This window comes from Cupressus sempervirens, chromosome 3 (assembly GCF_028749045.1).
Source record: "Cupressus sempervirens isolate cs-2001-9-10 chromosome 3, ASM2874904v1, whole genome shotgun sequence".
Lineage (NCBI taxonomy): Eukaryota > Viridiplantae > Streptophyta > Pinopsida > Cupressales > Cupressaceae > Cupressus > Cupressus sempervirens.
In genome coordinates, this window is record NC_143120.1 from 965,882,501 (window position 1) to 965,954,589 (window position 72,089).

The following is a 72,089-nucleotide window of genomic DNA, read 5'->3' on the forward strand; positions in this document are numbered from 1 at the left end:
GATAGGATGTATGCTCAAGCTTATGCTTCAGAAAAGGGCTTCAAATAGAGTTGGAATTTGAGTGTGAGCATATGGTTTTGATGTAAAATGGCTTCTTAAAATGGCATTATGACTTTATTTCATGGATTGTGTTGTTTTGCAAAGGGGAAGGATCCAATTTATAGGCAAGAGGATTGAGGGATTGACGGCTAAGATGCAAGGATGGGGAAAAGCTCATGGAGGGCTCAGATTGCATGAGAGGAGAGCACATGGATTGTGCTTCCTTACAGCCAATCAAGGAGTGACACATGTCATAGGGTGAGAGTATGGAGGAAAGGGGAAGGATGAGTCAACAAAGGAGGCTCAAGGGATAAAATCTTCATAAAGACCCTCATAATGGCTTGTAAGAGCAATGAAAGGGCTTTGGAGGAGTCATTTATGGCCTAGTGGGCTTCATAAAGTTTTATGGTTGGGATATTTTGAGGGAGATGAGTGGGATATTTTGAGGGAGATGGGTTAGAAAGTCTTAACCCATGTTTAGGGAATGTGACAAGGTTAGGAGGGGATTAGGATTAGGTTTAAAGACATCTTCTAGAAGAGTCTAGACTTTGGATGAGGATAAAGACTTTCTAGAATAGTCTAGAACTTCCTAGGATGAGGATGAAGACTTTCTAGAACGGTCTAGAACTTCTTAGGATGAGGATAAATTAGATTTGTAGGAAATAAATAAAGTTTTATTTATTTCAAGGGTTTGGGTTGAGGAGATATTTATTAAAACTTTTTTAATAAACATGAGGATTAATATTTAATCTTAATTAAATATTTTGAGTTGGGATTAGGGGTAGGAAATGATGGGATTAGCAATTAATCAAAATTAAAGAAGGATTAGAAGATTTTGGAAGAGGTTAGCGGTCTTAAGGAAATTGGCCAAGTTTTGGGCAAAAAATAATTTTTTTATTTATTTTGGGTTTTTTAGTCAATTTATTGATTAAATAATTAACAAATAAGGAAATAATGTTTAAATAAGATTTAAACATTTTTGAGAGGGATTCCTTAATTAAATATTTTTAATTAAGATAAAGGGATTTAATGGCATAAAAATAAATAAATTAATTAAATAATTAATTAATTAATAAATGATGATGTCATCAGGATTTTTTTCAGAAAATAAAAATACTTTATTTTCTAAAGGATTTAGGTGTCTATAGGTAGCTTCTTCAAAAAATTTCTTGGCATATTTTCTCATGCAGATTTCTTCTTTTTAGTACTTCTTTATTCTTTGGAACTGATGTATGATTTGACTTTGTATATCAATCCCATACATCTTTCTTCGCTTAGTTAGATGAAGTGTGATCACTTGACCTCTTGGGTGAAGTGATCCCTCCATTAGATGTACTGCACTCACCTTTATTCTTCGATGTCTTATTCATTTGTTGTCTTATTTGTTCAATATCAACCTTCTCTTTTCCTTTGTTGACTTTTATCTTGGGTGCTTTTGACTTTGTTGGGCAATTCCTGTTGATATGACCAGTTTTCAATCAACTAAAACATGTAGTTTGGTTTAGCCACCTACTATAACTTCCTCTAAAATGTTTCCTTATGCAATTTTCAAGAATGTGTCCATACTCTTGACAATAGTGACATCTATACCTAGTACTGTAATCCCAATTATAGTGATGTGCATGATTGGTTCCTCTTGTAGGCTAATTAGGTGTCCACATAAGCTTTGATCTGCACTCAAATGCTCTATGTCTATACTTTTTGCAATTGTAGTAGTGACCTTCAAATCTTGGTATTCTAATCATCTTGGTTCTACATTCATATGCTTGATGTCCTTGTTTCTAGCACTTATGACAAAAGCTTGCATTTTTAGGCTTATCATATTGATAGTTGTTCTTACTCCTACAAACATTAGAGGTATGTCCCTCTTTATGATAGAAATGACCAGTAGGTTTAGTATTCTTACCTTTATTACTCCTATTATTGGTCCTTTCTTTTACAGTCTTGGATGATTCTTCTTGTTCAATGCTGGTTGAACCAAGTCCTGAAGTATCATTACTAGCCCTTGGTGATTTTAGCAATTGCTCAAAGTACTTTATGGCCTCATTGGGTTTGTTGTAACTTTCTACTATCTCCTTTTCTCTTTTCAATTCATTCTAAAATTGTTCATTCTACAATTTAAGAGTGGAAATCTCAATTCTTTCATGTTTAGCTCATGATGAGCATTCATCATTTGTCTTAAGGTGTCTAGCTGCATGTTTGAGATCTTTTCAAATTCAATTTTCTTCTCCAGTCTATTGGTGATATTTCTGTTGTCATCTTCTATCATGGCCTTTTCTTCAATGTCTCTTTTTTTTGTTAAGTCACTTCACAAAGCATCATAGCTTGTGATTCTTGTTCAAGCTTGAGTAATATGATTTCTTTAGCTTGTCCTCTATTTTTCTCAATTAGTTTTTCTACTGCTGCATCAAATTCCTTGGAATATCCACTTGAAGACACTTGTGTAGCATCAATCTTCTTGTAGTGTATGCCATTTTCAGCTATGGCTATCTCCTTGCTTCTTTTTAAGAATTTTCTCAATTTTTCTCTAGCTTCTTCCACTTTATGTAGAGATAGGTGCACATCAATCACTTGATTGTCTATGATCTTCCCAAGTTTGAAGACATCCATCTTTAGACCTTTTCTATAAGCTATCAGGCTTTTCCTTGTGAGAACTAGAGCTTTGATACCAATTTTTGGAATGTTCAAATGGGAAGAGTACTTCTAAGAGTGGGGGGGGGTGAATTAGAAGTACCACACTCTTAACCTTTTTCTACAATTTAAATTACATAACTGAAAAGTAAATTGCGTGCATGTAAACATATAAATGAACATAAAGAAAACACATGCAATTACACATAAAACCAAATTTGGTAACCTAGAAATCCTCTAGGAATAAGAAGGTAAAACTAGGGTGGGGATAATACCCACAAAAATCACTGCAACAATAAATGTTCAACCACTTCTGATGGTTTGCCCTATGAAAGGCTTTCCCTGTTAAAGGCTTTACATTGCATCAATAGTGACTATATTACATGATTTACAAACACTTACATGAAGTGTCACCTTGTTAAAGGATTTACAATAGGCTGTTAAACCCACCTAATACATAGGATTTTCAATCACCTTCTCCAAAGGTTCTCCTACCTAGCTGTTAAGCTAACCTATCAACTTAGGATTTCAACATCTAATATAATGGTAAGAGAGTATTAGAACATTTGACCTTATAGTATGCAATCTCCAATTGCCAGAATCAAGCACTTGATTTGCTCTCTTATGATCTTGATCCTCTAAGATCTGATATCTGATCTTGTCCCTTATCCCTTTTACTATTCTGATCAACTAGATATGAAAATGTTGCTCTATTTGTCTAAGTCTTTCCTTCTTCTCACTGAAATTTTGATATAATCTCCCCATATGTTGTTCTCATCCACATATGTAATAGAGTATTTGACCTCCTTTTAAAGAATAAGAAGACTTAGGGTTAGGTATGGATCTATGATCCACATTGAATCTCAAATTCTTTCTTATTCCTTACATTTTCCTTATTGGTCGCATGTCTTCTCCATTTTTCAGATTGGCTACATGCAGATTACATAGGGAACGTAAAATATTCATTCTTATCCTTTTTCTCCTTTGAAATCTTCTTAAGTCAGCTCCAAAAATGGTTTACATTTGAGTTTGTGAAGGCACAAACTCATCTATTGATTTTGTGTTACTCAACACATATTGGATTGTTAATGCTCGACACATACTATCCTGGATTGCTTGGCACATATATATTTCTAGTTCACTCAGCATATGAAGCATTCTAACTTGGTCAGCATCATCTATGACTCAGCACTCATATATCACTTGATCCATATATGCTACTTGGCACCTGTAGTCACTTGGCACCTATTGAAATAATAGCTCAGCACATATTGTGGCTTGGTATACATGGTGTACCTAGCTTCAATACAAAAATTGATTAAGTGTGTTGACACTCAAATGTCAAAACTATTTAAGAACTAACAACCTAAAATGAAATGTAAGCACCTAATGCACATTTAATTACAATCAAGATATTTCTAATTGACATTAAAATGTGAATGATTTATATCTAATTTAAAATAAGAAATTAAAAAAATTAAATTTTTTTTTTAGTAATATAAATTAGTATCAAAATAAAATATATAACCAATGCTTTACCTAAAATATTTTATAAACTAAAGAAAGAAACATCTTTAATCCTATGAATTAATCATAGAAATATTACAAACTTGTTTTAATTTTAGAATGGGGTATATGATCCAAATATTAATGAAATCAATTAGATTTAATTCATTATAGAAATAATAATAATAATAATAACAATCAAAGATCTTGTGAAATGTAAATTTATAAAATACAACTTTCAGCGAACACAACATAATACATAACCTATTAAGATAAAACAAAAACTATAAGTGGAGACAAAATGATAATGGGGAAAAGTAAATTTAATACAAGTGATTTAATATTTGTTTAAAATAATTTCTCCTTTATTGATCATCTCATTATGGGAGGCTTCTGACTTCAAATAAATTAACTAGTGTTGCACCCACTATTGCAATGGTGGACTTGTTGCAAATCTCATATTCAAAAGACTCCATAGCTCATTGTAAAAGTAGTTATTCCATGGAAAAGAATTTAGATATAAGTTTATTTTAAGTATTGAAACTCAAAATTTTAGAAATTAAATAAAAGATTATTTACATCAAAAAATACAATCTTCATAGTTTGCATTGTTAAGGGTTAAGATTGTCTAGAAGAATCTAGAGAAGAGGCTTCCTAGAGCCTTCCATTGTATAGTCTACATTAGATATAGAATATTCTAGGATATAGAATACTATAGAAAAGGAGTTTCTAGATTTTTTTATTACATGTATAAATATGTGATGTGCACATATAAGTTTTGCATTGTTAGAAGACATTTGAAGGTCTGATGTATGTAAGCAAGCTAGATTAACATATTATTGTTTATTAGTTATATATTTCTATTTTTTTCACTCCATTTTGCCCTACTTTCTACATTGCAATAATTATTACTTTAGTTTTTATATTGTTTATGGCCTATTTTAACATGCATGACTTACCCATCCCACTGATCCCACCAAGGGATGTTGTATTCCACTACTACAATTCACAAGAAATCATACAAATCAAAGATAGTACGTCCCTCTCCCTTCCTCATATCTTCATTTGCACATCAAATTATAAATTAAGCACACAAACAAGAAAAATCAAACATTCAAAATAGTCAAGACTCAAATTCATCATAAAGACTATAAACACTATCAGACCTAGACAATATCCATCTTCTATACTCTAATTTAGATCCCAATCCACACGACAACTTTTTATGTGCCATGATCTAGCTTTTATTCTCTATTTCCTCATTTTTCTTCTCCATGTTTGTCAGTTCCATAATTGATCCCTCATCCACCAGCCCTAGCAAAAAAAATTCCATTGCTATTGCCATCTGCACACAAATCCCATGTCAAAAACTTAGCCAAAGATAGTAAAAAACTAGAACATTAACAGAGCAAATAATAGGGAAAAAAGGTACATAGGTCTATGAGAGTGAATAATAGAGAAAATTAAATAGATACACATAGAGGATGAGGATGTACAATTTGGCCATCATCAAAGTTATTTCTAACCATGTCACCATTTAATAGCCCTTCAAGAGCACTACCAAGCAATTCAATGCCTAGTTGCAATTCATTATTATTCTTCTTTGACAGTTACTGTTGGACATGGGAGTAACCTTTTTTGTAAGGGTGGAATCCACCCTAGTTGTAAAGAGGATAACTGCCTTGATTCTAAGGAGGGTAACCATGTTGTGGAGGATATTTCCCACCAAAATGAGGATAAGACAGGTAGTCTACAAGTGGTGGTGGAGGGAATACAATGAGATCTGGGTGTACAGTATGTCAGGTATGTAGTCATGGGCTCATTCTTGCCCTCTTTTCCCTTCTTATGTGCTATACTAGGGTCACCTATGCTCAAGTGGCACCACCATTAGCATGGGGGAGCTTCCATTTGTTGGAGAGGTAGTTCTATATGCTCGTGCGGCACCACCATTAGTAGGGTACTGAAAGGTACTTGGTTCATACACTAGTTATTTAAATTACACTAGATCATTCATCTTTATTGACAAATTAAGCATACCCTTAGGCTTCCCTAAGGGATTGTGTACTTGGTAATTTAGGAAATCAACACTACCACTAGGATTCTTCTTGAGGAGTTCCTTCATTAGAATTATAACATGCCCTACTTCTTTAACTCAAAATATCCCATCTATGAGGATCTCCACTTCTAGGATTGGAGAGCCTACTTTGGTGTCACTTCATCAATGGTGAAGGACACGAGCTTGTTCTAGAGGATAAAAGGAAATGAGAAATGTTAGAGGTGTTTGATACATGTAACTACAAATGAGATGAATAAGAAAACTTCAAAAACATAGCATTTATCGATGATCTATTAGAGAGGTTCTTGATACAAACAACTACAAATTTGGAAACAAGAAAACTTTAATAATGATCTAAAACCATTAATAATGCAACAAAAGTCTTCCTACCAAGAGTAAAAAACTATAGTGGTCCATTATTTTGACCCACAAAGAAAGGAGATGATTAGTTGTATTAGACTTCTATAATGCTAGATTAATTTCTTCACTCGACTTCTCCAATAGATGTAAAAAATAAATAAAGAGTTGTGTGATTTAAAAAACATTTATTAAGCCATGAGATAGCTAACTAGGTGTGAGACAAATAATTGAAGCGTTCGCTCCATAGGAAAAGCCTATGGACTTAAATATTTATAATCAGATAACAAAAAAAAAATTATTGACATTATTATATATATTATTGATGATATTATGTAACTATATTTCAACCATGCATCATATTATTATCAATTTAGTATTTTTAATCATTTATAATTATGGAGTTGCATTTAGGAGGGACATGACAAGAAAATTGATGAAATCTTTAAGGTTATTTTTAGAGAGAGAAAGGTATTTATTCTCATCAATAATGAAAAATAAGATATGATTTATCTTATTTAATCAATAAATTGAATGTATCTTTGATATCTTCTTGCATTCAAATTTCTTTTTACTAAATAATATATATTTTTTAAACTATATTTTGCTCTTTATTTACTATTATTGAATTTATGTTAGTTATTATTTAAACATAAAAAAATCTAAATTTAAAGTAAAAAGGATTCTTCCATTTTAAATGGGTAATTCATTATCAATTGATAATATTTTGCATCCTTCATTAGTCTATCATTGTTTAAAAAGTATTTTCCATTTTAAGATATACAAGTAGTATTCCAAGTTCAATTATCTTCATCTTGAACCTTTTCTTTTCTTCTAGTTTTAGATTGTAGAGTGGACTATGTTTAGATAAAAAGACTTATAGATACTAGTTTTCTCTTTCTATTATGCATGGAGTTAGTAAGAAATTTCTAATTGATTAGTTAGAATTAGAACCCTCTTTATACAATAATAAATGTATCAATTTAAAAAACTTAACATAGATTTAGATACCATAAATTAAGATAAGTTTTTGGCTCAAAACAGAAGCATGTTAATTAACTTGATGTAAAAAAAATTTAGCAATTGAGTTTTTAGAACTAGTTTTGTGAATTTACTTTTGTTGTATATATTTCATGTTGTGCACTTTCCAAACTTGTTGGTTATAAATGTTCAATTTGTGTTCCTAAAGAAGAGCATATCATGTTACAACAACCACAATCATAATAGATCTAATTTTGGGAAGGTAATATTTTTTTCCATTATTCTTTAAAGGGTACTAGCTTAATGGAAGAGCCCCTACTTTGCAAGTAGGAGGATGGTGGTTCAATTCTATTATTCCCTATTGTGACTAAATTAATGATTAATAAATGATCAATTCAACAACCAAATTAATAATTAAATCAATGACGAAATAAACTATCAAATATACTATCAGATATACTACCAAATATACTACTAAATAGACTACCAAATAAATGATCAAATAAACTGCATCAACTATCAAATATACTACCAAATCAACTACCAAATATACTATAAAATATACTACCAAATAAATTGCTAAATAAACTACGAAATAAATCACCAAATAAATTACTATTTAGTAATAATCAACAACCAAATCAATGACAATTAATGATTAAAATAATTTATTCATAAATTTGGTTGTGATATTAATGATTGAAAATAAACTACCAATGGTCATGTGATCAAAATTGTCATATATCTACATTTTTTAGTAGTTTATCTAGTCATATATTGTTGTTTTTTACTAGTGTATTTTGCCAAGAAAAACAATCCCTTAACTTAAAATATCCAACTATGATCTCTATCATGTTCTTCTTGTCCATGCCTATGATCACTAAATCCTTCACATCTCTTTCTATACTAATCATACTAACTCACACACTTGCATGTTGGTTCCTATACTCTGTTCTATCTTTCCTCAACTATGTGCATGCCAAAATAGTAACTATGTTGATAGCTAAACTTCATAGCACTTGACAATTTTTGAAGTCCTACCAAAAATTCATGTTCATTATCTTCTTAGTTAATACTTAATATATTTTTTCACAAATGATCAACTCGATTCAATATACCTAGCCAAATTTCCAAAAATTTGGTGGAAGGACCCCAAGAGGGATATGGAGGATCCCATAGAGGGAAAGGGTGACATGTTGAGTATGCACGGAAGGAGGGAGTCTAGAGGGATGGTGGGTGGGGAGTGCACTTCATCCATAAGTATCTTGATAGTGTCCTATCTGTGAAGAACCTCCTTATAGCAATATCGTGAGAATGCTCGAAATAACAGAATACAAAGTGATAGCAGAACTCAGAATGAATCTACTGATCGCAGGCCACTTCGAGGGGGTAACCTCCTTTGAGCAAGCTCAATACAATAAATTCGTCTGTGCCCATCAAGGGCCTCAACCTATTCTAATATACTGGGTACGATCTAGAAAAGTAATACTACCTATGCATGTGGGATAATAAAATATACTCACGGGACGACTTACAAAGCATATGCGTCCAACAACACTACTCTAACAAAATAAACAGAAGGAACACACAGGTTCCTAACATCCCCTCTCCCTTAGAAAAAAGCTTTGTCCTCAAAGCTTAAGGTGTGGAAATTGTTGTTGAATCTGAAGAAGGGGTTCCCAGGTAGCATCCTCTGGTTGCATGCCATGCCACTGAATCAAGACCTCAGAGATGGAGCGAGAGCAAAGCTGGCGAGTGCACTGGTCAATGATTGCCACCGGCTCCAGGATAATGGATCCTTCCGTATCCATTTCAGGGAGAGTAGTTTGTGCTCTGACAGTGGTACCCAGAACTTTCTTTAGACAAGAAACATGAAAGACTGGATGAATGCGGGAAGAAGGAGGAAGTTCCAGTTTATAAGCAACTGAACCAATCTTCTACAGAACCTTATAAGGCCCATAAAATTTTGGGGCCAGCTTATGACGCCCTTTCAACTTGAGGGAGGATTGTTTGTATGGCTGTAGACGAAGAAAAACCATATCCCCAACTTGAAATGAGCGCTCAGAACGGTGTTGATCTGCTTGTTGTTTCATCCGATTACGGGCCATGTGAAGATTATCCTGTAAGGTACGAAGAATCTGATTCCTGCTGCGGAGAACTATGTCAACTGCCTGGACTGGTGAACTGTTGGGAGTGTAGGGAAGGAGCAGTGGAGGTGCCTGACCATAGACTGCTTCATATGGAGTCATTTTAGAGGCAGTGTGGTAAGAGGTATTGTACCACCATTCAGCTAAAGGGAGCCACTTGGCCCACTGATGTTGCTGTTCGGAAGTGAAGCAACGAAGATAAGTTTCCAAGCATTTATTGACAATTTCAGTTTGACCATCAGTTTGTGGGTGATAGCCCAAACTCATCTTCAGTTTGGTGCCATTTTTCTGAAACAGTTCAGTCCAAAAATGACTGGTAAAAGTTGCATCACGATCAGAGACAATGGAAGAAGGGAGTCCATGAAGACGAAATATCTGGTCCATGAAGATTTGTGCAACAGAGGAGGCAGTATAGGGGTGGCTGAGGGCACAAAAGTGACTATATTTCGAGAGACGATCAACCACAACCAAGATCACTGTCTTGCCACCAGATTTAGGAAGCCCTTCAATGAAATCCATAGAAATATCAGTCCAAATCCGTGTAGGGATGGGCAATGGTTCGAGCAAGCCAGGAAGGAGGGTCGTTTCACCCTTGTGGCGTTGGCAAGTATCACATTCAGCCACCATCTGTTGAATCGTCTGTTTCATCCCTTTCCAAAAGAAGTTTCTCCTTGCTCGCTCATAAGTTTTGAAGAAGCCTGAGTGCCCTGCTAAAGGAGAAGCATGGAGTTCATAAAAAATAGCCTGATGTAGAGCTGGGTTCTGAGGAAGCACTAGCCGACCCTTGTAGCGGAGAGAAGCACCATCCCAAGAGTAATGTGGTATAGCAGAAGGATTATTGGCTAGCTGGTGAATGATTTGAGATAAAGAAGAGTCACTGTCATAGCCCTGCTGAACAGACGCTAACCAATTGGGAATGGGCATAGAGATAGCGGAAAGGGAAGCTTGATTATCAAATGTGCGAGAAAGAGCATCTGCCACAATATTCTCCTTACCCTTCTTGTAGGTGATCTCATAATCATACCCCATGAGTTTGCTGACCCATTTCTGTTGTGTAGGAGAGGATACCCGTTGTTCCAGGAAGTATTTCAGACTTTGGTGATCGGTTCTGATGCAAAAATAACTCCCTAAGAGGTATGGTCGCCACTTCTGTATAGCATGCAAAATAGCCATCATTTCTTTTTCATAAGTAGAGAGGGCTAGATTCTTACCAGAGAGGGCTTTGCTAGTGAATGCAATAGGATGGTCATCTTGCAGGAGAACAGCACCCAATCCATTGCCGCAAGCATCACTCTCAATAGTGAAGGGTTTGGAAAAATCTGGCATCGCGAGAACAGGTGTACTGCACATAGCCTGTTTCAGTTGTTCAAATGCAGTCTCAGCAACAGGGGTCCAGGAGAAGGCATCCTTTTTTAAGAGAGCTATCAATGGTGCTGCAATTTTCCCGTAATCTTTGACAAACTTGCGGTAGTAGCCAGTCAACCCCAAAAAACCCCGAAGGCTCTTGAGAGTTTTAGGATGCGGCCAAGTTTTCATGGCATCTATTTTTGTAGGATCCACCCGCACTCCATGGTGTGCAACAATATGCCCGAGATACTCCACTTCCTCCTGGCCAAACACACATTTAGATAGTTTTGCACAGAGTTGATGATCAGAGAGAAGTTGCAAGACAAGCTCCAGATGATGGAGATGCTCAGCCCAAGTTTTGCTATATATGAGGATATCATCAAAGAAGACCAGAATGAATTTTCGGAGGTATGGTCGAAATATGTTATTCATCACTGCCTGAAATGTTGAAGGAGCATTCGTGAGACCAAAGGGCATGACTAAAAATTCATAGTGACCATCATGTGTGCAGAAGGCAGTTTTAGGTATATCCTCCTCATTAACCCGAATTTGATGATACCCAGAACGAAGATCTAACTTGGAGAAAAAATGAGCCCCATGAAGTTCATCAAGAAGTTCATCAACAACTGGAATGGGAAACTTGTCCTTTATAGTGAGATGATTAAGTGCTCGGAAATCAATACAGAGTCGCCATGACCCATCTTTTTTGCGAACAAGCAGAACTGGAGAAGAAAAGGAACTGGTACTAGGGCGAATAATGCCTTGCTTCAGTAAGTCACGGACAAGTATCTCGATTTCGGTCTTCTGATGAAATGGGTAGCGGTAGGGCCTGATGTTGGGCTGAACACTGCCAGGAAGGAGCTGAATACGGTGGTCCTCTGGACGAGAAGGAGGTAATCCCACAGGTTCAGCAAATATACCAGAATACTTGTCCAAAATGTGTTGGAGATCGGCAGGAGTGCTAGAGACTGCTGATGGCTGCATCTGAATGGAATGGAGTTGAGCGATGACACCATGTGAATTCTTCTTAAGAAGTTTTTCCATACAGTGTGAACTGATGATGCTGAGAGACCCTAGTTGTAAGCCTTTCAAAGTGTGTTGGTGCCCCTCGGCTGAAAACTGCATCCAAAGTTCAGCAAAATCCCAGAGAATGGGGCCAAGAGTGCGTAACCATTGGGCACCCAAAACCACATCACAGCCACCTAAGGGTAAGGCAAACATGTCAGAGCGCATGTTATAATCTCCAATAGAGAGACGCACATTGCAACATTTCCCTTTACAAGGTAAAGTGCCCCCATTGGCAATCATGACTTCAAAGCTAGAGCAGGGATGGATAAAGCAATCAGCCTGTTTGGCTATTCGTGGATCAATGAGTATAGTAAGAGGGATCTTCTTGAAGAAACCCTAGACCCGCATGGTTTGTGGAGTAGTGACTCCTGCCAAAGCATGCACAGATATCTCTGGTGGAGCTTCTGGTGAAGGAGGTTCAGGCTGGTGAGGCTCAACCTCATCATCCACTGTTTCCTGAGCATCTACATATTCTTCCAGTTCTGGTGGAGAATCCACATCCAAGAGATAGAGCTTTTGCTGAACACATCTATGGCCCCAAGACCATTTCTCATCACAATTATAACAAAGCCCTTTGTCTCGCCTGACTCGCATCTCTGTTTCAGACAAGTGCTTGATCGGAGTAGTTCTGGGAGCTGGTATGACTGGAGGGTTGTGAGAACTTGTATTTCTGAATGGAACAAAATTAGATCTGGAGCGTTGTAGGGCACTAATCTTGTCTTCCGCTAACTTAGCCAACCCAAGGGCTTCCATCATTGTAGTAGGTCGAAACATTTTGACTTCTGAGTGAAGTGCATCCTTCAGACCACTGACAAAACAACTACGGAAGAATTCATCAGACAAGCCCTCTGTGTGATTAGCTAATTTTTCAAACTCTGTCTGGTATTCTCTTACAGTGCCTGTTTGACGCAGTTTAGTTAGTGCTCCTGTGAAATCATCAAAGGAACTAGGGCCAAAGCGCTCCAAAATGAGGGTGCACAATTCACTCCACGTTGGGCCTACATTAGCCTTGATGTACCAACGGAACCATTGAAGAGCTTCATGTTCCAAATGAAAAGATGCAAGGGGGACTTTGTGGTTATCCAAAGTATTATGCAAGCTGAAATACTGCTCTGCCCTATAGATCCATCCAGTCGGATCAGAACCATCGAAGCGTGGAAAATCAAGCTTTGGTCCACGGAAATTGCCAGAAGAGGACCCAGTATCTCTTGAATGGTTTCGGCTCATGGCTGACTGCTGAAAGTTAAGACCCAGAATTTTGTCATCCAGATCTTGAAGTTTGGTTTTGAGGGATGCAATTTCCTCTTCCATGATTTTTGCTCCTGTACGCGTAATAACCATAAAACAAGGTTTTTTTTTTTTTTTTTTTTTTTGGAATGGGTAGAAGATGAGAAACAAAAACTTTTTTAGTTACGGCAAACTTGGATTTGGGTGAAACTCATATAGGAAATGGGTGTTTGACGGGTGGTGGGAGACTATCTGGGGACAAGGGAAAAAGAAAAATGAGGGTTTCAAGGGTAGGGAGGCGAAATGAGGCGAACAGTCCAAGAGGGATAAGGGAGCAAAATGAGGAATTGAATCTTGTGGCTCAGTTTGGTGGCGATTGGATGAGAGGTGAAAAAGATAGGGCAAACCCTAAAATTAGATAAATGAGGGATTTAGGGCTTTGATATGTAAAATTTGGGGTTGGGTCGCCAAGGAAGGAAGTATGCGAAATGATATTGTAGACGTTCTGCGGAAGTATGAGCAGAAACAGAAAGCAAACAAGGAAGCTACGACTAAAAAACAGAAAAATTTTTACTCTTTTTTTTTTTTTTTTTTTTTTTTTTTTTTTGAACAGTCGACTTAGAAAAATTCACTCACAGACAGAACAACTGAAAAGAGTTATTGCAATAACAAGAGATATTAGAAGTGAGAGGAACCTGAAGGCCACGACAGAAAAAAAAATTTGATGTAATTTCCACCCAGCGAGCCCAAGAGAGTGCTCTGATACCAGATGTGAAGAACCTCCTTATAGCAATATCGTGAGAATGCTCGAAATAACAGAATACAAAGTGATAGCAGAACTCAGAATGAATCTACTAATCGCAGGCCACTTTGAGGGGGTAACCTCCTTTGAGCAAGCTCAATACAATAAATTTGTCTGTGCCCATCAAGGGCCTCAACCTATTCTAATATACTGGGTACGATCTAGAAAAGTAATACTACCTATGCATGTGGGATAATAAAATATACTCACGGGATGACTTACAAAGCATATGCATCCAACAACACTACTCTAACAAAATAAACAGAAGGAACACACAGGTTCCTAACACTATCTAATTAGTGAGGAGGTTCTTTCCCCATCTATACCGAGGATGGATTACCTACTAGTCCCCAACCTTCCTTTTGGGGACCCTTCTAAGGGATGTAATACAATGGAAAGGACAACATGGGTAATTATTAACCCTAATGTGGGCTTAGATTCAAAGGTTGGGAGACCCCTACAAAAAAATGTTAGGATAAAATAAACTACAAGGGACATTTCTTAAGGTACTCAACTTACCTTGGAGGATACTTGGAGGCATAGGAAATTAAGCTCATTTATTGGAATGTTAGGGGGATCAATATCCCTAGGAAGTTGTATGTGATTAAGCATAAAATTACAAAGCTTAAAGAGGATATTATTCTAATTCAGGAGGTTGAAATAATAGTTAGGAATTTTGAAAGTTTGGTAGCTATGCTTATACAAAGGGGGTTGGTTCTTTTGGTGACATTGTTGTTGCATGGGACCCTAATAAGATTTCATGTAGATAGGTTTTCTCAAATCTGCATTTCCTTGTGGTTGAGTTTATTTAGAATGATCTTATATAGACCTCGTCTTATTTAATTTGTATGCACCCAATATGAGGGCTATATGGCTACATGTTTTGCATGAGGCCTCTAAGGTTGTAGATTCCCTTCAAATTATTAACGTGATTTGTTTTGGTGACTATAATATGCCACTTTATCCTTCTAAGAGAATTAGAGGAGTGGAAAACTACTATGAGATTATTTATGATTTAAGTGACTTCCTCATGTGTAATGACCTCCTTGATATTGACTTTTAATGATTCCACTTCACCTAGTCCAATAATAGAAAGGGTGAAAACCTTATCCAAGTAAGGATAGATTGGATGTTGATATCAATAGGATGGGATATCATCCCTTTCTCTTCATTAGAGGCTTTCCCTAGGAGGATATTAGATAGCTACATGATCTTGTTTAGCTAGGTTAAGTGAAACTCCTTGGGTTATAAACCTTTTAGTTATTAGATTATGTGGCATTCACACCCTCAATTTTGGGAATGCATCAAACAATGGTGGAAGGGATGAACATGTATAGGATTGTGAGGAAGGTAAAGATCATTAAAAGGGAAGTGTCGAGATGGAGTAACTAAACCTTCATATACATTTTTAAACAAAAAAAGGACCTTAAGAAGAATATTGAGGATTTAAAAAATGTTATGGCCAATAGGGACATTTTTGAGGAAACCATTAGGGAGGAAAGATAGATTAAAAGTAAGTGGAAGGAAATTCTATGGAGGGAGAGATTTTATTGAAATGAACATAAAAAATTTAGTGGCTCATAGAGGGAGATATGGACACTATTTCCTTCTACAGGTCAGCTTCTAAGTGTAAAAAAATGAATACTATAACCAAACTGTTGGATGATCAAAATAGGAAAGTTGTTGAGGAAGTGGATTTGGGAACTTATGCATCCAATTAATTCTAGAATATTTACAATCAACCTATGCTTTCTCATTATCAAAATAAAAGTGGAGTATTTCTGAGAATCATTACCCCAGTGGTTGATGTGGGTATGAATAATGACTAGGTCAAGATGATGGACATTGAGGAGATGAAAGCAGTTATTTTATCCATGACAACCTATAAAGCCCTATTTTGTGATGGATTCTCTCATGATTCTATAAAATAATTGACCTTACTCACATGGTTAGAGACTTTATAAATAAGGGAAGATTATTGAACAAGCTTAATTATACTTACATTTTCCTAGTTTTGAAAGTGGGTGAACCCATGAGGATTGATGACTTTTGGCCAATCATCCTTTGTAATACAATGTACAAAATCCTTTTGTAAGATTTTGGTGAATTTTCTCAAGCCCCTCTTTGATAAATTTATCAGCCCATCTTAGAGTAGATTTCTTTTGAGTAGATATATTTTGGATGTGGTTATTATCTCCCATGAAGTTGTGTATTCTATGTAACAGATTAAGAACCCAACTATGGCAATGAAACATGATATGTCTAAGGTGTGTGAAAAAGTAAGGGACAATTTCATTTTTGACATTATGGCAATGTTGGATCTTGGGGAGAGTTTTACCTTGGTTATTAAAGAGATGATCAATTCTATCCAATTTTTTTTTAGGCCTTCATGGGACCCCATGGAGATTATTTAACTCCACTAGAGGCTTGAGAAAAGATGACCCCCTCTCCCCTTGCTTGTTCATCATTGTGCCCTATGTTCTCAAAAGGAAATTTATGGACATGGTGGAGAAAAGATGGATAAAAGGAATCAAACCTAGGACTACTCTTCCCCTAGAGATCCTCTAACAATTTGTGGATGGTACCTTTCTCTATGGAATTGCATCAATCATAGAAGTTAGGTGCTGAAAGGATTTCCTAGATAACTATGTTGTTGTTTCAGATCAAAATATTAATTTCCATAATAGTAAGATATATATCTTAAATATTAATAAAGTCTTGTAGGATTGGATTACTAGAGAGTTACAGTGTCAAATGACTAGACTCCCTTACACTTACCTTGGGTTACCCATTACTATTAAAGAGGTCACTCCATAGTTTTGGAACTCAATAATGGAGTATATGTAGAGGAAATTTGCTGGATGGAAAGGCAAGGTGCTCAATAGCATTGGAAAGTTGTAGCTTCTCTTAGTCTACTTGTAAGGAATTTTTGTCTATTTCTTATGCCTGTTTAAAATATCTAGAAAATTTAGGGACACTATAGGAAAATTTAACACAAGTTCTAGTGGCCTGAAATGCAAGAGAAATCTAGAATGAGCCTTATGGAGTGGTCAAAGGTCTATAAAACCAAATCATAGGTGGATTAAATTCAAGGAGGTTTCCTTTTCTTAATTGTGCACTTATGGAAAAGGTTGGTTGGACATTGATTCCAAATTTGACAAGGTGGCACATAATCATGAAGGATAAATGCTTGACAGGAATCTTTTCTAGTACCACTTTGTTAACAAGGACATCCCATATGGATCAATAATATGGACCAATATTGTTAAAATATAGAAACTCTTTAGGAAGGGTATCAGATGGGTCATTGGAGATGAGAATAAGGTTCGATTGTAGGATGATAATTTGATGGGAAACACCCTCTGTCAAAATAAAAATTCTATACATAGATGAATAACTATATAGATAAAAATGGTAGTTAAAAAAAGTTGGACTAGAGAATCCTACAAAAGAATTTATTTGAAGATTTATAGACCTTGATGGAAAGAACTAGGATCCCAATTTTCCCTTCTAAGGGTTATGTTCTTAAATTGTACTATAATCTCATTATTGGGTATGAGAATTGTAGAGACTAGAAATATGTTTAGAATCCAAGAATAATTCTAAAAGTGAACTTATTTTGGTGGGGACCAATGCATGGGAGCATCCTCATAATTGAAAAACTCAAGAGTAGAGGGTTTCAATTTCTCAATTAGTGTGTGTTATGTCATTAGGAGGAAGAAGCTATCTCTCACCAATTTATCCAATTTATTTATGCCAAGGAGGTGTGGATGGGCATATTGCATAGATTTGGGATTTACTAGAATTTTAATGGTGACCTTCAGAAAAATTCATTCTAGGTTGGGATGTTCCCACCACCCATCCCCTCATTACAATGTTATGGAATATGTTACCCATGTATGTGTGCTAGAAAATATGGAAGGAAATAATTAACTAAATTTGTAGGGACAAGTCCTCACCTCACTTGGTTATTCTTTAGATTACTATTAACCTTTTATGTGAATGCATACCCCATTGGCAATGAAAGACTCCTCCTCATCCCCTAATACTTCAAGATGATATTATCATGGTTAATTGTTGACTACTCAATTTAATTAATAATTTTGATGAAATTATAGGCCAGGCCAAAATAGTGGTTCCCATGTTTTGGCCAAATTTCATACTAAAATAGAAATTTAAAAAAAATCATCACTTTCAAATGTGTATTACTTAAAAAATAATAAAGAATTTGAAGATGATATAAGCTAGTGATTTGTAGTATTTTTTGTCTAGTTTCTAACACTATTTAAAAAGAATTTTCAAATTGACTAAAGTCCATTTTGTTTTCTCTTTTGAGAAGTGGCATTATAATAAAATAAGGATTTTTAAAGAGTGATGGTTCTTTTGATAAACATTTAAAAAATAAAATAAAATATGATAATGATAAAATTATTTCAAAGTTAGAATGGTGACATCGATACCTAGGAACTTTAATTGGTTTCATTTAATTTCATTAAACATTATAGATTCTATTCAATGGTAAAGTGACATTAACTATGAATTATACATAGTTTGATTTTGATTAATATAATTTATTTTGTATAAATCAAAATGAACTTTTTCTTATTTTTCTAGAAAGGTAACATGGATACCTTTGTATAACATATTTAAAAATAATAATAAATTCCATTGTCTATTTTTCCCGAAGCTTTAAACTAAGACTTGTGAGGTGGCCAAGCAACCTATATTTAATAAAACTACAAATAAAAAATCACAATAAACACAATGTATGATAAAATTATAGTCAATGGAAAGCTTATTTAGAGTAGAACAAGGTAGTATATTTAGTTTTTTTTAAAAAAACCCTATTTAGCCATTGTTTGAGCCCTCTAAAGGGCGAACTATGAGAGAAAAACTTTGAAATTTGCAAAAAACAAAAATTTTGGGCTTCATTCATTAGAAGCCTCCATTTCCACAACATGTGATGGAAAGGGGGGGGTTCATTTGAAGCCCCCTTGGCACTTCTTAGCATGTTTCTTACTGGTCGAGGATTGGCCTCGGGGGCTTTGAATGAACTTCCCTATCAGCCTAGTCAACTTCATTTGAAGACCCTTAGGCTGAAAGGGGTAAATTGCAAGAAACAAAAATATTAGAATATGTTCAAGAGGATATTACTCTTGAAACTTTTATGAAAAAAACTTAAAAGTTTCATTCATCAGTATATTCATCATTCCTTTTTTGCAAAGTGGAAAGCACAAAAATTTCCAACACTTAGAGATAATTTTCCACTTGGAACCATTTTATCAGTCATTTACATTGCAAAAAACGATTCCTTCATTTATCAAAATGCTATTTAATTAGAATACTATTTTTAGATCTGATTACTATTATGGTACAAGTGTGTTATCTTCAGGTACAATTAGATTTAGATGCTATTCAAAGCACAAATGAATCATGGGTCATCAAGAAAAAATATTACTTCTACATAAGTGATGCTAAAGAACACAAAATCCATTATGTAGAACATTGTTTTGGGAATTTATTTGCATATATGAAAGAAATGGGCATTAGTATTGATAAATATTATGTATGGTCAGATGGGTGTGCTGCAATGTTCAAATCATCTAGACCATTTAATTTACTTTGTTCATATCATTGTAATGAAAATATATAACATCTATGGAGTTTCTATAAAAATGGGCATGGTAAAGGTGAACATGATGGTGTTGGAGCTTTCATCAAACATTCTCTACCAAAGTATCAAATGAATTATAAGGAAGTTTGTATATGTAAAGCACATGATGTTGTTTAATGGCACAAGACACATTTTTTCATCAAATGAGGTTGGTGTGTCATCAAGAATGAGTCAATTAGTACCATGTAGAGTCTTTTGAGAGATGTCATGTACATATGTGCACAAGTATATATTTAAAAATTATTTTTAAGTCATATATATATATATATATATATATGTGTGTGTGTGTGTGTGTGTGTGTGTGTGTGTCTCTGATATATAATATGTGTGTTTAGGTGTTGATAGAAAAATCATGCATGGTTGCAAGAGGATAGAAAAAATGATTGTTACATTTTGTTATGAGTACCAGTCATCAAAATTGGGTATTGTACATGAGAGACTATTCATATTTTTGTTGTTATTGCATTGATAAGAATTATTTTGAATGCATCAATTAGAGTCATAGATATGTAGGTCTATAGGCTTTGGTTCCTCTTGTTTTTATTGATGCAATTAATGGAGACAAAGATAAAAAAAATTGATGACATCCTTTTGATTTCTTCTAATTATAACCATATCTCTTGACTAGTTCAAATTGGTAATTACTTTTAATTTGAAAATTATTAAATATTTATATATATTAATGTTGCAATGATCATTTAGCTCACATATCTATACATGAATGTATTTCTTGTTTGTAGGGGAAGTCTATATAGTTATTGTTGAGCCTAGAAATGTGGAAAGAGTGAGTTACTATTCATTGTGTTGCATTGTAGAAAGGATGAAGTTAACTGAGCCTAAAGAAAGTGATAGAATTGTATTCCCTACAAGTTTATTTTTAAAATTACATATATTACACATAACTTAAATTATTAAATAATGAATTTACTTAATATGTATGTGTTCACATTTAAATGCATGGTGTGTGTAGATTCAGTTGTTTTAGATGGAAAATATATGAGGCAAACCATATTAGTAAAACATGGGTTTCACTTTATTGATTACAAACCTAAAAATATGGTTCTTCACTATACTCACCATATTATTTCTACCTCCATTTATCTACATCTAGTTAAACCTGAAACTAGACATTGCAAGTGGATATTAGAAATAAGGTGTCTTAACCTTGGAAAATTCCTATTCTTATTTTTTTTTGTAAATGTATTTTTTTCTAAATAATGTAATTAAGTGTGAGTGTACATGTCTAGTTGGCATGTTGATGTGTCACTCCACTTGCATATTTTGGAATCTTGAATTGTGTGTAAGGAGATCATAGCTAAAATGATTATGATGGATTTCTATGACATGTAAGAGCTATCTCTAGAAGATTTGATGATGGGTGAAGGCATGAAGACATGTGGCAAATCATCATTGAGTATTGTACACTAGAGTCTCCAACTCACATGCTAAAATATTTCTTGGGTTCCTATTTTTTTAGAGAATGATAAAACCCTAATATGATTATTCTTTATAAGTTGACTTAAAATGGAAAGCACATGATATAAGAATTTTTTAGGGGTGTAGACTGGTTAGTGAGAAAGTATATTGTTGGTATGGTATGTTGCCACTAGATTGGTCTTCTATGTCATTGTTCTCCTGGAAGAACTTTCATTTCAAGTTTGTTGTAATCTTTTGTGTTGAAGACAATACATTGTGCAAGTTTTGGAGGGGTGGGGATGTTTATAGAAAGGTTTTTCCCCACTAGCATATCTTTTTGTTTATGTGTTTTGTTTTTCTAACTTTTTTCTTTATCCATGGTTAATTGCAATATTATTTTTTACATAATATTAAATCTGAAATTACATAAGGAGTTAATAGGAATTTGCACAATAATTTCCTTAAGGGATTAGTGTAGGAAGTTTTTTCCACACCTAAGTTTCCTTATAGAAACTAGATAGTGAGGACCATGAGAGAATATTAAATGTTGTCCATGAGAGTGTGGAGCCACTTGAACCACTTGCGATATTTTATATTTAGGATTTTTGTTAGAGATATTTCATATTTATCTTCACTTAAGAGATATTAAAAAATATATGCTCATTTAACACATTTAGGACTTATATGTGTATGTGTACACAAATATATTCATTTCATTTTTAGAATGTATATGTACACATGTACTTACATTTAGTTCATGTTTAAGACTTAGAGATCCTCAAGTTCATTTCATTTCATTTCATTTCTTGTTTAGTCCACTTATATTACATGTGTATATATATGATATGATCATTTCATGTTTAAGGCATAAATGTGCATTCTTTTCATTTCATTTATAACTTAGGACTTTTACACATGTACATTTATGTTCATGTCATGTTTAGCTCGCTTATATACATGTGTACATATATGTAAATTTATTTAACATTTAGGGATTAGATTTGTACATATGCATATTCATATGTAACTTAGGAAGTCTATATGTATATATGATATGTTCATTTCATGTTTAGGATTTATAGACATGTGTATGTTTAATTTAATCAATCATTTTAAATAAATTTTCAAGTGCTGTAGTTTTAAATTTCCTAAATTTTGAACCAATCACATGTGTGTGTATATAATCTACAATTCTACCACGTCCATAATAATAATATCCTAGAAGATTTAAATAGTTGATGATTTTCTCCAAATGGACCTTTATGTATAACTGTTGGGCAAAATATAATGGTATTTGGTTATTATTGGGATAACAACCATGTGTTGTGAGAAGTTGAGGGAATATCATGCATGCAATCAGTGGCATAACATATTTTGTAACCTAATATCCCTTCACCTGGGTCTAGCCCTCATAATATAGGAATACCTCTCATTTGATAGTCTCCTTAGGGACCAAGGTTTGAACCTGGGCTAATGACATATCACATAAGACCTCTTCTCTAACTCTAGAAAAATCCTATCAATAGACTATAGTGTGAATGTAGTATGTGATCTAAGTCTATCAATAAAATCTCAAGGACTCGTATAAATTCTCATAAATACCTCTATTAGATGATCAACATATCTATCAATTGACTCTCTGAGTTATGCTATCTCCATAGACACAAAATTGAATATATTATCTACATTGGGAGTATGAGAGTGAAAACACACTCCCTATCCCTATCCCTATCCTTGTCTCTATCTCTAACCATGTCCACACCCATGATCTTGTCCTTGACCCTAAGGCTTCTCATGATCATGTCCCTATCCTTGACCCTAAGGGTGACTATAATCATGTCCCTAACCCCTTGGGCTCCATCATGTGATGTCATCTACATGGGTAACATGTAAAAATTAAATGTTAACTAGACCATATTAAATGCTAAAACCTATCCAATTACAACTTGAGCGGTGGACTATTAGGCCTATGCTATTTAAATTAAGTGGTCCTATTAGGCCCTAAGACCTATCCTATTAAGGGAACATAGTCATAATACATCTTAATCTGTCTTATTAGGTGTTAATAGGAGAGAGAGTGTGAGGAGAGAAAGTGAGGAGAGAGAGAGAGAGAGAGTAAGAGGAGAGAGAGTGTAAGGAGAGAGTTACAAGAGATAAAAAGGGAGGATAGAGAAAGTAATGAGAGGGAGTAAGGAAAGAGAAAGTGATGAGAGAGAAAGTGGAGAGAGAGAGAGAGAGGAAAGAAAAAGTGAGAGGAGAGAGAGGAAAGAAAAAGTAAGGAGAGACAGAGTAAGAGGAGAGAGATAATGTCTAGAGAGAGTAAGAAGAGAGAGAGACTTAGTAAGAGGAGAGAGAAATTGAGGAGAGAATAAGGAGAGAGAGGATAAGAGAGAGAAAGTAAGGAGAGAGAAACCAAAGAGATATGGATAGGAGAGAGAGAGTGAGAGTAGAGAGAAAGTGAGGAGAGAGAGAGATGAGGGAGAAGGAAAGAGAAACTAAGAGGAGAGAGAAAGTACAAATAGAGAAACTATAGAGAGAGACACTAAGGAGAGAGATTCAAGTGAGGAGAGTGAGAGAAGAGAGATAGAGTGAGGGGAGCTTAGAGAAAGTGAGGAGAGAGAGAGAGAGAGAGTTAAATTATCTTTTATCTTCTATCCACCTAGTACTAGATTTATGTTTTTTGTTTTCTATGTAGACCTAGATTTTTTCATTTTCTAAACCTATTATTTTTTCCAACTATAGTTTTAAATATTTTTAAAAGAATATTTTCTAACTATTGTTGTGCTAAAAATATCTAACATAATAAAAAAAACACAAATATATGTACATAAAACTAACTACAACAACATGTAAACATAAAACTAATTAAGATACATTAAAAAATAACTAAATATTCATTAAAAATAATTAAACATTCAATAAAAATAATTAAATATTCATAAACAACAAAAAAATGAAGAAAATACATACCCTAATGCTCCAAAGAGATAAAAATGTTAGATGGGGATATTGATGCAAGCTATGATGTCACGAACTTTTCTCTAAGTCTCCTAGTCCACCAACTTGTATAATCAAGAATGAGACATAAAAAGGTAAAATGACAAATTTAAACTATTCTGGCTAGTTATTAGGGCTTAAAACGAAGCCCCCAATGACCTTTGACATTCAAAGGTAAGGATTTATTCAAAGACTCTAAAATAGAATGTTCACACTTTCCATCTAATTTCGTCATGATGGAAAGTTGAAACCATTATTGTGGCCCTACCTAATTCCAATGTTTTGGCAAGAGAGAAAGTGACATGGAAACCACCTCCCACCTCCTGTTCAAACTTAACTTTGATGGATCTATAAGGGAGGGTCTTGTAGCAGTGGGAAGAATTATAAGGGATTCCAATGGAAACATGTTAGTGGCTTATTCTAGAAATTGTGGTGAGAATCCCAGTAACATATTTCAAGCTATGGGGCTATTTAGTGGAGTCAGAAATGCCAACTTGATTGGGATTCAAAGTTTGGTTGTTGAGGTAGATTTAGTTTATAATTGAGGTTGTTAAAAAGAAAAATAAAGTTAACTATAATTATACCAAAATCATTAAGGATTCCCATACTCTCATCTCAAGTTTCTGGGAAGTGAGAATACAACATATCTATAGTGAATGTAATTAGGTGGCCAATGCATTGGCAGAAATTAGTTATGCGATGATCAATGAGTGTACCTAGGATAATTTTGATAAACTTCTAGCTCACATTTAAGCCTTAATTTTAAATAAAATAAATTAATACCATGAAGTTGATTATTTATTGTTATAAATATCCTACTTTTTGATCAATTACTCTATGAAGCAGCTTTTCCAAAGTTGATTGAAGTACTTATTAATTACAAAATGGACATTATTGCTCATTTAGTTGGCCATAAAGTTGAGAATTATCATTTCCTTAAGAAAAGCACCACCTTTAGAAATATTTGGTGGGATTGTGTCAGAAGTAGGCCCATAGGATTGTGTCACTAGTAGGAGTGGATGTGGCCATCATTAGACAAAGAGTACTAGGGCTCATAATTATTTTTGGTGATTCGTGCCCATAGTGAACATGATTATTACTTGGTTTTTCTCCATTTGGATGATCATAGCTCAGATTTCCTTATTATCATGTTTTTGTGTTTTAGGTGTACTCTTTTCTTCATTGTGCCTTGTGGGAGAGATGGGGTAATGTTGAATACCTCTAAAGATTTCATTAAGGATCTAGTTGAGAGTGGAGAAGTGGGTGGAAAACTAGTGCACATTAATCAAAGCTATATCAAAAAATACATTGAAGCTACTTCGACTTATTTGAAGGATGATAGACTTCTTTTGTTTAATGATGCAAGAGCATCCAGTGGTGTAAGGTAAAACCTATATCACCCAAAAATATTTTTAGTTTTAGTTTAGATTTAATGTGTTTCTATTTTTGGAAACCCATTTATGCCAAATAGAGATTCCAATTCTCATAGTTGTACTATTAGTTTTCTAGGTTACTGCTTTTGAGCACCTTGGGATACATGCTAGTGTAGAAAGTGGGCTATTTTGTAATTGACCCATAATTATGATGATTCAAAGGGTGAAAGTTTGAGGGATAATTTTACATGTAATTTAAAGCACTTGAGAAAAAATATGAGGTGAAAAGGTTTTATAGTTTGAAAGTTATTACAATTTTAAGTTTCCTAGAGACCTCCTAAGAACACTTGAAAGTCAAATTTGAGTCACTAAATAGTTTCATATGGGCCTAGAAAATGGGGTTTTATGAAAAATGGTTGATAAAAATATAGAGAATTTAAAGAGTTTTTGAGGAATGTAAATGGTTCATCAATTGGGGTCCTAGATCAAAATATATGCCTCCCAAAAGTTGGACTAACATTTCTAGATTCTTCTAATTTTCCATCAACTTTTGACAAGTCTTCTAGAACCTTTTTGTTAGGTAGTACATGCCAAATGGAATATTATAAAATTTATTCCTAACCATAAACCTAATTTGGATGACTTAAGGTCATTTCTTTCATTGTAAGGGAAATTTTTGTGGAGTTCGGGTGAACATACTATGAGAAGAATTTTTCTCCACAATATATTTGTCTTGTAAACCCATAGGGCATATACTTGAGTCTATTGTTTTTGTAATGAATATAATACCATAGAAGTTATGTTAATAAAATTTTTCTTTCCTATTATTTTTATTTTGTCTTGGGTTGTGCCCTCATCAAGTAGTATCAGATCAAGAGTTCTTGAGTGTATAAATAGAGCATTGACTATGAGCTAGTTTGCAACAAGACTATTTGGTTGAGGGTTTTGAGATAGTGAGAATATGCCTCCATGAAATGAGCATGGTGGAAGGGCTAGAGGTTTCCCCCTTGGGGTTAGAGCCCTTGAGAGATAAGTTCAAGAATTGGAAGAGAAGATCCATAGAGGGATGAATCTTGTCATAAGGAATGAAAGTAAGGAGGAAAATGAAGAAGGGAATGTTAGAGAGGAAGGAGAAGAGGGAGGAGAAGAAGAAGGAGAAGTCCTATACAAGTAGAGGAGAATATTTTTAAGGCCATTACCAAGGTGGGATTAAGAACTTAAATTGAGGTTAGCATGATTTTTAGGAAATCTAAACCCAAATGAGATGATTAGCTAGATTAATGAGGTGGAGGAATCTTTTGAGTATGAGGATATTGAGGACCTTGATAGGGTTAATTTTGTGAAGGAAAGATTGAAGGGCTATGCCAAAAATTTGTGGGAAGAGATTCAATTAGAGAGGAGTAGAAGAGTGATGAAGAAAATTACAAGAAGAGATCACATGATGGATAAACTAAAGAAGTTGTTTATTCCTATTGACTATGAGCTTGATTTATTCAAGAAGATGCATAGAGGAGTTTTACAATGTCCTTATTAGGATGGGATGTCACCCATTACCTTAAAGGGTTAAGAACTAGAATTCAAGAAGAGCTAAGTGTGGCTAGAATGACCAACATTGAAGAGGCATACTAGTTTTCCTTGAGAGTCGAGGAGAAACTAAACAAAAAAATTTATGGAAAGAAAAGAGGGCATGGTCAAGGATGAAGGGGCAATGGTAGGTCTATTTGAGGCTGAAATGAGGACCAAAAGAAGAATGAAGATGTGGGTACTAGCTGAAACTAGAGGAATGAGGATTTAAATTGCTCCCATCATAAAAAGTTTGGAGACCAATGAGGAAGAAGTAAAGGATGTGGAAAATATTTGTGAAGAAGAGGATTCTATGGTACATGTTTTTACTAAAATAAAGAAGGTCATGAAGTCTATGAGTGCTCTCAACACCAAGGAAGGATAAATAGGAGAGTTGATGGTCAAGCATGGGATGCTCATGTGAATGATGACACTAAGTCATCACATTCAAAGGATGTATCAAAAGGAGGGGTTCTAGTTAATAAAAGCATCTTGCTAAGTGGCGAGACCAAACCTAGACAAAGGAGGAGTCTATTTCATACAAAGTGCAAGTGTGAGCGTAAATGTTGTTATATGATTATTCATGGTGGGAGAAATGACAATTTGGTATCAAAGGAGATGGTCTAAAAGATAAATCTCAAGAGGGAGAAAAAACCCCATCCACATCAAATTGTGTTAGTACAAGATGATCATAAGGCCCTTTTTAATGAATAATATTTGATGTAGTTCAAGATTGGGAGTTACCATGACAAGATTCTCTGTGACATCATACTAATGGATGTATGGCATTTTTTTTAGAAAGTCCATGGTAGTATGATAGGTCTGATATACATGATAATGATTCAAACACCTATTCTATGATGAAGGATGGAGTTTCTCACATGTTGAAGCCATTGATAAAGGAAGATCAAATGGTATGTAGTAGTGCTATGGTATGTCTTGTTGATGGAAGGAAATTTTGGATGGCATGAAACATCAACATATGGATTACGATTTTATTCCTAGAAAGGATAAGAAAGGTAGTAGTGTAGTTCTAGTTGAAGTATTAGGTCTATTAAGCGAGTATGGAAATATCATATTGAATAATGCCCTAGAAGGGTTACCACAAGTAAGGAAAATTAGTCATCATATAGATTTAGTCCTTGAAGCTAGTTTTCCTAACAAGGTTTCTCATAGGATGACTCCTATTGATACTAGGGAGTTGAACAAACAAGTTAGGAGCTATTGAGGAAAAGTCTTATTCAAGAGATCCTAAGTCAATGTGTAGCACCTATAGTACTAGCATCAAAGAAGAATGAAGAGTGGAGGATGTGTATAGACTCTTGGGCTATAAAAAAGATAACCATAAAGTAAAAATTTCCTTTTCCAAGGATGGATGATCTTATGGACTACTTGAGTAGAGCTACTTCACAAAGATAGGCCTCAAGAGTGGCTATCACTATCTATGCAAATAAGAAAGGGTGATGAATGGAAGTCTTAAATAAAGACCAAGGAGGGTCAGATTAGAGAGAGATCATGAGAGAGGAGAGAGAGAGAGAGAGAGAGAGAGAGAGAGAGAGAGAGAGAGAGAGAGATGAAAAAAGAGAGAAAGTGAGGAAAGAGAGAAACCAAACAGAGATATGAAGGAGAGATAAAGTGAGAGAAGAGAGAGTGTGAGTAGAGAAAAAGTAAGGAGAGAGAGTGAGGAGAGAAAAAGAGAGAGGAGAGATCTAGTGTAAGGAGAGAGAAAGTGGAGATAAAAAGAGAGGAGAGAGAGATTCAAGTGAGGAGAGAGAGAGAGAGAGAGAGAGAGAGATGGGAGCTTAGAGAAACTAATGAGAGAGAGTGAGTTATTTTTTATTTTCTATACACCTAGTTCGAGATTTTTTTTTTTTTTTTTTTTTTCTGTATGTAGACCTAGATTTTTTCATTTTGTAAACCTACTATTTTTTCAACAATAGTTCTAACTATGTTTTTAAATATTTTCTAATTATTTTTGTGTTAAAATATTTATAACATAATAAAAAAATACAAATTTATGTACATATAGCTAGCTACAATAGCATGTAAACCTAAAACTAATTAAGATACATTAAAAGATAATTAAACATTCATTAAATACATAAATGAATACTCCAAAGAGGTTAAAATGGTAAATAAAGATGTTGATGCAAGCTATGATATCAAAGACTTCAATCTTAAGCCCCCTCATTCACCAAATCATATAAGAAAGAATGACAAAAAGGGGTAAAGTTTTGAATTTAAACTTTTCTAGCTAGTTAATAGGTCTTCAAATGAAGCCTTAGGCTCCATTTGAAGATTCTCCTTGTTGACATTAGCAAGGGGACTTTGAATGAATCCCCTATGGACCTCATTCAAAGGTAGGGCTTCATTTGAAGCCTCTAAAATAGGAAGTTCCCACTTTCCATCTGATTTCTTCATGATGGAAAATTGAAATCATTATTGTGACCCTACCTTATCCCAATGTCTTGGCTAGAGAGAAAGTGATATAGAAACCACCTCCCACTTGCTAGCTCAAACTTAACTTTGATGGCCCTAGAGGGGGGCTCTTGTAGCAATGGGATAAATTATAAGGAATGGGAGAGGAAACATGATGGTGGCTTATTCTAGCAATTATGGTGAGAATCCTTGCAACATTTTTTGAGCTATGGGGCTATTTTAGGGTGTCAAAAATGCTAATGTGATTGGGATTCAAAGTATAGCTATGGAGGTGGACTCACAACTTATAATTGAGGTAGTAAAAAAGAAAAAAAAAGGTTAAATCATTAAGGATTTCCATACTCTCATCTCAAGATTCAGAGAAGTGACAATACAACATATATATCTTAAAAATAATTTGGTGGCGAATGCATTGGTGGTGATTTACCATGTAACAGTCAATGAGTGTAGTTGGGATAATTTTTATGGACTGTTATCTCACATTTATGCCTTAAATATAAATGAAAAACATTAATACCATGAGTTTGATTATTTATCATTATAAATGACTGGAAGGAATATTGGAAAGCAAGATACTGAGAGTGGGGGTGGGGGGAGGTGAATTAAACTTTTAAACTTTTATCTCAAAAAACCAAATTACTAAATTCACACCTAATTCATCTCATATCCTAGATCTAACATTAAAACTATAATATTGACTAGTAAATGAAACACATCACATCCATGAAAGATTCAACACATAACATAAATGATTTGGTTACCCAAAAACACTTCAATATGAAGGTAAAACTGGGGCAGGGATGAAACCCACAAGTCTCCACTATTGAAACAGTAAAGTTAACCTACTAGGGTTACAATTTTTTATCATAATATATGATCTACCTTGTGAGAGGTCTACCTTGTTAAAATATTCAATATTATTATATCCTACCTTGTTAAATAATTTCAAACTTACAATTAAGTGAGGACTTCATTATAATATTTACATAAACCTACTAGGATCACTTGGTTAAGAGATTTCCCTTGATTCAAAATTGATTATGTACTTGACTCTTAGTTTTCTCTACAAGATGATTTTGGATCTCTTCTATACAATTTCTAAACTCTAATCACTCAATTTGATATTTCCTTTCATTCCTTCACTACTTTGATTGCCCTTGTCTGAACTAATTCCAAACATAGCCTTTCTTTCTCTATTTTGTGCTTTGTCACTCCTTCACTTGTGTATTCAATCACACATACACATTCTCCTCTATTACTCATACACACTAATTCTAGGGTTATAATCCTCCTTAAATAGATTTTCTATGAAAGATATATATCTCAATCGATGGTTGACAATTTATCTTCTTTTACCATTTCTATAAGATTTTGTGATTGGTTGATCTAAATTATTCAGAATCATTACCTTCTATAATGACTCATAATATCCTACTTAACTATCTCTATGAGTATTAAATATCAATTGGAAGTTGGCCAAAACATTTTACGTAGTTGTTTGAGCAATTACAAACTCATATAACAAAACTGAATTGCTCAGCATTCGAATGTACTGACACTCTATCATCAGTAAAATTCATACTGGAACTCGACTTCTATATTCATAATCTTCTCTATTCTTTTTAGAAAAAATGTCTTTTCAATTTACTTAGTCTCCACTAAAATAACTCTTCTTACATATATGTTGGATCCCAACTAGGGTGCTCAACAATCATTAACCTGGTCGACATCTAATGCAAAATAAATAATTTTTTTTCTATGCTCAAACTTTACTAGATGACTCAATCATAGTGATGACTATTCATCCTTGCATAGTAAATGAATAGGTGTTTCAATACTAATAGATAGCATAGGCTTAGAGATAAAAAATTTCCCCCTTTGACATTAGTAGAAAAACACTTTGTCATGTATAATCATTGCATTAGAAAATAGTCCCCTTGAGACAATAATTTCAATATGTAAAATCTGATGTCTTAGATTTCTTCCTTTATTCCCATTTCAATTTCTCTTTTCTTGTCATTATTCCCTTATTTATGTCACTGATGGCTTGGGGCTGCTAGGGTTGGTTCTTATCAAAAAAATGTTTCTGGCTTAATAGAATGTCTACATAGCCTTTATTTGACTTTTCCTTTATCTTCTCCAGAACTTGAAATTGAATTTCTAGCTTAGTAGCTAGATCAAATTTTCCTTCAATGTGGATAAAATGTGTGTCTTTCAAAATATCCTATGGAATCGACACTTCTTTTTTATTAATTTCGAAATGCAGTAGAAACTAAAATGGAATTATGCTCAACTTATTTATGATCATACTATCTCTAGCCATGATCTCAGCTAATTTTTGTTAACTAGTTCTCAACTTATATGAGAGTGAGATTGAACTTGCATTCTTGCCCAATGAAATAGTAGTTTCCCTTATATCTAAATTTAGTAGATCAATGGAATGTTAATTTTCTAGTGTAAAATTCTCAGCATCACTCAACTTCATGTACAATGAAGGAATGGTCTTCACAATTTTACCTACCTATATGACTAATTTGGAAAGGTCTACTTGCCTATTTACAAGTTCCTAAGAGAAATTTTCACCATTTTTCTTTTCAAATCTTCTCTTAGACCACTACATTAGCTTATCATTGGTCTATATATCATCTACATGTATTTTATCAATTATATATACTAGCTAATCCAAAATTAGATGCTTATGATTTAAGTCAATTATGCAAAACACATCCACAAAATATATCTAGCAGTGTGTACTACCAATTTCTTCTAATGCTCTCTTCTCAACTATTCTTTCTATTCCTTGCATCTTAACAAGTTTTGCATTTCTTTCATCTGCTCAAGTGTCAATTTGTTCAATTCATACATGCATAATATAATAACCTCATCTAGACTAATTGAATCATCATCCAATACAACTGATGGAGCCAAAACTTGAGATCCGAGGGCTGTATCAATGGATAGTGATAGCCATAATTATTTCCCCCTCTCACTTGATCTCATTTCCTATTGTTGCCTCCCTTGAGTAGGTGTTTCCTACTACTTAGGTGTACTAGTAATTAATTCTATAGGCTTTGTACTCAATAACTATATAAGCACTAGGGAAGCCTCTTGCTCCTTTAGTGTTACGTGTTTGGCTTCCTTCTCTATGACTATGACCTTTTTTATATTCTCTTGCATCTGAACTATAGGCATACAAGTTTATTGTGTAAACAAAATGATTGCCTTTCCCTATAGCTCGACACTTGTATCCTTTGCTACTGATGTAGCCTCTACACTACCAGTGTTTGTATTCTCAATCTTTGGATAATCTATAACGTGTAACAAAAATTGATTTGTACAAGGTAGAAATGTGTTTGACAAGAGTTTTTGCATATCTTCCCTAGTTAACACATTTTGGTTCTATAGAGGTGTGGTAGATATGTTTTTGATAGTAACAACCTCTTATTGTTACCATTGATGCACTAGTTGCTTGATCTCTTTAGTTAATTTAGAAAACTCTTTTTTGTATGAATCATCAAATTCAATTGCATCTCTACCTTCCCTAACCTATATTGTTGGAGTAATCACTCAAAATGCTTCTTTCAACACCTTGATGTTGTCCTACTTAACTTCATGAGCTTTATTCTTCAAAATTTTATATGCTCTATCTCTTGGCATAAATTTCTTCATATAATATTTAAGTGCTATAAGCACATGTGTCTTCTTTAAATCTGGCATAGCTTGTGCCAATGTAGTCTCTCTTATTTGTTTTTCATTGGATAGTTCTGACTTCCATTTGACATCTATTCATTTTTACAAACCCACTGGGAATCCATCTCCCAATTCCAAAGGTGTATGTCTAAATTTAATCATCATGTCTATCATAAATTTTTCAACTTTAACTTGATTATTACTCAAAGAATCATAATTAATATCTTTGAATCTTGCAAAATTTCCTTGTTCCTTAACATTTTCAAATACCTAATCTATAGTCATTGGAGGGAGTCTCTTTATAATTTACAATTTTCTCAGTTCATTTGACTCAATCTCTTCATCATCTTCCTCCTCTTGTGCAATAAAATATTTTCTCCTTGGCCTTTCTTGTTTATTCTTTTGTAGTGAGCTAATAGATCTCTTCTTTGATGGACTTCCTTTGACTTTTATAGTTGGGGGCTGAGCTATCTTTGGTCTTGTTATTATTTTGACTTTAGACTTCTAAGGTGTGACAACCTTCTCCACATCTCCACTAAGATCATCTTTAACCTTAGGATCAATAATTATTACCTTTCCTTGCTTAGTTTCCTTGGGCTCAACAATAGCCAATTCTTTTCCTTTTCTTTCCTCAACTTTTGTATGTTGTCTTAATACTTACCCTAATTTATTATTCTTGTCCTCAATAATATTTCTCTTTCTTTTATTCTTAGTCTTAGGAACATTGGATTCTACATCTAATTATGCCATTATTGTTTCACATGTGCCAAATTTCTCAACATTGGCATCAACATCCTCAATTAAAAGTGTAGTCACTACTACTATAACCTCATCAACATTAACTTCATAAGGCATAGGCTTTAACCATATGATTCTTGGTATTATTTCTTGAGAATGTACATAAAATATGTACACTATAAAACATACCTCATCATAATACTAATCAATGAATGACTTAGGAATTATCATTCTATTTCTCATTTTTCTTTTGAACTCCTCAAAATAGTTATCCATTATGGCTTCAAAATTTTCTCCTAAGATATTAATCAACTCATTTAATTCCTCTATAGGAAGTTGGTTCCTATCCCATGAAATTGTTCCAATTGAAGGAAATGAATTTTGCACATACAAAAATATATACACTAGCAAAGATCCAAACTTACATGATGCATTCTTTACGTTCTTGAATTCCTCTAGGTTATCTAATAATTATTGTAGTTACAACTTGGCAAGGTCATAAGTAGGATCCTATTTGACAATTTTATATCCCAAATCCACTACAATGTATGACACATTGTCCAGTCAACTAGATTGGTAAAACTTGTGTGTAATAACAAGAATTGTGAATTTAACTACATATTCATCTATCACATCAATTGGCATTCCTCTACCATTCCACTTTGCTTTAGTTATATTTTCAATTTCATTCTTCCCTAAACTCCTCAAGCTTTTGGGTCAATCCAAGGTATGGTAACAGTTACTCCATATATTATAGCATTTTTGGTCTTAATTGGTCAACCTTCTAACCATAGCTTCATGTCATAAATTTGACTGAGCATGACCTTTATCCATCCTACCTTGAAAATCTTATGGAACCCTAGGGCATAGGTAAGCCCTTACTCACAAACTATTTTTTTCTCATCTTTCAAGACTCCATTGTTGCATAGCTTCTCATAAGTTTCACTTATTTCAAAATCTCCAATCTCTCCTACTTTGCATAGGTAGAAGGATCTTACATCCATTGTAATGTGGAGCCTATTCAGACTTGGAGGTTTATTCAACATTGGTTCCTCCTAGATTATTTCTATGAGGATTTGGGGGAAATGACACCAAGATAGCATCAAGGGGTAGTGCCCTAGGTGCGCTCCCTATCATAGTTTAAGGTGGGGTTGAGGGGAAACTCCCTTGCTAGGATTTTTAGGGGCAACATCCCCAAAGCCAAAAAAACCTTATATTATGAAAGCCGTCAGATGCTATTTTTCTATTGAATGACTTATTATAGCCCTAATTTTGCAAGAGACAAAATCTTGTATAAAATGACTTAGGGTAAGGGATTTCATAATTTATGGTGATATTGTAGCTTCTTGTGGTGGTATTGATCTATAATGGATTGCAGATTGTAATTATTGGATAATAATGATATTGGAATTGTTATTAGTGGATGTAGCCCTAGGATTGGGTGAACCATGTTAGATATTTATGTCTTGTGTTCTCTTCTATGTGATCTATTATTTTCTAATATTGGTTATATTTACATGTAACTATTATTTCTATTTGTGGTTAATTCTAACAACATCCTGAATAGTTAAAATTCTAAGTACAATTGACAACTGGGCACCAATATCATCTTCAATCTTCACAATAATTATACTTCCCTTGAAATTTGGTGGAGGACACTAGTCATTCCTCATAATTTGAGCATTACTATCCTTAAACATTTTGCTTGATGATGTAATTTAAACTAGGGTTTCAAAAAGAACTCTTCTACATTATCTTGTAAAAATAATTACTTGGCACCAAATGTATCACTTGCTAATGTTAACAAATTTATCAATGCTCCACCATGATTTTCTAGCTTCATCATTGAAGTCACCTTAATCACCTTTAAATCACTTGCAAGGTTTGAAAATGCTTGGTGAATAAAGATCTATGCCCATATTTGATAAATACCTTTAAAATTTTCATTCTAGGTCTCCAATAAGCGCTTTTGTCCTTTTTTGGTGTATGACATCTAGCTTCATATTCATACTTTCTCAATCAAGGTTACCTTACTTGGCCAACACTAATTCACTTGGTCAGTACATCAACTATCTTGATTACTTGGTCTATACTGTGAAGCTAGGTCAATATAGATTGTACCACCGATGCTCGATACTTTATACAAAAAATGATTCTCTTTTACTTTCCTTTTTATGGATTTTTTCTTAATGCATCTTAAATTATGCAGATATGAACTTTTAGCACATCTATGTTAAGCACTAATGTAAAAAATATCACTGACTATACAATTCCTACACACATTCTTCATTTAGTTAGATTTGGTGTGATCATCAAATCGATTGGATTGGGTGATTGGGTGATCCCTGCTTTGTTTTCTCCATTGCTTCTATGTTTCACTATCTCTATCTATGTTTTCTTTCCCACAACCTTGTCATTTCCATTCATTGGTGCTAGTGCTCTACTTCTACAATTTTTATTAATATGTCCAACTTTTCAAGACAACTAAAACATACTATTTCTCTATTCAATCATTTCTTGTAGTTTTCTCTAAAATGTGTCTTGATACAATTATCTAGGATGTGACCATACTCTCCACAATAGTGACAACTATACCATGTATTGTAATCCAAATTATAGGAACTTCCTTTTATTGGTGCATGTGTGTGTTTCTCAAGTGTATAGTTAAACTTTTTCTTAAATGTGCATTGATGATTTCTATGTCCATGTTTTAGATATTTATACAAATATCCTTGAAATGTAGTGAATGAATCATTTTTCTTTGATATTCATTCATGTGCTTGATGTCCTACCTTCTTTCATTTAGAAAAATTACCAATAGACTTAGGTTTTGAAGTTATCTTACCATTTTTGCTTCTACAAATTTTTTTTGTGTATCTAGGTTTACAACAATAATGACATGTAGCTTTTCCTTTAACATATTTTTTTTCTCCACTCTTTGATGATTCTCCTTCTTTAGTATTTTAAGAGCTTGATTTTTATATCCTAGTCTAGAGGTATCTTTTTTTCTAGGTGATCTCATTAGTTCTTCAAAGTGTTTGATAGCTTCACTTGGTTTGTTCATTCTTTCCATAATTTCCTTTTCATTCCTTAATCGACTTCCGAGTTTCTCATTTTATGACTTTAGGTTTGCAATCTCCAAGTCTTTACTATTTTCTTTATGAGTAACAACTATCAATTGATTTATCATGTCTAACTAATTTTCTATGAGCTTTTGTACTTCAAATGATCTCTCTTCAAGTCTAATTGCCATCTATCTTTTATCTTCTTTAATCATGGCTTTGTCTTCTTCACATTTCTTCTATTCTATCACTTCACATAGTAATACTAATTGAGTTTCTTATTCTATCTTGAGTTCTTTTACTTCTTTTCTTAGAGTCTTGTTCCTCTCTAGTAATTTTGTTATTGCTTCACTATTACCACTAGTATTTACACTATCACATAGTCCTTTTGTGTCTACTTCCTTGTATTGAATGTCATTATGTTGTATTTCTATCTCTTTCCTTTTTCATTGATTTCCTTAACTCTTCTCTTGCTTCTTCAAGTTACTGCAATATGATTTGGATTTCAATCATGTGGTTCTTAATGATTCTTCCTAACATGTATTCCTTCATCTCCATGATCTAACCCTCTTAAGCTATTAGGCTTCTTTGAAGAGAACTAGGCTCTAATACCAATTATTAGAAGGATTATTAGAAAACAAGATACTAATCAGGATCTTAAACATTTTTCTCCAAAATCCAAATTACTAAATTCACACCTAGTTCATCTCATATCTTAGATCTACCACTCAAGTTGTAATTATAAATCATAAATGAAACACATCACATCCATTAAAGATTCAACAAATTAAAAAAATGATTTGGTTACCCATAAACACTTCAATATGAAGGTAAAAGTGGGATGGGGATGAAACCCATAAATATTAACTATTGAAATAATAAAGTTAACCAATTAAGGTTACACCATTTGATTATAATATATGATCTACCCTATGAGGGGTCTTCCTTATTAAAAGATTCAAAATTTTTAGGTTCTACCCTATTAAAGTATTTTACACTTACAATTAATTTAGAACTCTATTAGGAGATTTACATAGAGTTGTTAGGATCACTCGGTTAAGAGATTTTCCCTAATTCAAAATTGATTTTGTACTTGACTCTCAGTTTTCTCTATAAGATGATTTTAGATCTCCTCTATACAATGTATGATCTGATATTTTAGTTTGATATCTCCTTTTAATCATTCACTCCTTCAATTTCCCTTGTCTAAACTAATTCCAAACTTAGCTTTTCTTTCTCTATTCCATCCTTGTTTACTCCTTCACTTGTGCATTCACTCACACATACACAATCTCCTCTATCACTCACACACACTGATTCTAGGGTTAGAATCCTCCTTAAATAGATGTACTATGAAAGTTCTAGATCTCGATCAATGGTTTACAATTCATCATCTTTTTCTATTTCTATCATATTTTCTAATTGGTTGATTTGAATTTCTTGGGACCATTAGCTTCTATAATGATGCTTAATCTCCATCTTAACTATCTCTATAGATATTAAATATCATATGGAAGTTGGCTAGAATGTTTTACATAGTTGTTTGTGCAATTACAAACTCATATGAAAAAACTAAACTATTTGACATCTAAGTGTGATGATACTTAGGCATCAATAACATTCATTTTGGCACTCATATTCTATATGCATAAGCTTCTCTATTTTTCTTGGAAAAAACTATCTTTTTAGTTTACACGATATCCACTAAAAATAACTTGTCTTGCATATATGCTTGGACTCAACTGGGGTGCTTGATGATCACTAACTTTTTTGACATGTAATGAAAAATAAACAAGTCCTTTTCTATTCTCAGCCTTTAGTAGATGACTCAATTGTAGTGATAATTGTTCATCATTGCCTAGTAAATGACTAAGTTTTTGAACACTAATAGACAACATAGCCTTAGAGATCAATAATAAATATTCCATGTTTTGGTAAATTACTATATATGGAGCACATTTTCCCAAGTTGGTTGAAGTATTATTAATTATAAAATTGATATGATTGGTCATTTAGTTGGCCATAAAGTTGGGAATGTTTGTTTCCTTAAGAAAAACACAACCTTTAGAAATATTTGGTGGGATTGTGTTAGAAATAGGAGGATGAGTATTTTAAATGATAAAAGTATTACCATCATTGAAAGGAGTGAATGTGGCTAGCATTAGACATAGAGTACTGGGGCTCATAAATATTTTTGGTGATCCATGGCCATAGTGAACATGATTGTTACTTGGGTTTTTTCCATTCATATGATCGTGCAGCTCAAATTTTTTTATTCTCAAGTTTTTGTGTGTTAGGTTTACTCATATTTTTACACTTTACTATGGGAAAGTTCAGGTAATGTCAAATGCCTTTGAATATTTCATTGAGGATTTTCATGAGTGCATAAATGGGTGGAAACCTAGTGCACAATGATCCAAGCTCCATCGAAAAAAACAACAATGCTACTTGGTACTATTTGAAGGAGGGTGGTCCGATCTATTTATTGATGCATGAGCATCCAATTATGTAAGATAAATCCTATATCACCCAAAAATATTCTTAGTTTTAGTTTCTATGTAATCTGTTTCTATTTCTCAATACCAATTTGGGCCAAGTAGACATTCCAAATCTCATAGTTCCACTATTAGTTTTCTAGGTTAGTGTTTTTGAGCACCTCAGGATACATGCTAGTGTAGAAAATGGGTTATTTGTAAAATTGATCCCTAATCATGATGATTAAAATGGTAAAATTTGAAGTAATGATTTAAATTTTAATTTAAAGCATTATATAAAAATAATTAGGTTAAAATTCTTTATGGTTTGAAAGTTATTATTGTTCTAAGTTTCTTGGAAACCTCCTAAGAACTCTTCAAAGTCATAATTGAGGCACCAAATGACCTTGTATGGCCCCAAAAAATGTGGGATGAGAAAAGATAGTTAATAGGAACATAGAGTGGTTAGATATATTTCTATAAATGTAAATGGTTTGTCAATCAAAGCCCAAGATCAAAAGTTATGCCTCCTAGAAGTTGGACCACCATTTTTGGATTCTTCTAATTTTTCACTGACTTCTAACATATCTTCTAGAACCTTCTTCTATGGTAGTGGATGCCAAATGGAATATTCTAAAATGTATTGATAACCCTAAACCTAATTTGGCTTACAATTTAAGGTCATTTCTTGCATTGTAAATGTAGTTTTTGTGAGGTTTGGGAGAAGGTACTATGAGAAGGTTTTCTCTCCATAATCTAATTATCTTGTAAACCCATAGGACATATATTTGAGTCTATTTTTTATGTAATGAATACACTAAAATTTTATTTCTAATAATAAAAGTCTCCTTTCCTATTCTATTTATTTTTTCTTGGGTTGTGCCCTCATCAAGTGGCATCAAAGTGAGAGTTCTTGAGTGTGTAGATAGAGCATCAACTGTGAGGTAGTTTTTACCAAGACTATGTGGTTGTGGGTTTTGTGATAGTAAGAATATGCCTCCATGAAGAGAGAATTATGGAAGGGTCCTAGGTGTTCCCCTTGAGTTTAGATCCCTCTAAAGTTTCTCATAGGATGACTCCTACTAAGAATTATGAGTTAAATATACAAGTTCAGGAGCTATTGAGAAAGGGTCTTATTCAAGAGAGCCTGAGTCCATGTTTAATACCTATAGTACTAATATGAAAGAAGAATTGAGAGTAGAGGATGTGTATAGAATCTTGGGCTATAAACAAGATCAAGATAAAGTATTGATTTCCTTTTCCAAGGATGGGTGATCTGATGGACTTCATGAGTAGAGCTCAGTACTTCACAAAGATAGAGCTCAAGAGTGGCTATCATTATTTATAGATAAGAGAGGGAAATGAGTGGAAGGCTTCATTCAAGACCAATGAGTGGTTAGTAATTCCCTTTGTACTAACCAATGCATCAAGAACCTTGATTTAACTTATGAATGAGGTGTTTGATGAGGCATATTAATGTCTCAAATTTGATATAGTTTTTATATAGTTTGAACTCACTCTTTGAGCCTTGTCAAAAAAATGTTTCCAACACATTTTTTCTAAATATCTTGTGAACTTATGCCGAGTACGGCTACAACTTATTGAGCCAATGGATGGTGGCTATGACATACTATGCTTAATATTATACATAGAATGCATTATTTCATATAAATATTTTAAGCTATGTTCTAATATTTTAAATAAGAGTAGGAATGTTATTGTGCATGTGTTCTAGATATTTATAATTTTTAGGAAATAAAGGAGTGGCAGAAAGAGTGGTGATAACTATATTAAATTAAGAAGAGATGTGGACCAAGCATGGAAAAGGAAATGTAGATCAGTTCCCTTGAATATGCCATTCTTGCAGAGGAGTTATGTTCCAAAAAAATCAAGAAGACCTGAGTTGCTATATTTCTTGTGAACTGTTATTTTGTTGCTTAATCAATGATCTATGTCATGGTTGACATTTTGCCTTCTTTTCTGGTGATTTTTGTTGATGGTTTCTTTTATGTTATGTTTTTAATTAACATCCAATCCTCTATATATAATGAAGAAGGGATCGTCTTGGGGGTGGAAAAAATAAATAAAACATTACTAGTTTGGAAGTTACTCTTTTTTGTTCTTCATGAATTATTTAGTCATGTATGCAAAGAAGAATTTTAATGAGAGTGATTTTGGAATACTTGTTGTGTTCTAAGTTAGTTGAAGCCAACCAATGGGGCCCACTTGGGAGGTGGAATAGATTTAGGTAGAGTAGATTCATTCCTTGTAATTTCCTATTTTAAGGTAGATTTACTATGTTATTCCTACAAAATTATTATTGTGAAAGTTCCTATAACACTTGTGGAAAATGACCATGGTGAGTGTCTAAATTGTTAACTAGTTTAGAATTCCTTTTTTCAAGTTTTATGTAGTTATTCATTGTTAGTCCAAGTGTATTTTCTATTCTATTTTAGTAGTATAGATTCCTTTCATGCATTTTACTTTCCTGTAATGTAGTTGTTAGGACTCTTAAAGGAACTTAGTGCACATACTGTGCTGACCTATTTCAAGTCCTATGTCCCTGGGCTGAAAATTCAAGTGTATTTCATGATGGAATAGATCATTTTCAAAATAGACATAGTATCCTTGAGAGGAATAATAGTGTGATTATCTTCATCTATTATGGAATTCTATATTTTTGGCACCATTTCTGGGGATGGTGTCAAACTAGGCGCCTTCATGAGTCCCTTGTTTTGTTAGATTAGTTTGTTAGCTAGAAACCATCAAAATTGCGGACTTGATTAAAAAGTCATCAATTCAATTGCATGCACCAAAGAGGAAGATGATGAGATGAATTTGGGAGATTTCTTCCATGCGAGTCTTTTAATTTGAATGAACAAATAGAAGAAGAAGTTGAGTTTCCTTTTGTGGGTGCAAGCCCTATTTTTCATACATAATTGTCCTTTAGAGCATAACCTTTAGATACAAGTGGTCTTCAACCTTTTGCTGAAATTTTTGCCAATTTCATTGAGAGTGTTGCTCCAAATCCACTAGTTGTTAGCAATCTAGTACCCAATGTTTCTTTTAGGTAGCCACCCCATAACCAAATATTTCTAGTAATTGCACAACCTACTTTTCCATTTCCTCTTTTGAGCCTCATAACTAATGCTAATCTCAAAAAATACCTACAGCTACTCTTCTAAAGTTTTATGGCCTTTCAACTGAAGAAATTGATACTTTCTTTTTTGAGTTTGACATACTCTATCATAGCTTTGACTATAACACTGATGCCCATAAGCTCAAGTTGTTTCCAACAACACTAAAACAATCACCCTTATGATGCTTCATGGGCTAAGGAGCTAATGTAGCAGGTGCTTGGGATGAAATGCAAACTCTATTTCTTGATAAATACAAAGAGTATTGCAAGGCAAATGATTCGAGAGGAGATGATATCTTTAGAATATCATAAAAGGAGAATGAAACATTGGAAGATTATGTTTTATGTTTTTTGTATACACTACAGAAGAACCCTTAGCATGTAGTGGAAAAGGATTCACAAAAGCTAGTCTTCTTAAGAGGGCTGAATGATAATTGTCTAGAAGCACTAGACTTGATAATTAGTGGTGGTGTATATCAATCTTCTTGGGATGACCTCAAGAAAATCTATCTTAACTACTCAAGGTCAACTATGAAGAAAGGTAGAGGACATTGGGCTATAGTTACTAAAGGAATCAGTCAAGGTATTTGAAAGCTTGAGATATCTAATCTACTCTCAGATTTTAAGTAGGACATCATAAATGATCTCACTACACATCTTGGCACAATGAATGCAAAGAGGAAGCATGCAGAAGTTGAGGTGCAATTAGCTAAGTACTATCCACACTGCTAGAAGTAGAAGAAAAAATGCCAATGTAAATTGGTTGCTAGCATGGAGAACCAACATCTTCCAACTGAGTACATCAAGATAGATGGAGAGGATGAGCAAGTATTCTTTGTTGCTCAATGCTGACCATGGGCCCAACATCAAGGTATGTCTCAAGACCATTTATAAAATTCAAATGTATATGGTAATCAATGGAAAAAGCATAGTACCCAAGGCCCTCCACAATATAGTCAACCTAATTGGAATAATGCTTGGAAAAATAATCCACAATAGCCTCAATGGTTTCAAAATTCCCCACCTTCTTGGAAAAATCAGCAAAGCAATCAATGGCAGAATTAGCAGAACCAATGGAAACCACTTCAAGGGAATTGGCAATCTACAAAGAAATTTAAAGGACCTCAACAATGGCCTAACCAAAATATTAGTAATCCCCAATTACCACCTCTGGTCCAAAAACTTGCACTAATTCCACCACCTGCAAGTTTTGGACCTCAAAAGAAAACTTAGTTACATGCACAACCTCAGCCAAATCCAAATAGCCAACAGTCACAATAACCTATGTATTTTGTTGATTCTTAGCAATATCCTGCTTACACTCTAAATATTGCAAATATACATTTGAGATCTATTACAACTCTACTAGTGCCTAAACCACCTCTCATAAATAAAATACTAGATACTCCTATAGCATCAAAGCCCATAGCTTCTTAGCCACAAGTGGTTGACCGAACTAACGTAACTAGCTCAGCTCAAACTCAAGCATCAGTTGAACCTCCTTTTCTAGAGAAACTCATACAAAGTAATACTGCACAACTAGAGGAACAATCTTTTGATATTATTGATCAATTAAACAACATGCATCTTCAAATACCCTTATTCCAAGCTATTAAAAATGCTCCTATTTATAGAAAAAGCATTAGAGAATCCTATTTGAAAATGCCTAGAAGGAAGAAAAGGGATCCAACTACAATCCATGTTGTATGACAATTGACTGAAATTATGTAAGGAAAATTGATTATTCCTAAATACTCTAATCTAGGTAGTCCAATTGTGAATGTGATTATAAATGGTTAGTTTGTTAAAAATGCTTTAATTGATCTTGGTGCTACTATAAATATTATGACTAAGGATACTATGAAAAAGAAGAATATAGAAGGGTTAAGAACTACCCCAAGAATTCTACAACTTTTCAATAGTTCTACTATCACTCCTAATGCGATGATAGAAGACATAGTAGTAACCCTAGACTCTCTGGAATACTCTATAGATTTCATGATTCTGTCCCAAAAATTCAATTTATCTGGTTACCTTGTCATATTAGGATGACCATGGTTAGCTACAATTAATGCAAATATAAGTTGTAGGTTAAGGAGTATGACCATATCTAATAGGCAGGCAACAAAGAAATTTGATTCATATCCTCTAGTACAACCACAACTAGATTTGTGTACATCCATATGGCCAGATTTAGATGATGCAGAAGAAGAGTTAAACTCTATAGTGCAGCTTATGATGTTACATATATAGTCTTGTCTAAGGTTTCAAGAAGAGGATTTAGTAATATCGAGTATTCTTAATAATACTTGTGTGGTAGAAAATGATGTAGCTGACAGTTTTATGTTAGAATTAACTACATATGACAAATGTAATGAGAATCATTTTCTGCCCAAGGAACAAGACATTTTTTATTAGCTTTTACCATGTGAACTTGATGCAAGTCCAATCTCTAAAGCTGATATGGTTGATCTTACAACTACTATTGAGCTTTCAAAAGGTCATAATCTCCATGTCAATCCAAAATTACCTTCCCCATAGATGAAATAGTTAACAGAGCTTCTTCAAAAACATGAAAAGGCTTTTGCATGGGACTATGGAGATATGAAAGGGTTAAGTCCTAAATTATGCACTAATATAATATACATCAATGAAGAGTTCCTACCACTTTATCAACCCCAGAGAAGGATTAATCTAGCCCTCAGAGAAATAGTTAAAATTGAACTCCAAAAGTTACTTGATGTTGTTTTAGATACCCTATATCTAGTAGTAGATGAGTCTCACCTCTGTTCATAGTGCCTAGAAAGGGAGGAAAATGGTGGATCTATGTAGATTACAGAGAATTGAATAAGGCAACCAAAAAGGACCACTTTCCTTTACCCTTCATTGATCAAGTTCTGGACACTCTAGTTGTTCAGAAATATTTTTCTTTCCTAGATGGGTATAGTGTTTATAATCAGATAAGTATAGCTCCTAAAGATCAAGATAAAAAAAAATTTACATGCCCATGGGGTACTTTTTGTAAGGAAACTCAGGTGCAGAAACAGCTTCCTACACTAATCTCATAAGGAAAGTATGATGCAAATCCTATTAAAATCTTCTACACGTACAGATTCAATATCATGTAAACAACAATATTGCAGCCAACCATGCATACAGAAAATAGACAAAGAAAGGAACACATAACACAAGGATTTTCTGATGGGGAAAAACCTTTCGGTAAAACAACCCCACCCCTTCAGAACCTGCACAATGTATTATCTTCAACATGAGGTTACAATACACTTGCAATGCAAGTTCAACATCAACAACATAAGACTCTTGTAGCTACTCGCAGTACCAACAATACACCTTTTTTGCATCGCATCTCTTTGCAACCCTAAAAACACTTATAACATGCACTTCACTTTAGGGCTACTCCCAAAGGTAAACCGTATTAGGGTTTTTACCATTCTCTGAGAAAATAGGAACCCCCAAAAAAATTTTGAGGTGATGCCCCGAACCCCACTATTGGGGTAGAGTGTACAGTACTCAAATATCTTAGTTGCCACATGTCTTCACCTGTCATTAAATCTTCCTAACTTAGCTCTTACGTATCATAGGAATCTGTCATAACCGTTTTAGTCATGATCTCCTTACACACAATTCAAGATGTCAACACATCAACATTATTTGCAAGAAATACATTTTACAAAACAAATAATAAGAATAGGAATTATACAAGGTTGAGACACCTTATTCCTAACATTCTCCCACTTGTCGAGCACCCTGTATGAGCAACAAGAACATAATAGGAACTAACCACTATAGGTCAAAAGGCCCATAGACTTCGAACACCATCTGAACTTCTCAGTGCCCACTGGTTTTGTTAATGCATCTACAACATTCTTCATAGTATCTACCTTTTCCAAATTTACCTTTCCATCTTCCACCATATCTCTCACAAAGTGATACTGCACATCAATGTGCTTCGTTCTGGCATGGAAAGTTGGATTCTTTGCAAGGAAAATAGCAATCTAATTGTCACACCATATAGTAATTTGTTCTACATCAACACCAACATCAGAACACAATCTCTTAAGCCAAATGGCTTCCTTACAAGCATGAGTAGCAGCCATGTACTCAGCTTCTGTAGTGGACAAAGCAACCATAGGTTGTCGCTTGCTCATCCAACTGATGGCACCACCAAACATAGTGAACACATAAGCACTAGTGGATCTCCTACAGTCAATATCACCTGCCCAATCTGAATCCAAAAACACATGAATACAAACCGAATGCTAAGATCTAAAAGAGTTACCACAATAACATATGGAGTAATTTGATGTACCCCTCAAACATCTGAATACTTGCTTAACTACATCCCAATGTATCCATCCAGGATTATCCATAAATCGACTTAGGACTCCCACTGCTTGGACAATGTCTAGTCTAGTACAGACCATAGCATACATAAGACTGCCAACTACACTAGCATAAGGTACTCTACTCATGTCCTCCACCTCACTAGGAGATTTTGGACAATCATCTATAGATAACTTCTTTCCCACAGGAATAGGAACACATAGTGGTCTACAATCTGCCATGCTAAAGCTGTCCAACACAGACTTCACATACTTACTCTGACTCAACCAAAGTTTTTTGTTAGACCTGTCTCTACTAATTTCCATACCCAAGATGTACCTAGCTGCCCCAAGATCTTTCATCTCAAATTGTGCTGACAACTAAGATTTAAAATGAAAAATCATACCCTTACCCTTCCCAAATAGCAACATATCATCAACATATAATGCAACAATAAGAAGGCGATCATTTTCAATTCTGAAATAAACACAATGATCTGATTTCAATCTTACAAATCCAATTGACAACACAAAGGCATCAAACTTAAGGTACCACATCCTAGGATATTGCTTCAAACCATATAGAGATTTCTTTAATATGCAAACTAAGGATTCTTTACCTTTAACAATGTAGTGCTCAGGTTATGACATATAAATCTCTTCCTCTAAATCACCATGAAGGAAAGCTATCTTCACATCCATTTATTCTATCTCTAAACCATATGATGCAACAAGAGATAACAGAAATCTAATGGATTTCAACTTTTCAACAGGAGAGAATATTTCACCATAATCTATTCCCTCTACCTATGAATACCCCTTTGCAACCAATCTAGCTTTTTACCTTTCAACACTGCCATCTGCATAGAATTTCTTCTTGAACACCCATTTATAGCCAACAGATTTTCTCCCTTTAGGAAAAGGTACAAGGTCCCATTTTTTTTTTTTTTCTAATGAAGCCATCTCATCATCCATAGCCTCAATCCAGGAACCTGCATCTTCCGTGCCCAAAGCCTCTTTCACAGATATAGGCTCATGAGTGTTAGTAATCAAAGCAAAAGCACAACTAGAATCTAACATAGAATAACCAAACCTTTCTGGTTTCTTTCTTTCTCTCATGGATCTCCTCAAGGGTTGAGGTTGAGGTTTTTCTTCCTCTTCTTCTGAACTATCAAAGCTGCAAGAGCTCTCCTCATCATTAGACCCAACATGGTCTCTTTGTTCAATCTTCTTAGGGGTAGGAGGCAACTAAACATCTTTTTCCTTTTCTTTTTCATCTTGTTATAGCACAATAGGAGAAGATGTTAGCTCTCTAAAAATAACATTTCTACTATAGAACACCTTACTAGTCATAGGATCCCAAAGCTTGTATCCTTTCACACCAACACTGTAACCAATGAAAATACATTTAACAACTTTGTTTTCCAACTTAGATCTTTTCTCCATTGGAACATGTGCATAAGCTTCACAACCAAAAACACAAAGATGTCTAATTGAAGGCTTCTTACCAGACCACACCTCCATGGGTGTCTTACCAACAAGAGCTGATGTAGGAGATCTATTAACCAGATAGCAAGCAGTGGCCATAGCTTCAGCCCAAAACCTTTGTTCTAAACCAGCTCCACTAAGCATACTCTTAGCCTTCTCCATTAGTGTCCTATTCATTCTCTCTGCAACTCCATTTTGCTATGGGGTATACGGAGTTGTCACTTGTAAGGAAACTCAGGTGCGGAAATAGCTTCCTACACTAATCTCATAAGGAAAGTATGATGCAAATCCTATTAAAATCTTCTACACTTACAGATTCAATATCATGTAAACAATAATATTGCAGCCAACCATGCATACAGAAAATAGACAAAGAAAGAAATACATAACACAAGGATTTTTTGGTGGGGAAAAACCTTTCGGTAAAACAACCCCACCCCTTCAGAACCTGCACAATGTATTATCTTCAACACGAGGTTACAATACACTTGCAATGCAAGTTCAACATCAACAACAGAAGACTCCAGTAGCTACTCACAGTACCAACAATACACCTTTTTCACATCGCATCTCTTTGCAACCCTAAAAATACTTATAACATGCACTTCACTTTAGGGCTACTCCCAAAGGTAAACCATATTAGGGTTTTTACCACTCCCAAAGGTAAACCATATTAGGGTTTTTACCATTCTCTGAGAAAATAGGAGCCCCAAAAAATATTTTGAGGCGATGCCCCAAACCCCACTATTGGGGTAGAGTGTACAGTACTCAAATATCTTAGTTGCCACATGTCTTCACCTGTCATTGAATCTTCTAACTTAGCTCTTACGTGTCATAGGAATCCGTCATAACCATTTTAGTCATGATCTCCTTACATACAATTCAAGATGTCGACACATCAACAATATTTGCAAGAAATACATTTTACAAAAAAATAATAAGAATAGGAATTATACAAGGTTGAGACACCTTATTCCTAACACTTTTATAGATTTTGTCTTGGCATTTGGCCTGTGTAATGCCTCACCAACCTTTAAAAGATCTATCATTAGCATTTTTCTTAATATATCACATGATTGCATGGAAATATACATGGATGATTTTACAACATTTGGAGTCACCTTTGAAGAAGCCTTGATGAATCTTGAAAAGGTTATTGTCTAATGCAAAGAACATAATCTATCATTCAATAGTGAGAAATGTTTCATGCTCATGTAGGAAGGAGTGGTGCTTGGTCATTTTATATCAGCTACAAGAATACAAGTATATCTAGCTAAGATAGAGGTAATTATACAATTTCCCATACCTACAAAAAAAAAAATGTAAGATCCTTTTTATGTCATGCTAGCTATTATAGACATTTCATAAAATATTTTAGTAAAATAGCTAGTCCAATGTATACACTATTGACTAAGGAAGTTGAATTCATTTGGACACCCAAATGTAATGAAGCCTTCTTGTAGCTTAAGAGACTCTTCACTATGGCACCAATTTTAAAGGGACTTGATTAGTTAATTCCATTTCATATCCTTACTAATGCATCAGATTATGTTGTAGGAGTTGTATTAGGAAAAAGGCCTACTAATCTTGAGAATGTCATCTACTATATTTGTAAAAGCCTTTACGGACCTAAACTAAATTACATAGTAACTAAAAAAGTACTTTTAGTTGTAGTCTATGCATTGAACAAATTTAGACATTATGTAACTAGATATCATATTTTTCTTCATATTGATCACTCATCTATATGGTACTTAATGAAGAAACCTGCTATAGCTAGTAGATTGGCAAGATGGCTCTTGTTGTTACAAGAGTTTCTTATTACCATTATTGATAAGCCAGAAAAATCCAACATAGTTATTGATTATTTGTCTAGATTGAATGTTATTGATGAAGAATTGAAGATGTCTTTCAAGATGAACACTTGTTCCATATAACAACTCATACACCATGGTATGGAGACATAACTAATTATCTTGCTGTAAATAGAATGCCCCAACACTTCTCTCAAAAAGAAAGGAAGAAGCTAGTAGAGAAAAGTTTTCATTATTCCTATATAGATAAAAATATCTTCTATGTTGGACCGAATCAAGTTATGAGGAGATGTGTTAGGGAAGATGAGATATATGATATACTGGATGCTTTTCATGATCAACCATGTGGAGGCCAATTTGTAGGAAAGGGAACAACATTGAAAGTACTTATAGCTAGATATTATTGGCCAACCTTATATAAGGTTGCAATAACTTATACAACCAACTATGAAAAATGCCAACAAATGGGCTAGCCAACCAAAACTGATGAGATATCACTCAGTCTATAGATTATAGTAACACCTTTTGACAAATGGGGTATGGACTTCATAGATCCAATTGACCCACTATCAAGTGAAAAATCCTACATCTCAGTATGTATAGATTATGTAAACAAATGGGTAGAAGTTAGAGTAATAAAAAATGCAATGGATGAGAAAGTAGCCAAATTCCTATATGAAGAAATATTCACCCATTATGGAGTCCCTAGAGAACTTGTTACAAATCAAGGAGCCCAATTCACATCAAACTTGATCGCTGAGGTTATGAAAGAATACAACATAAGGCACCGTAAATATAATCTCTATCACCCTCAAGAAAATGGGCAAGTAGAAGTCACTAATAGAGAAATTGAAGCCATTCTAACTAAGACAATGCACATACACAAGAAGGATTGGACCAACAAATTAATTGAAGCTATTTGGGCATACAGGACCACATGGAAGAAAATATTTGGATTCGCTCCATTTGAACTCTTCTATGGTAAAGTAACAATGTTTTATATTGAATTTGGGCATAAAATATTGCACACTACTTTGGAATTGAACATCAATCTTTCTACAACACAAGAAGAGAGACTTCTCCACTTGAACTTGTTGGATGAAATAAGAAAGATAATTTTGGAAAGAATACAACTTATTCAAAAACAATGAAAGAAATGGCATGATCCACATATCCATAATAAACAATTCAAAGTAGGAGATTGGGCTCTCCTATATAATTCTCAGTTTAAAGAGAATATGGGGAAGTTGTAGACTTGGTGGTTAGGGCCTTATGAAATTAAGTATGTATTCAACAATGGAGTAGTGCAACTAACAACCATTGATCTTGTCTAGTTTAAGTTATTTGTAAATGGCCATAGGTTGCACCTCAATCATAAACCATAGAACAAAGATGAGTTCTTGTTTATCCAACCAAAATACAAGCTCCTATAAACATAGTTCCTGTAGTAGAAGGTGAAAACCTTCTTTTGTAGCCATACCTTAAAAAACTTTTAAGGAGTCCTGATAATAAAACCTCATTTAATACGAGGTCCATTCTTTCACTCATATTTTTCTTTTTGTTCATATCAACCCATCTCATTTCTCTACGTACCATCCACTCACACTCCACATCACCCACTAACTCTATTTTTACTAGTTTTAATAAATCATACCATCAACACCTTTTTTGCAGTCACCCTACTTTGCCACCTCATCAATTTGCATGTGGACGTAAGCTATCAAATTTTTGGGTACACACATTTTTACTCTTTATCTATATTTTAGTGCATAGGTTTTGATATTTATATATAATACTACATGACATGTATTGTTTAATTCTTAATCTAGTTTCTCATTCCTATGCCAAAATTTTTGAAGTGAGGACACTTGCCAAATTTTAGTGGGGGGCTAAAAAAGTGTATTAATTTTCAAATGTCATGTCCATGTTATCCAGGTCATATCCACATTATAGGTTGTACTTTTGTGGCAGACTGATATTTTTCATTAATTTCAAAATATTTCTATATCTGCCATACCTTTTCATTGCAATTTTGGAAAAAGATCACCTATGTGTGACATGATTGAAAGAACTAAGAGTTATTGTGAGAACACCTTCAAATTAAACCTTGATTTCCTTCATAATTAATGCATCATTATTTTACATGTCGAATGCAACAGAGCCTTGTTAAGGGAAGTGGTAATGACATTTCTTAGAAAGATCAACTTGAAATTTCGAGAAAAAGGAATTTGTAGAGGTAAAAAGGGAAAAGCTTGTCAAAGTGGTGAGAGTAGAGAAAATCAAAGCTAGACATTTTGAGAAAGGGGGAAAATTAAAGAGGTATGAGCCAGTCATTCATAATATCTTACTCGAAGACATTAAGGTAGTTCAATGATTTCATTCTTTTGGATGGCTTGGCTATTTCTTATAATTAACCAAGTACAATAAAGAAGTGGCAATGGAATTTATGACTACACTTGATTAACAGGAAGCCACAGTATGGGGACTAAGAGTGATTACTACTAAGGACCTAATAGAAAATGTCATAGGATTACTAGTAGTAGGGGAGCATTATCCAAATGAACATGATGATAGGTCCTCACAGGCATAGTTCACTTAGCTAGGTGACCCTCAATTGGACATTACAAAGAAAGGGCATAAAAGACTTTCTCTTCTAGCTTCATATCCAGAATTGGCAACCCACATTATGAAGTATTTTACCAATGAAGAAAGGTTTTCAAACTTGCATGCTCATCATTTTAAGTTGCTCAATCGTATAAGGCATAAAGTTAATGTCCCCAATTTCCTTTATAATATGATGTGTATTAGTGTTGAAGAAACTCAAAAAGAAATGTAAATTCTATCTCTCATCATGCACTCATCAAAGTTTTAGTTGAGAGGTCTCTTAGGGATTCTTCCCTTATATCATGGTCAAAATTTGTTGAATTTAAAATGCTGGAGCCTCAAACCAACCCTGTTCTAGAAAATTTAGGAAATAAGGAAGAAATTACAGAGCCAAGTCAAAATCTGACTAAAATGGAAAATGAACCCTCTCCTGATAAGCCTATTTAGCATATTTTAGAGGATGGTATATTGAGCTCTTCTAGAGATAAAGGAAAGTGCAAGGTTCATAAAGAAAGACCCAATCTTGAAAAGGAAGCCCAAAAACCTTCTATTAAAGTAACAAAAAGAAAAAGGTTTGTTCCTACAACATCTACTCCAGTCACAGCTAAACGAAAGAAAACTCGTAAAATGGTCAAAGATAAAGAGATTCTTGTGTGTAGAAGCCCTTGTATGTGAGGTCAAGCATCCCCAGTTTCCATTGAAAATTTAAAAGCCCTAATTTCAAAGTCTCACACAAAATTAGTAGTTGAAAATATCCCAGATGATTCTCCTGTGCAATTGGAACCTCAAAATGTGGAAACACATGAAAATGAACCTATCAATGAGACATTGCAAGAGAATTAGGAAATGTGTAAATCAAACCCTATTGTTGTTCTAGAAAAAGCCCCTAGCAATGATAAACCTACCATGCTATCAGTCCTTGTATATTCTAATTTTTCTCTTATACCTTATAAATCCTCTTGGTACACCCAACATTTCAAGCAAGTTGCCAAACAATAAAAAGATGAAATCTAAGGCTCAAGAATTTCCTTCATCTACAATTCAATTCATATTATTTCGTCTATAAAATTATTTCATTTTTCAAAAATTCTTGTGGAGGCAAGAAATAGACTAAATGCAGAAGGCAAATTTTGATAAAGATGAGGAAATTGAATCATTAAAGGAGCAACTTGAAAAATAGAAACAACAGATGAATAAAGCTTTAAAGCTGGCTAACCAGGTAATGGCTAGTAGACCACCCCCAAGGGTGTATGCTATTTTATTGAAGGAACAATTTATATTATTTCAATTGATGATGAAAATAAGAAATATTGATTATGAATTTAAAAATGCTCAAGATTTTTATAAATTGTATCAAACTTTGCGTTCCTGGGAAAAAATATTGTTGTGTGAGCTCTATTTGCATAATTTTATAATTCCACATGAGACTGAGTGGAACCCTCTATTTATATATTGGATGTTCACCTTAGAGGTCTAATTTCCTAGATGCATAATGGAATAAATTATGATAGGCAGTTGGATACCTATAGAGATCTTGAAAAGTCTAAACCATTACCACTCTAGGCTGAATCCCATAAGCCTTATGCACTTTAGAGAGATTGGTTTAGATTAACTTGTGGGAGACAAAAACTAAAAATCAAAGAGAAAGTGTTTGAAGAAAGGTAAAAGGTTTACAAAGAATACTAGACACTTCCAAACTTCACACAACAAAGAGAAATTGTAGGGCTTAGAAACTGATGGAATCGACTACCAGAAGCTTTCAAGAAGGTTGAACTACATAGCCCTATCAATTTTAAGGTAAGAGTTAATAGGGTGTGTAAATATATACAATTAGGAAGACAAATCAGAATCGTGTTATGGATGCCATTAACTTTTTAGCCTCCTACCCTTCTGTTGGAGTTTAATAGTTCTACTAAGCAACAAAATGCTCAATACCAAAATGATATCATTCACACAATCTAAGGATTAGCCAATTCCTATTAACAATTATGTGTGCAAACCATTTGGACCCAATTTCACCAAAACCAAAGCTGGTTTTCTACTCTTTAGGCTCTACAAAACTAGGGTGGGTATACCCAAGGATGATTCAAGAATCGAAAATACTGTATGAGAATTATTTTAGTTTCATTCTGATTCTCATCTCAAATCCTCAAATACATACATAGTTCTTGACAATTTGATAAACACATCCCATATAACAGATTGGGCCAAAATTCTTCTATAGATTTGCACGTGTTCTTAGCAATAATGGCTAACTGAAGCTAAAACATTCCATGCAAACAAGTACTAGAAAACTTTGAAGATCTAAAGGAAATAAAAGTAAAATTGATTATAACTCTACATTGGAAAACCATTTAGGACATATTTCTCTTCCAGCTAAATCAATTTGACCAGTGCCTAATCTATTAGGGCTCAGAGTCTACTACAAATCGGGTCAGTGCAAGAAGTTGGGTGTCACTTTTGGCCAAAAAGTGGATGTGTTTTTCGTGTTTTTGAAATTTTTTGTCAATTGATGTCAAAATTTGAGGTATTTAGAGATTGAATATTAAAAAAATCCAGAAATAAAATTTTTAGTGCTCGAAATCTAGTTTTTGAATATGTAATTTATTTGTTCACCCATATGATAGATTTTTTTTTGGTATGGATATTTAAAAACTACTTTTTCAAAATGCCTATTTCAAGACCATACCATGCTCGTGTATGGACACCATAATTTGACACAAATAAATGAACTTTTGCAAATCCTTTTAAAGGGAGTTACCTAATACACCTAAGATTGATGACAATATTTTTCCTTAATTTTTTATTGAATATTTTTTTATTATTAATTATTAATTGGCTATAAAGGTAAATTTTAAAACCTCTCGTGTATGGACAACATAATTTGATCAAAATCTCACTTTTTTCAATTTCTTTTTTTTTAACATCAAAAGAATTGTATGTAGATTGATGACATATAAATTAATTTAAGAAAAATTATGAAATAAAAAAGTTATTAAAGTTTTAGTGAATGTCACTTTTTAATTTTTAGGAGATAGTTTTGATTAATAAATAATGGAAAAATAGAAAATAAACTAATAACACTATAAAATTTATATTTTTGAAATTAGAACAGCAAGACCTATAATAGGTTTTTGTCTCATCAAAAAATTCAATAGGAATGACTCTAACAAAATTACAACAATAGTAGAAATTGTCGATTAAATGCCTTAGAAAAAAAGAGGAGCAGAAAGGCATGGCTTGGTGGGACCAAGCCTATGCCATGCCTATCCCCAAGGCAAAATCCCATGCAAAAGTCAGGAGCCATGCCAAATTCTTGCTCATGTCTCATGAATCGGGCAGCCGATTTGTAATTCACAAATCGGGTGCCCGATTGCTTTGAACCATTATACCGACTTTTTAAAAATTGGGTACCTATTTCTGATGTACTCGTTGGGTCCCAAACACTGCCCCACTGACCCAAATTCAATGATTGAAATGATTGAACAACAATTTTGACCTGCAACACCAAATTTTGTCACGCTTATTCTATTTTCTTGTCCTCTTATACAATTTGTAGGCTACTGATTCAAATTCAAAATTGGTGCAAACATGTGATCAAAACAATGAATAAAGAAGAAAGCAAGAGTTCTGATAGATGAGGAGATTGTAGCAAATAAAGAGAATGAAGCACAACGTCAACGAGAGAGAAGATAGAGAATTAGAGACTTGAACAATGTTTCAAAGGAGAAAGACATTGAGGATACCACGATGGATGAAGGAGTTAAAGAAGAGAACCCAATACAAGAAAATTTAGGTGCACATTCTAATTATGTGTTCAATACAGGTGTGTCTCCAAACCCTCAAATTTTCTCTCGTGATAAAATTGGTGATTTTTTAGAAGCAAGTTACGATTTAAACAATTTAGATTTTCTTCATGAGAAGCAATTGTCAAACGATCATGCACAAAACACTCCAATTGAAATGCCTACCCCAAATGAAATGCCAAGAAAATTTGAAAATGATATTCAAATCCCAAATAATAGTGAAAATAGTAAAGTGTTTGAAAATAAAAATTGCATGAATGTAGACATAGAAACACCAACTACTTAACAAACATGTCAGGATGATAGTAAAGTGCCTGAACATAATTTTCATATTCCTAATGATGTGTTAGATAATCTTGAGGGATTGGTTTCATGGAGACAAATTAGGACACATGCTAATAGATTCTATAGGCATTTTTTTTATAATAAGAAATTTGGGTTTCAATGTCAGCTAATGTTGCAACTAATTAAAATGTCAAAAATGTGAAAAGTAATGAGAAGGTTGGGAATGTATGCAAAACCCAAGAATAAAAATGAGTCTTTAAAACATGTTGTATCCACTGTTGCTAGTGCCTTTGATGTTATCAAAATGAGAAGTCGGTCTAAAGATAAGAATGCAGCACGATGAGCAATAACAATAGCTTTAGTTAACAAATGAACATCTAACAAAAGATTGATTACCAGCATAAGTGGATATCTTAATGTGAATCGTAAGACTTTAGAAAGAGCTATAAAGAGAAGGGTTCACTTTGAATGTGATCCAGCAAATATTTTATGGACTTCTAGTGGTAGACTCCCGAGATGTGATATGAAACTTACTAGTGAAATCAAAAGTTTGATTGAAAATTTTTGGCATGATAATACAAGAGTATCACCTAATTCAATAGATGTTCTTAAATTGAGAATTGGGTCAAAAATACATGATCCACATCCTAAACACCTTTTTGACATGACTCAAAATAAATTGCTTAAAAAATTTGTAGATGGTAAGGTATTAAATATTACCATTAGTCAAAGATCTTTTGAAAACTGTAAACCATGGTATGTAAGGATTAACAAGGAAAGAATCACATGTTGTTGTAAAATTCATATTCAATTTCGTCACCATTATGATGTATTTCAATCTATACGTGGTACCATGCATAGTAAAGAAATGTTGGAAGAATGTGGTATAAAAATACCACCTCAAACTATAAAATATTTCATATCAAGTTTGTTTTGTAAGCAACCTAATGATCAATACTTTCTTTTCAATGCATGTCTTTTTAGTACATGTGATATGTGTGGCAATCTTTCTTTGTTAGATGAATGTCTGCATGAAAATGCTTTGACTACTTTTGGACAACAATTAGTTGAGGTAAAAAGATTTGAAACTATTGAATATCCATTAAAGGATGGGAAGTTTGGAAGAAGGTGTGATCTAGTTACAGATAAAGTTAGTTGTCATGCATTTATGGATGAGTTTAAGAGTGTGATCATACCAAAATATGTTAAACACTCTCAATATTCTAGATGGCTTGATGGACAATTTCGCATATGTAAGAATACATTTCCAATTGGTACTATACTTTCAATTGTTGACTTTGCAAAGAACTACACACTTGCACCGCAAGAAGAGGTACAACCACAATATTACAATTTAGTGCAAGTAACAATTTATGTTCATATAGTTTATAGGCATGCACCTGATAGTACAGAGGAGGATCAAAAAATATTGAGAGAGTACCATTTTTATTTAAGTGATAATAAACTCCATTCATCTGAGCTTTTCCAATATTTTTTCAAGGTCTTTTATGATAATTTAAAAGAGGGACAAATTCAAAAGACACAACATTGGATATGGTCAGATAATTGTACAGGACAATTCAAGAATGCTAGAATGTTCTATTAGTTGAATAGGACACATAACAAAACTAGCATCCAACAAGTGTGGAGTTTTCTTGACGCTAGACATGGTAAAGGAGAACATGATGGTGTTGGTGCATGTGTGAAGAGAGCCCTTAGTAAAGAGCAATTAAAATTTCAGGAAAGAGCTAAATTCAAAAATGCAAATGAGATTGTCGAATGGTGTAACAAATATTTGTACACGGGATCATGTCAAAACTCTACAATCAAATGTTTCTTCTACCTAGTTGAAGAAAATAATATCCCTTCAAGATATGATTGTGATACAATTAGTGGTTCAGCTAAATGGCATTCATTTAGGAGTTCAGATTCTAACACTTGGACTATATGGATTAGGGAGCTCACTTGGAGAATGGGTTGAAGATTGGCAACAAAGATCATTAGCACCTACTGACACGCATTTTGAAGATGATATAGTAAATGAAGGCTAGAATGTTACTTTTGCATTAGAAGACCATGATCGTACTTCAAACCTCATAGAACTTGGTATGCAAAATTAAATTAATTTTTTTTGATCTCATGCTTCAATTTATATAATTTGCATATGTACACGAGTGATTAAAGTGTTTCTATACTTTATCTAATCTTGTAGGACATGTTTATGCTGTTATTGCACCTAGTGATAATGATGAACAGACTGAGTATTGGCTAGCTAGATGTGTGGAACCTAAGAAAAAATGACATGTCATCAAGTAGACGATGATGGTTTTGATTATCTAATCAGGTCTTTTTTTGTAGCTGGCACCTGGCTACGTAGATACCTAACAAGAAGAAATGGTTTGCGAACATTTGAAGACTACCAAAATGAAAAGAAGATTTTACACTATTCTCATTTGGTTGTGGCAACAAATATCAAATTAGAAAGATACAAAGGGAGACTGACCAATAAGGTATTATGGACAATTTCAATGCACGAGCATGAGACAATCATAGATGCATTGCAAAAGAGAGAGGATGCAGATGGTACAGTGGGATGACTACATTTAAATCAAACACATGTAAGTTTTTTCATTATTGTATTATTTCTATATATATGTACTTATATAATTTAATTACATGTATGTTTGTGTTGTCAATACCAATTTAGAGAACTTATATACCTCTTATTCAGGTCTCAATTACAATTTATGCAAATTTAAATGTTAAAGTGGATCGAACATCAACATCTTCTGCAATTTCACATAGCAAGTACATACAAATTACACATATATATTTACAGAGTTCAGATACCTTGAATATTAATTTATGTGTTTATTAACATGTGTGTTTTTGTTTTACATTTTTATTTTATAGGACCTCATTTGAAGAGATGTGTTCAACCAATTTTATGCTTCAAATGAGTTCAGTGAACTATAAATATATCATTGACATTGTCTTACATATATTGTGGAATATGTTGTACAAACTAATTCAAAAATGAGAGTTTACTTCTATTTGAAAGTTAAAGGTATGTGCACTTGATAAATTATTATAAATTAATTTTCAATTTAAGTAATGACCTCCTATTTTGTTCCATTACTTTTACATTCAAGCATGTTTAAATTAATGTTTGTTTGAAGTTTCAAATTACTATTGATTGTAATATTAAAAACAAGTCACTTGCACATGGTAATTTAAAGATCATTACTCATTGTATTGATTATATGTTAGATCATTACTCATTGTATTCATTGTATTGATTATATCTTTCATTACCAAACAACACATTAAGATCACTTATGATGTACATTGTTAGGTATGTTATCCATACATGTGTGTCTTAAGGGGACATGAGAGTCCTAATAATTCATTATGTTTGTTATATGTTATGATAGGTATTCATATGTTTACTACCACATTATAGGTCTTATTAGGTGATACTGAGTCTTACATTACCCAACAACACATTAAGATCACTTATGATACATTGTTAGGTACGTTATCAATACATTTTTTAATCAACTAGGCCAATTTTATTTGTATGAATCTCAATGCATAAATTTGATGTGATATTTATCCAATAATGCTCTATAGATAGCAAAAATTATTGTTCATCTTGCATATATACTTACAAAGTGTGTCATATGTTCATGAATAAAATATGTCAGAATAAAGAAAATGGTTTGAATATACTTAAAACATGGTGAAACATAGTAATGTATGTATTACATATGCAAGCATGATAATAAATCATAAAAAAATAGTACATGGTCTAACATACATCATAACATGATCTATGAAGTGAAAAAATACATGGTCTAACATATAGTTTTAAATATCCTAACACAAAGTGTACATACATCATAAATAATATATATACATCATAAAAACACAATCTATAGGTGCCAACAAGACCTAATCTATCTGATCGAATGTCCCCTTTGCTCCATGCGAAGAGGACTCATATGGATCATCATGTGTAATATGAGTCGTCTCGTCATGTCAAACACCCTGTGAGGTAGATGTATCACCCTGTGTAACATGAGGTACATCTCATCATGTACTTGCTTAATTGAAATGGGTCTCAAAATATAGCTTGCAAATAAATTAAATATTCACTACATAATAAAATAAATTATACCACATGAGATGGGTATTCCTCAGTAACGGGAGGAGGCGCACTGTCAAAACTACCAAATGCAGCAATGGTGAGGTCCTGTAATTTACAATACATACATTTTTTTAATTTGATTTTAGAGGATAATGAACTATACATTATGTACATAAATCACAATATTGACCTCAAATGACGATGTCGGTATCTCCATCTAGCTAAGTCCTGTGCTCTCAGCAACACTCGTGGTGACATAGTCCTAAAATTATGGATACATAAATGTTTAGTCAAAATGAAATATACATGAATAATTACAAAGTACATAATTTGTACACTACATTTTTTATACAATATAAATTAAACATGTATATATAATGTATATATCATACCTGAGTGGTAGCCAATGTCATAGATGTTTCTATAGGTATGCTAGCACGATAATCATAAGATGGAGTCAAAAATAGACTATAACGAGGCCTGTATCGATGAGTATGATATCCATGCTCCTGTTTGTAAAATCAAAACACATAAAATATATATACATGTGAGTCAAAATTGTTCAGATTATAAGTTAATAATAATTTACATACATAAAAATAATACAAATTATTTTTCTTCAGTCAAAAGTTCATACCACATGTATTTGAGGCTATGCCTCAGTGGTAACTAGAGTAGGACTTGTACTAACATCAGTATGTGTAGATGCAGAAAATCCCTACAAAATCAAATAAAAAGAACATATGAGCACATGTTATTAATTCAAATTTGAATGTACATTTTTACAGTGTAATTCAAAGAGCATACCATATAAGGGATGCCAACATCTGTAGGTCTCAAAAAAAGACTATACTGCCTCCTAGGAGGAACAGTGTCATCCATCCTCTATTATTTGAAAAGTACAAATTAATATAGTTAATAAAATTACACATATATGTAGAAAGTAAATAATTATGTGCACTTTATATTTATATTGGAACTAAAATTTTACCTGCTGCTCTTGACTCTCTCCAGGCTCTCCCTGCTGTATGAGGTCAACAAATGATGACACGTCTATCTCGTCACTACCATCACCATGGGTATCGTATACATCATCATCAAAATTTGCACCCTTAGCATAATGGCCATTGTGTGCTGCACCAGGATCGCTCTGGGGGCCTATGCATATGCCTCCACAACTAGTACAAACATGTCCAAGCGGAGGAGCATGTACTGCCTGCATTCACTGCTGTACTAAATTTCTTGAAAGGGCACTCAAATGGGTAAAAGTAGATGAAATTGCATGATGATGGTGAGGAGCAGGCATAATAAGAATAGGAAGAGGTACAAGGGGCTCAACTCGCCTGTAGTTTCTCGTTCTGTCACTCAACTTTGCCCCATACCTATCCCAAGGCATCCCTCTACCAACCCCCTAAAATGCTTTCATATCAAAATAGTTGGGTTTCAAACCCAACTCAAACTTAGCCCATAAATTCCTAAGGAAGTACATTGGCACCTCATGATTAGCGTGTGGTGGATGGTCAAATACCATCCACCACTGCTCCCAAAAATGTACTGCTATGCGCGGATGTGTACACAACCTAATGGAAATGCGAGGCTTCTTCTCACTAATTGGTTCAACTATCTTAGGGTTTACAAAATAATGTTGAAAATTTCCTTTACCTATATGCAAGTTATAAACCTCTCTATATGATAAGCCATCAGAGTAGAAGGCATGCATGCTTTCCGTCCATGATCTAAATGAATCAATGTCTAAATCAAAATGATGAATGGAGTCAACCATGCCTTGCATGCTATCTGCAAGACGTAGTAGGCGAGGGAGGGGTGCCTCTCACATTGGATAGCCTCTATATCACTCATGAGGTCGTTGAAGTTACGCCTCATGGTTTCACGGAGCTCATCTGCGGTGGGTGGTGGAGGTGTGGGTGGGGGTGGAGGAGGTGGTTGTGGGTCCATCAAATATAATCTGCATATATATTTAAACAACATAAAACATAAAACACATCAAAAATACATCACAACAGAATACATGTATGACAAAATTACTATTTAATAAAATTTAAATCTAAAATTTATCAACTAGATATATATAAATGCGCATATCTTTATTAAAATCATATCAATTAAATAAATAAAGTTAAACACTTAAGTCAAATTAAACATTAAATACTAAATTTTTAAGTATGAACTCATTATGGATTATACATGTTCATGTCTCAAGATGAAACAAAGTTAAGATTATGAAAAGGTTATGGTTTACAATTTTGTTATGTTAACAATTTTCATGATGGCTAAGCTTAAGATTATTATAATGATTGCGATCCTTTAATGTTAGGGAACTTACCTAGGATTATGGTTTTAGTTAAAATTATATTTACCTGTATCAGATATTTATTATGGTCCTAAGACAAGAGTTAAGGTTACAATTATCTAATGAAAGCTTAGAGATAGAATTATGATTTGATTAAAAAATATTTATGATTGTAGTTTGAATCCTAACTATTATTTTCTTTTTAACATAAGTAGTTTTCTATCAACAATGACACATCCAACTTGAAAAAACATTAAATACCAAGGACAAAGGTAAAGAAAATTATGCTATATAGAAAGGATAGAAAAAACTTCACAATTCTTCAAAGAATCTAAAATCTATCACATTAAATTATTGTTGTAAACTAGGTCATATGAAATTCTACAAAAAGTAGTTGGCTGATCACAAATTGTTCTTGGAAAGGTGTCAAAAATTCTCTTGTCATAGAGCATTCAAAGGAGTCAACCTTCTATGCAATCATATGACCATATAAAAAACATAATAGAATAGGGAGAAGAACAAAGAGAAAAACCTTATGTGACACAAGTAAAAATCTCAACACTTAAAATAGGCATCCCCATTAACTAAGTCACCTAGGGATGAGGGGAATTTTGGGGCTTTTGGTTATGAGGGGACAATTCTACTATATAGAAAGGATACGAAAAACTTCATGATTCTTCAAAGAATCAAAATCTAAAACTTAACTCATGCATTATTGTTGTAAACCTGGTCATATGAAGTTCTACAAAAAGTAGTTGGCTAATAAAAAATATTCTCTAGAAAGGTGTCAAAAATACATATGTCATAGGGCACATGCTAACAATTTCTCCATTGTTGATCAGATGATAGAATTATTAGCAAAAGTTTAGATTACATTGCACACAAACAAGATATTACAAGAAAACTGGGACAAGACAATGGCACTAATTCTAAAGGTATGTTCTAACTTCTTGTCACATATTGGAATAACCATGTAAAATTCACCTTTGGCATTTACATTAGAAAGGGGGAAAAGATGTAAAGGTGAAAATATAAGAAGTTTCATATAATGTGTAAAGTATATTGAGTATATATTTATGGGAAGCATCATCATATTATGTACATATACAGGTATTGAGATAAACATCTCTTACAAAAGCAATTTCAGAAGATCTCAAAAATACAGTATGGCACCAAGTTGAAAACCTTCTTGCAAACTATAAGTGTAGATCATGTCAGGTAATGAACTAATTTACATGTGAACCCTATCCCTAACCATATAATAATCCTAATTCTAATCATAATCCATAATTCATGACTTTATGAAGCTTTTGCTATCCATTTTATTGCCAAAGTAATCCCTTGGCTATCCACAAAAAGGTCCTAATAGATTTATATAGAAGACCAAATTGATTTAAATAAAATGAGTAGGAAGAAGACAAACTTACACCCAATATTCAAGGAGAGAATCTTTTAACATACTTGAATTCTACCAACCAAAGTGAGATAATTAGAGTTCCAGTTGTTGATTTTTCCAAAGATTTTCTTGTTGATATAAAGACACATTTCATTTATATGTTAGGGTTTACTACAGATGGAATCCCTAGGTACCTAACCACTTAATTATGAAATCTCCATCCAATACCATATTTACTACACAAGGTAGGGGAATCAATATTTAGCCCCAATAAGATAGATGTAGAGACATAAATCTTACTGCCTGATACAAAGAAAATAGGTCCAATTTGATCATTAAATGACTAATGTTGCACTCTTCTAGCTTAAAAAGAATACAAATATATTATCAACAAACTATGTACATTAGATACTTATTAATTATTTGGAGAGTAGATCCTCTAACTTTTAGAGACAACTGGTTATCTCTAAGGATTTTATGTAATGAGTCAATGTTCAACATTAAAAAGTAAAGAGGATGCAAGAGGACACCCTTTCATAATTGATCTAGAGAGTCCTAAAAATTATGATCTAACCCCATTAATTTCTTTACTAAAACCTTGACACCAATCATAAGAGAGGACACCATTTGACATTTAATATTGGATGGAGGGCTTGCAACATCATCATAGTGAAACTCCATTCCACCCTTTTGTAGACATTCTCATAATCAATTACTTGAGCATGCCTACACTCTATCCTAGAAATGTTTCTCAATCCAAAGTCTTCCAATAGGTTATCAAGTTCTCCAATATGCATAAATATCCTTAACAAAACACTTTTGTGTAGGGTTAATGATCTTTTTTAGGATATCTTCTAGTCTAGAGGCTAAGACCTTGGCAAAAATTATTTTGTATGATACGCATTTAGGAATGTCCTATCTCTTATTTTTAATGAGATTCTTATCTCCCCTTGGGGATCAATTTATTACTTGACCTAGGGATTTTATGATCCCTCTGTTGATCACTTGATCAATTTTATGAGCCCTCCATTGATTACTTGACGTAGGGATTTCTCATTACTAATTTTTTGGATGGAGGAGTTGATTTATGATATAAATGGGTTTATCACTTGGAATAATGCATCTTCATTATAGGAATGATGGTTCTCATTTTATCCCTATCTTCTAAATAATTTTGAACTATCATCATCTTCTAACCAAAAAAATTGATAGTAAAATTAGGAAAAAGATCTTACTATATATATCACTAGGCGGTGGGTATTTCTTTTTATAGAATAAGGCAATATTTTGTTATGTGGCCTTCCATTTTGCAAAGGTAATAAACATTTAGGCTGCCCATCCAAGGGTCTAGTCCGAGCTCCTACTCACACTGATGTGGAGACCTCCACCTCTTGATGGTAAGGGGGGGTTACTTAATTAGATGCTTGATTCGTTCAAGTCTCTTCTAATTATTTTATGATGTATCATTTTGAGACCTTGATATCAATGTTTAATTAGATTTAGGATTAGGGTTCAATTTGGTTTGCACTATTTGATTAGGTTTACATGCTTAAGTTTCAATTAGGACAAGAGTTAATAAATTGAATTAAGTTTAAAAGTGCTAAATTTGGTTTTAGATTAAAAACCAACATTAATTCAAAAAATTTAGATTTGATTTTTGTTTTAAAGTGTTCAATATATTATTGAGTTCTAGTTTAGGGTGATTTGATTTAGTCTTAAGGTCAATGTTTAACTTGGTTCAATCTTCTAAGGTAATGGTTCAATTTGGTTAATGGTTGGGGAAAGGATTTTTAAGCTTAAATTCAAGGTTTCTACTCTTAAGTTGGGATATATAATTAGGTTTATGATCATGGTTTAATTCAATTTGGTTTATAAGTATAATATTAATTAGTTAAGAGCCAGGGTTACCTTTCAATCTTAGGGTTTGACATTTATAAAATTAGTACTCAAGGTAAGATAGGAAAGTTATTTAATTATTTATATATTACCTGGTATAGGTTTTAGCAAATTAAGATTACTTAGATTAAGATGATAGTAACGGTTATGATTAGAGTTAAATTCAATACAAATTGACATTATAGAACTAATCCTAAATGACGCCCAGCCAAGGGATCCAAAGAACTAATCAAAAGTTTTACTAAGAAAGCAATAACATACATACAATAATTTACATTTATGAAAAACATAAGAGATTGCATTCCTTAATGAGCACATTTACATTTCATTTTTAAATAATTATAAACTACTAAAATTAAAATAAATAACACATCCACATGAAATTTCATATTAAGTACTTCAGTTCAATCCATTTAAATAATTTATATACATTTGTTCTGAATACCACTTGGAAAATTAATTCAGAATTGACAATCATCCACTGTACATGTCACAGGGTATGAAAGGCTGAAAGAATATACATTTATAAATTATTTTACATCATCCATTTTCGATCCATGAAACAAAGTACAATACAATTTAAGTAAAATCATTTTAAATACTATAAGTTTTTTGTTTGGATCCCTTGGCGGGCTGTTATGTGATTAAGTATTTTATATATGTTTAGGGTTTTATTTATATGGTTAGGTCGAGATTATAGTTTAAACAATGAATTTAGGTTGAGGTTATATGGTTTTAGGTCGAGGTTATATTTATTTGTAAAATTATATGTTTAAACAATAAATTTACATCTAATCTAATCATTCAATATTGTAATAAATACATAAATTAAATACATTTCAAAACATCTAAAATAATAATTTTTTAAATAAACATTTACGAAACTATATTTTAATTAACAAATACAAAAATTTAAACATTTAAGTTCATTAACAATGTAAATTTACAATTTTATGTACATATTAAAAGCGAAAAAACAATAAATTAACATACATATGAAATTGAAAATTGAAAAAAAAAAGTAAAATAGTATAAAACATATTAAAACACCTGTGTATCGAAAACTAGCAACAAGGGGGTAGTCGGTAGGGCTGAAAAATGGGCTCCTGTATGCATCTCTAATCGGGCTCCCATTTTTGAGGTCATGAAAATGACCCCAAAAATGCCAAAAAAAGTGCTTATATAAACTTTTACAAATCAGGTACCCGATTCTTAAAAAGGTGGGCGCCCAATAGTTAAGCGGCTCAAGCACTCGATCCATTTTAAATATCGGGTACTTGATTTTTAAAATTTGGCTTGGGTGCTCGAAGCATAATTTTAGAAACATGTACCCGATTTTTAAAAAATTAGGTACCTGTTTCTAAGAAGTACAATTCTGCAGATCTGACTTCTACAGAATTGCGACCCAACTTCTTGCGATCACCCAATCCTTAGATCTAATTTGTTGCCTTACAACAAATATTATCAGCAATTCTTATCAGAATTCATCATTCAAAAATACTTCTTAATACTATAGCAACCTTATCAAATTCATCAAAACTTTTACTTAATCCATTGAACTAATAGCAGTGATGAACAGATATATAACCTAACTAGATTGCATTCAATTACACAAGCCTTTACTCATACAACATCAAGTTAACCAAGTAATCAAAAGGAGACAAAATTCAGAAAGAACTGATATGGGGACAACTCATAATTTGTATTCATTTTCTTTGAAAATTGTATACATTTACAATAAACTCAGAATAAACTTAGGAAGAAACACAAAGATCATTCTATATTCATGTATTCTTAGGAACTAATAGAGAAAATACATCATAAACATGCTCCAAACACTGGACCGAAAAATAGACTAAGTACATCACCTAGAAACAATAGAAATCAGATCCTTCTCTAGCCCTGGAATCTCACTTATATAGTGTGAGATGCAACAAGCTTCAGGCTAAGAGAAATTGATAGGTGTCCTTTACAAGAAATATTTACATACACCTATGAAAAAATGACAAAATGTGAATAAGAGAAAGACTGGTACACTAAAAATCCTTTTGTGGGTCCATTTTTGTTATTTCCTTTGGGGAGACAAAAACACTATGATCAGATTCCTTTAGTGTTCTAGTTCCTCGCGATAGATGGCCATCAAATATGATAGTGACGAGTCACCTCCTACCACCTGAGGATCCTCTTTGTCTTTTTCATCAATGGCAGAGGTGGCTTCTACTTTTGTGCCCTCTTCTTCTTCATCATTCTCCACCTCATCATCTCCTTCTATCTATTTTGCAGACATAAACTCTTCCTCACCATTAATGAAAAGAACTCACGATCTCACCATTAATGAATCACCAAAGCATAGAAAGAACAATATCTTCTTTTAAGTGAGCAGGTGCTTGACATCACTCTTTCCACATGTCAAGCTGGTGCATTCTCACTTTTCTTATCTGACAAGCATCTTCAAATTATGGGCTTGCACCAGTCATCAATCTTTGAAAGATCAATGGTGGTAATGCTGGAAATCTATAAACCTTACAAGATGAGAAAAGTGACATTACCATGGACACATGTCTGCATGATGCATTCTTTCTTTTCTTAAACTTCCCTCAAGTTCTTTATGTGAGAAAGCATCCTTCATTGATCAAGACAGGATCAACGGTGTGAAAAATTTCTGCACTTTATGGTCAATCATCCAGTTGGACCAATGAAATGACCCTGTTCAACCCTCGTGCTCTGACCCACCTGACTACTGCATTAATTTCTATGGTTTTCGCACCCATAGCATAATTACTTCCAACTAAGCACAAGTGGCAGACCACATGGCGTAACTTAGCATTCTTTCATAATTTGGCCCTAATGTGGCATGCATCACAAAGGCGTAAACCCACATTCCTTATTTGACTAGCAACTTCATAATGTGGGATTACACTAACCCTCGATCTTTGAAAAATCTACGATAGATGAGGCTTCACTTCCATCTGGCAGACAAACTTCTTTAGTGGCATATCTGGCAGTACATGTTAGCAATCACATTATAGTGTGTCACACTGCAACATACAGTTAAAATTTCTCGACCCCACCTTGCCACATGTCCACGAACCGCTCGCCCCCATTATTTATCTTTCTTGCAACTTCAAAATGCAGGCATGCACTGGCCTTTGATCTCTGATAGATCAATGGTTATAGAATCATGCATTTTAAATACCACATTAGTTGCAATGATGAATAAAATATCTCCATCCATTCTAACTCATCTGATATTTGCCATAGATGACATCTCATCATCATCTTTGAGAACGGCGAGCCCATCTTGTCAGACTATACCACTTGTCCCATTTTCACTTCCTTGCATTATTTAATTCATGAGCATTTCCTTCTTGTGGGAAAGTGCTAGCCCTTGATTCAAATGAAATCAATGGTTGATGCTTCTTGATGATAAAGGCATATCTATATTAGTAACTCAACCAATGATATTGTAGGAAATCCATAACGTGCACAAAAAGTACTGACAAACCTGCAAATGTTCTGACTAGCTCTGACAACCACGAACCTTTTTTGGCACACTAAGGTTGAAATTTCAGTAGGTGCTACATGTCAAAAAGGCACTTTCCCATAATATTTAAAGACATCGTAGCTCCATATTGCGGGCAAGCCTCAATCCTTGATCTTAAAAGGATCTATGATGCTTGAAAGATATTAAAACTTGGACCTTTTTCCAAATAAAATAATGCAATTTAGGAAAACTTTATAAAGTTTATCAAAAGAGTAATAAAGGCATCTTTGCATGGATAAATCTTTAGGATAAAAATGTCCTACCAAAAATTTATTTGCAACAATACTTTCTAAAGTTCTCAAAGGATAGGGCCAAACAAGGCAAGGCACAAGGTTATTTGGTGAATTTTTTGCCTAGGGTTTTTTAACCAAATTTCAAATTACTTGGAGTACACATTTAGGGTTTTTCACTAATGAATACAAAAAAATAAGGGTGGTGAAAAACCAGGCCAACAGTGGCTCTGTCTAGGGACAATGAATAAGCAAGATTCATATGAGGGCTCAGAATCCCTGAGAGAAGCAAACCACAAGCTTGACCTTAAAAACTATGACAACTTAGAGAGAGCAAAAATGCAGGATAGAAAAATATACAGGGACTATACAAAAGACAAAAAGATTATACAGAATGTATAAGGAAACCTAGACTACTGTTCATGGAGAAAATAAGTATTTTTCAAGAAAAATACCTCTTCAAGAACTGTCCATGAATTGGCAGTTCAAGAATATTGCCTGATAGATCTTTGAGAACATAAGAATCCTCACTCCAAGTATTTTCAATCAAATAAGGGCCTAACTAGATAGGATCAAATTTTCCATGTTTTCCTTTATCTTCTATCCTGACATTCCACATAAGGACCAAATCTGCACTTTCAAATTTCTTTCTCACTGTCCTCTTATCATAGAGTTCTTTAACTTGTAATTGCAACTTTTGGTTTCTAATTGATGCTTCTTTCCTGGTCTTAGTTAGCCCAACTAGTTCATCCAATATTTCTTGCATATCATCAATGATATCCTTATCATACATTTGAATATAGTTATACAAACCTACCAGGCTATTCTGAGGCATTCTTGCTTGAATTCCATACACCATATCAAATGGAGCTACACCAATGGATTTCTTCACAGTTACCCTGTCAGCCTATATTACTAACTATAACTTGGAACCCCATGCTTTCTTGTTATCATCCAAGGTTCTCTTAATAACCTTTAATAGGCTCTTATTTGTTGATTTAGCTTGTCCATTTCCTTGTGGATGATAAGGAGAAGATGATGATCTTGTTATTCCATATTTATCACAAAATTTGATGAATTCCTCAGACCTGAAGCACATTGCATTGTCAGTTACAATTTTTTGAGGACAAGCAAATCTAGAAACAATATTATTCAGTAGGAAATTATTGACAACTTTACTTGTTGCATTTCTTGTGGCATAGCCTCTACCCACTTTGTAAAGTAGTTAGTAGCCACTAGAATCCAAGAATAGCCAGTACTAGACTTGCGGGAAATCTCTCCTATGAAATCCATACCCCATTGTTGAAAGGGTGCTTGGACTTCTACTGGCTTCAATGGAGTATTAACTGAGAACTTTAGTTTTCCAGCAAACCTCTGACAAGGGTCACATTTCCTAATCATAATTTGAGCATCCTTGAAAAGAGAGGGCCACCAAAATCTAGCTCTCATCACCTTATGTGCAGTGGTCTTGGCCATATAGTGTCCTCCACAAACTC